The 58,644-nt window shown below is 36.2% G+C and overlaps 4 protein-coding genes across 11 annotated transcripts; 2 read left to right on the forward strand and 2 right to left on the reverse strand.

The window, feature by feature from the left end:
* Positions 1-1,668: 1,668 nt before the first annotated feature.
* LOC129276672 (leucine-rich repeat-containing protein 34-like) lies at positions 1,669-17,044 on the forward strand. 7 transcript variants are annotated; one of them, XM_064109889.1, is made up of 11 exons: positions 1,675-1,728; positions 2,118-2,257; positions 3,700-3,714; positions 5,004-5,021; positions 6,533-6,722; positions 7,176-7,259; positions 9,620-9,748; positions 10,360-10,610; positions 11,094-11,249; positions 12,602-12,728; positions 14,291-17,044. In XM_064109889.1, the coding sequence occupies exons 2-11, from the start codon at positions 2,145-2,147 to the stop codon at positions 14,456-14,458; spliced, it is 1,251 nt and encodes a 416-aa protein (XP_063965959.1). In that variant the 5' UTR covers positions 1,675-1,728; positions 2,118-2,144; the 3' UTR covers positions 14,459-17,044. The 7 variants fall into 7 exon arrangements, with proteins under 7 accessions (XP_063965960.1, XP_063965961.1, XP_063965959.1 ...); XM_064109890.1 differs by lacking the exons at positions 3,700-3,714; positions 5,004-5,021 and adding an exon at positions 4,152-4,178 and having other exon boundaries at positions 1,669-1,728; XM_064109891.1 differs by lacking the exon at positions 3,700-3,714 and having other exon boundaries at positions 1,669-1,728.
* Positions 17,045-33,303, reverse strand: LOC129275916 (peroxisomal membrane protein PEX14-like). Of its 2 annotated transcripts, XR_010295766.1 has the most exons (9): positions 33,209-33,303; positions 28,367-28,546; positions 27,501-27,585; positions 26,714-26,866; positions 26,074-26,183; positions 24,538-24,640; positions 20,659-20,839; positions 18,195-20,502; positions 17,045-17,749 (listed from the first exon to the last, which is right to left on the reverse strand). XR_010295766.1 is itself a non-coding variant. In XM_054912381.2 (8 exons), the coding sequence occupies exons 1-8, from the start codon at positions 33,230-33,232 to the stop codon at positions 20,151-20,153; spliced, it is 1,188 nt and encodes a 395-aa protein (XP_054768356.2). In that variant the 5' UTR covers positions 33,233-33,303; the 3' UTR covers positions 17,045-20,150. The 2 variants fall into 2 exon arrangements, 1 of the variants encoding a protein (XP_054768356.2); XM_054912381.2 differs by having other exon boundaries at positions 17,045-20,502.
* A 7,771-nt stretch (positions 33,304-41,074) lies between these two features.
* LOC129276268 (uncharacterized) lies at positions 41,075-49,291 on the forward strand. Its single transcript, XM_064109461.1, has 5 exons — positions 41,075-41,397; positions 44,086-44,194; positions 45,345-45,458; positions 46,262-46,340; positions 47,021-49,291. Exons 1-5 carry the CDS (start codon positions 41,186-41,188, stop codon positions 47,110-47,112), a joined length of 606 nt encoding a protein of 201 aa, XP_063965531.1. The 5' UTR covers positions 41,075-41,185; the 3' UTR covers positions 47,113-49,291.
* On the reverse strand, positions 49,292-57,399 carry LOC129275915 (60S ribosome subunit biogenesis protein NIP7 homolog). Its single transcript, XM_064109462.1, has 5 exons — positions 57,246-57,399; positions 54,357-54,443; positions 53,574-53,712; positions 52,947-53,087; positions 49,292-52,411 (listed from the first exon to the last, which is right to left on the reverse strand). The coding sequence occupies exons 1-5, from the start codon at positions 57,299-57,301 to the stop codon at positions 52,292-52,294; spliced, it is 543 nt and encodes a 180-aa protein (XP_063965532.1). The 5' UTR covers positions 57,302-57,399; the 3' UTR covers positions 49,292-52,291.
* Positions 57,400-58,644: the final 1,245 nt, after the last annotated feature.

The following is a 58,644-nucleotide window of genomic DNA, read 5'->3' on the forward strand; positions in this document are numbered from 1 at the left end:
CAACCATAATGTCCCTCAACGCCCCCACTCCCAATACAGAGCTCCCTGTCCCTACCAGAGCATTCTCCTATAGCGTATTTCTTTGTTCCGTACGAAGGGGGGGGGGGGGAGAAAAGAAATATGAGAACATCGAGTAAGGTCAACATTCAGTGGGAACAATAAAGGTGAAGATATTCTCGTGGGAGAATGATCTGGTAAGGACAGCTAGGTGTTTTTTTTTCTGGGGGGCGGTAATTAAGATCGAAAAATGAAAAATAAATAATGATCACTATTTTGACCTGGTCTTTACCCCCCCCCCCTTCCCCCGCGTACGCCACTGGAGCCTACAACAGGCCTCTACCTCGGTCACATTTGTTTATACGACGGCCGTTTTATTCATTTTTATTCAAACCACGGAGCTATTTAAAATGTTAAGACGGGCGTGTTTTTTTTACTCGTCGGACGGCCTTTGCATGAGCAAATGTTCCGAGGTAGTAGGCTGCCAAAATTAAGAGACAGAGCTCATGACATGATTATCAGTTCGATGAATTTAATAGATGTCAAATATCACCATACTCTAGATCAAATTTAAAGTAACTTAGTAAGGAATCAAATCATAACAATGCAACAATAATCTAACGATCAAAATATCTGCATTCTGCTCTTCTTCGAGCTTGATGACTTCACAAATAAATGGCACACAAGCAATATCTGAAAACAATTTAAATACTACTTTTCCCTCTCTGTTTTCTCTCATTTCCTTGACTCACTCACGCTTTCTTTCTGTTTTATCAATGTTCGATGGATGTACATTAAAAGTGACTTTAACTGGGTGGAAATATTTCGGGACCGAGATCATTTATTGAATAACGGCGCGGGACGGCGACGTCTTTTACAAGACTATATTTTGGGGTCATCGGACTTACGCGATGCGCCAACGATCACCTGATATTTTCGCGCAGCTGTCTCCGTCCCAAACTGTCTAAAACTGGCCGCAAAGCCTTATTGACATAAAGCAGCGCGGACGGAGTCAATGGGGAAATTGAACGTTTTGGGCCAAGTTTGAACCCTTTTTTTCTAATTTCATTTACATGTTGGAATAACAAGACTTGTTTGAATGGATTAGTACCACTTATTTTAAACAAGTAAGTGATTTTAATATTATAAAACGAAGGAGATTTGTTTTTGTTTTGCTTCATTGGGGTCCCTACTAAAAAGTAAAAATAAAATAAAACCAGCGCTCGCAATGCAGCGGCATTCGCACATACCTACAGGAGGAAAAGAAAAAGAAGAAAAGGAAGAAACAGATAGATAGGAAGAAAATGCAAAGGGAGGAGGAGAGATGGAGAATGAGTAGAATAGATTCTCTCATTTCTCACACAATGTCAATTGACAAAGGTCAAAGCAATGCACAATTTATACTGACATGGGGACACACATACACAGTTATGAATATATGGGACTGATTCGGAATGAAGAAAATTCTTTCACACCTCATATTTAGCTTTACATAAAGAGAAACAAATATTATCATTGTATTTTTATACTTACCGTCGTCTTCCCATGTCAGGAGGCAAGATATATCAAAGCTGATTTGTTTGTCTTTCTTCAAAAATAGTAAAAACACCGAAGAGTAAGCTGACCAAAAACAAAAGCACGTGCGGAATAAAGGTGAACGAACTTTTCGTCACAGCTGATTGATTAGCGCAGCGAAACTAGGCAACAGACGAAGCAGCTGTGCGAATTGTGGTAAAACCTTTTTCCATTTGTATATTTTGAGCGTTTTAATTGACTTTATTTAGATTAATAGCCTGCAAATTTGTAATGTGAATCCTTACACGATTTATACAATATGTGAGTGACGCAAATCATATCAATCTTTACTTTGAATGTGAATTTATTCAATGAAGACGATCATGGTCACTTCACCTCACACGCACACTCGACATCGAGCACAAGGTGACAAGCCAATGGGGTGGGTCTGGGGGAAATTACCGCCTGCCCGCCCTTGTACCGCTGGCACAGGGTACTGTAATAAACGTTGTGATGATATACTGGTGAATGTAGCTTAGATTTTTCTTTATACTGTTAATAATGTGTTATTTATTCTAAAATTTATTCCTATTTGTTTTCTGCAGATCAAGTACGAGGACACAAGCAGTAAGATGGATCCAGCAGCTGTACAAACACGTTATGAAGACGTCTGCCTGGAGTTAAACGTCAAACCAAATCCATTTATCATGAAGGTGCTGGACAAGGAGAGAGATGAACAAATCATGTAATTATTGATCGTCTTTCTTCTTCTTTTTCTTTCCTCTTTCTGTTTCTATTTTTATAGTTTTTGTCTTTTTGGTCTTCCTTTTTTTTTACTCTTTTTTTTTCGGTTTATTTTCTTCTTCTACAAAATTTAATCTTTTTTATTTTCTTCATCTTTTTCATCTTCCATCCTTTTTTCTTGTTCTTACGGACCTTCTTTCTTCTTTATTTTTGTCTTATTATCTTGTTCCCTATAATGTTCTTTATCTAAATGATCCTTTGCTTTTCTTTTTCTTTCTCTTTCTTTTCTTCCTCTTCACCCTCTTTATTTCTCTCCCAATTTCCTTATTTCCAGGGAATTCTTAAAAAAAAGTGTAATAGGCCTATCCCTTTTGCCATTACTTGAGATAAGGTACCGGTATGAAATTTTATCATTAAGAAATGGTAAAGACTGGGAATCTTTTATGATATCTTTTAAAAATCCTGATGATTGTGCATGGACTTTTCCCTTAGTTTGAAACATGAGTAGAAATTTAGAATGTGACTCTGTTTTACTCTTCTTCCTTATTTCACATCATTAATTTTTCTTTCTTTAGTATAATAAATTCAATATCTGTTTTTTTTTTCATTCTTTACAACTTACGTTTTTGTTTGTGGGGGGGGGGGCACTGGATGGATGCTAAAAATGTTTATTTTTTAAATGTTTTTCTCTAAAGATGCAATGTACATGTAGTCTAAAGAAAATAAATTATTGCTAATGTTGCCATTGTAGAAGTTTTAAAATATCATGCATTTCAAATATACATAGTATTTTTTCAAATTTCAAAGACTAGTCATGTTATTTCAGATAACTTCTATTAAACCTTTTTGTCTGAGAGGCAGCTTAAACTTGGCCCAGTCCATCCAAAATATGAGTTGAGCTGACTCATAAGAGATATTGATGAAGATAGAATTTCAAAGTTTTGTTTTGTGCATCAGCTACTTATCAATATCTTAGTCACTCACTACTTTCTTTTATGCATTTATCAAAAAATGAATCTGCAATATATTAAAAATTCCTTTGGGCAAAGTAAGTTTGATGTGAATTCTATTTAATTTTGAGATAAAATTTTGGAGAAAGAAATTGTAGAATTAGAAAATAATCTTTGTCCCTGTGTGTTTTTTGTCATGTCTCACAAAGTGAGGTCAAACTACTATTGCTAATTTGATTAGATTTCAATGAATTATCAATTTGTGAAGATCTGGTTTTGAGAAAATGACCCATTTTTTGTTTACTTGTTCAGCAGCTTTTCTCTGTCCTTTTCTTATATTATGCCATATTTTGGATGGACTTTGGTTTGAAAATATGTCAGTCTTGTAAAGTTCTTTATATTAAGCTTAAAAATAGCCCATATTCCCTTTTCTTCACATAAAGTTTTAATGGCAACCATTAAATGAAACTTCTGTTATTTCCTTTTTCTTTAGGCGTGTGGTTAGAAAGTAAGTTATTAGCTTCTTCAAGCAATATTATGGCAGCCAAAATAAGAACATACTGTATATTTCTGTGTATACATGCTTTACTTTTTCTTGTGCAAAAAACATTAATGGCTTAATGGCTTTTAACAAGATTTCACAGTATTGCATGGCACTTGGAAATATGGAAATATTTAAATATTCATGTTTATATTTTTAAAATCACGTTATATTTGGTAATCAGAAGCCCTGTTTAATTGTGTAATATTATTTATTACAGGTGCCATATTTATATATCCAGCTATGTGTATCTCTTCTCATAACTCAATTATTCTCATTATTTTGCTCATGTTGTCAAAGCGGAAAGATAAATTTAGATTGTTGAATTACCTAAAGTTCTGGCATTGTGAGTAGCAAGATCAGTCTAATGCTTGTTTGATCATTATCTTGCTTAAACATGGAAGTACTGATAAACATGGCAATAGGATAAGGTATAATTTCATGATATTTATTGCATTTTGGTAGAAGGCAGATTAACACACATCTTGTTCACTTTGATTACCATTATGTGGTGACTGAATAGGGTCTTATATTTTGGGATAAGGATATGTGATTTCAGGCTGGATTAAGATTATACACCGTAATGAGGCCTTACTAGTTTCAAGATAATATTCTAAAATCACTCTTTTCTATTTATATTGGTGAATAGCCCAATTGCTAGTATTATTTCCCTTTCAATCATTATTTGCCAAAAGTGTCTTCATGATATTTAGTATATTTTCTGGGGGAATACAGGAAATATATTGACCCACTATTCAATTCAATGTTTGATGAAGTAAAAATTTTACAAGTAGCGGTACTTTGCTTGGCTAATACGGGTACTCCTTGAAGTCAACAGTGCACACAGAATTTTACTGAAGTAAGCCAAGATCATACCAAAAATTTGATACCCAACTTGGCTCAATATTTTTATCAAAAAATAAGTCAGAATGTTTGTTTTTTCTGACTTTGAATACTTAATTCAGTATGTAATTTTTTGGGTGCATTTACTCTTGTATATAATTCCAAAGAGATAATTGCACACTACACGCATATGTCGTTGTCTTTTTTATTTCTTTAAAACTCTATTTGTGGCTTTTTTTATTCATACAATTTAAAAGTATAACCTTGGGTTTAACTTCTAAATTAATTCAGTTTAATGAATGTCATCCCCTGCATGCTATTTGTTTTGCTTGTCAGCTAATTAAAAGATCAAATTGGCTTGGTGTAATAATTTGCTTGCTTGTATTTCATATTGTGCATGATCTTTAACAAAGGTGGGAGCTTTCTGAGAAGTAAGTAATTTTCATTTGCTGTGATGTTTGCTGTGAAAAATATACACACATTTCCTTCTTTTCTTGCAAGTGGAACAAATTCCTTAGAGTGGAAGCATTTTTTTATTTGTATTTTTTTTCTTCAAATTTTGTGTGTTGTGATTTTTACACTTGATAATACCGTATATGCTTCACCAGTAGAAGCCTGCATTACAAGACCAAATTAAATTATAGACATATATACTGGATATTACCAGCAAATACTACATGAGTATTTCATTGTTAATTATATTTTGTAATTTCCATTATTACTGGTTTGCAGAATTATCACCAATACATTTCACATTGTTTTTCATATTAATTATATATGCATATATGCAAATTATAATAGAATATTAATCATAATGTAGTCTACCATCCACACTACCACAATGCAAATTATAATAGAATATTATTTATAATGTAGTCTAGGTACCATCCACACTACCATAAATATATCTCATGGTCCAAGTCAAACAGCTGCTGTGTAAAAGTCTATTATCCTTTTAACTCTTCATTTCAGACCTCATGAATACAAATAGATATTTTAAAATAAAAGCTATTTAGCTGCCATTGCTATTGATTTTACTGTGGCAGTGCTGACTGCATATCTAATAAGAAAGTAAATCCACATAAAAATTATAATCACTATTTCCAGAATACAATGTACATGTGTATGGTAAGTTACATGTACATGTACTCAAAGAAAATGTAAAATTACCATTCTAAATCTTTCATCTTTCTAATTATATGATTGATTTGAATTAGGAGCACAAAAAAAAAATTCTTAGAAGATAATGAGTGATTTTTGCACTTGCTTTCTTTATACACATTTTTATGTAGAGCTTCATTTTTTTCTGCCCTTTATAAACTTACCTACCATAGTAGCAACAATACATATATTGGTTATTAAAATCCCAATACATTTTTATCATGCTAGACTTAGAATGAAACTTCAATTTACACAAAGACTGTGATTATGTTTTTTTAAACCAATTATTTAAAATATACCCAGCATTTTATTAGCATTCTAGAAAACAATGATCAATGATATTTCCAGTCTTGCAAAGCAAGTTGAATGAATATTTTGAGATTCAAGAAAATATTGTGCTCACTGAAGGAAGGTCAATCATGAAAATTTACCATTTACCATTATTACTAATAACCAATTGTCAATCACCAAGTTTTAAAATGCACCCTAATAGTATGTTACTGTTAAGTGTGTCTACATAGAATCAAGCATTTGCTTGTGTAGCCCCCACATGAAAATAGTTTACCAGTACTGTACTTAAAAGATGTGAACTAGACAGCACCATTGGTGAATAATTTCAATTAAAAACTTAAACACATGTATTTAGTTAAGAACAAGGCACATCAGGAGCTCTTACATAGCACAGAAAGTATACTTTTGGTTAGTTTGTGCACTTTACAAAATTATTATTTTATGTTTTTGGAAATAATTATATTGACCTTTGACCTATGACCCATCCTAGTGACCCCAAAGACTTCATGGAGATGGAGATGCCAGGGAACAACCATCTCCTGACAAACAAGATGCTCCAGGACGAGGATGCCTATGTTCTCCTGAAGGTCCTTGCCAATAATACCTACGTCTCAGGGTTGGATCTGAGGTACAACCAGATCACTGACAAAGGTGCAGAACACATTGCAGAATTGCTGAAGGTGAGTTCTTCAGGTGTTATGTGATCCTATATGACCATCAGACAAATTGCAGTCGAGTGACTCCTCTCTCTCCTCGACACATACAATAGATAATTATGTCTCTTGGTTAGACATGATATAAAGATAACATTACAAATGATGTGGAACGCATTGCAGAATGAACTGCTTAAGGTAAGAGATATGGTATGAACCTCTCCCTAGCAATATCGTAGCATTCTAAGGAGAAATGTTTGAAGGGTCGAACCATTATTAACCTACATTAGCTTGCCCCTCCAAACCCATCTGACCAGAAGATTCTGGTACCATGTACTGCCTGTCCACATTTCCATCCATTGCCTCCTCTGATTACAAGACAAGATTGAAAATGTTTACACCAGAATACTTCTATTAAAGTGAACATTGAAACTGATCTTTTCCTTTAAATATTTGTTTTTATCAATGATATTTCTGTAGGAAACCTGTGCTTTGAAGAGACTGAGTCTGATGTGTAATGATCTTGGTCCGGAGGGAGGTGCCATAATCGCCAGTGGTCTTCAGGTAGGAAATGCAGGGCCTAGTACCATTAAGCTTAGTGATTGATTACAGGGCTTAATTTTACGAATGATCATACACAATATTCAATGCAGTCATTTGTAGAAATCAGCACTATGATCAATCGCTTACCTTTATTAAGCAGTTTCTACGTTAGGTACATTTTTTATGCATGATGGGTGACTTTAGATTATCTTTGTAGGTTTGCATGGTGGAGTTTATAACGTGGAGAAAGTTTACGGTTCACCATGTGTAATGTGAAGAAGGGAAGGAAATACAGGCAGAGAAATTTAAATGGAAAGACGAGAAAGGATGAAAAGAGGAAATTATAAGTATTCTTTTCTGAAAGTGAGTGAAGTCCTGAAAAGGACTGTAAACCAGATGAGATGAGCTGAATATGGCTTGAGTAGCGATGGTTTGAGTAGTAGCAGGATGAAGTGACTTTGTGGTGAATGATTCATCTACATGTAGTTAGTTTGTGTGTAAAGTTGTGCATATCTTTACAAACAGCTTTGTATAACATCACCTTGTCCTTAAGCTTATGGGATACAGCTACTTCCAGTCTTCCCTGGTGTTTTGAAAACGTGAGACAGAATTTCTTGTAAAGATGAAATAATGTAGTGTAACCCAGGACCAAAATCCAGTTAAAACCAATTAGGGCAAAACCAATTGAAACCAGTTGGCCAACTGGTTTCAATAGGGAAATTGGAACAACTGGTTCCAATTGAAAACCAGTTGCCAATTGGTTCCAGTTAAAACCAATTGGTTCCAATTGAAAACCAGTTGCCAATTGGTTCCAGTTAAAACCAATTGGGCAACTGGAACCAGTTGGCAATTTGTGTCAATTGGTTCCAGTTGTTCCAATTTCCCTATTAAAACCAGTTGAATCCAATTGGAGGCAACTGGTTTCAATTGGTTCCAGTTGAAACCAATTGGAGGCAACTGGTTTCAACTGGAACCAGTTGAAACCAATTGGTTTCCAACTGGATCCAATTGGAACTTCCAGTTGGAATGAACTTAATTAGTTACAAATTAATTAGCATTTGCACTAACTATTGCTCATGCCAACACAGAAGCAGTGTTATATGTCTATTGATACCAATGTAAAGGGCATTGATAAAATACAGACTTTCATATGTATATATTTATATGGAAGATCTTCAGATAGATGTATTTTTATTTGATGTAATTTGGTAATAGTTAGTGGTGTACTAATTATCCTTTAATCTGTTTTAATTATAATCTATAACATTTATGAACATGGTTTTGACTGCAAAGTATTCAAAATACTTATCTTTAAAAAGTGTGGTACTTGAAATTGAAAAGAGAAAAATAGATACATTGTTAATGATGATGAATCTCATAAAACATTAATCTGTGCACACTGGCAGATAATATGCAAATTAACTGGTTTCAATTGGATCCAGTTGGGTAACTGGAAAATTTCCAATTGGAAACCAATTGAAAATCATTTCCAGTTGCCCAACTGGTTCCAGTTTTATTTCCAGTTACCCAACTGGTTCCAATTAGAATTCATTTCCAGTTACCCATCTTTCCAGTTAGAAGTCATCTCCAGTTACCCAGTTGCTACCAGTTAGGATTTTCAGTTACACAACTACATGGTTCAAGTTAAGATTTCCAGTTACCCAACTGGTTCCAGTTAGAAATTATTTCCAGTTGGAAGTCATTTCCAGTTACCCAACTGGTTCCAGTTAGGATTTCCAGTTGCCCAACTGGTTCCAGTTGGGATTTCCAGTTACTCAACTGGTTCCAGTTAGAAATCATTTCCAATTGGAAGTCATTTCCAGTTACCCAACTGGTTCCAGTTAGGATTTCCAGTTGCCCAACTGGTTCCAGTTGGGATTTCCAGTTACTCAACTGGTTCCAGTTAGAAATCATTTCCAATTGGAAGTCATTTCCAGTTACCCAACTGGTTCCAGTTAGGATTTCCAGTTGCCCAACTGGTTCCAGTTGGGATTTCCAGTTACTCAACTGGTTCCAGTTAGAAATCATTTCCAATTGGAAGTCATTTCCAGTTACCCAACTGGTTCCAGTTAGGATTTCCAGTTGCCCAACTGGTTCCAGTTGGGATTTCCAGTTACTCAACTGGTTCCAGTTAGAAATCATTTCCAATTGGAAGTCATTTCCAGTTACCCAACTGGTTCCAGTTAGGATTTCCAGTTGCCCAACTGGTTTCAATTGGTTTCAACTGGAAATTGTTAAATTCCAGTTAAAACCAATTGAAACCAGTTAAAACCAATTGAAACCAATTGAAACCAGTTGGAAATCCAACTGGTTTCAATTGGATTTTGGTCCTGGGAATGTATATTTACATTTCTTTCCCTTTTTTTTACATGTGTATTCAGGTAAATGAGACGCTTCAAGAGCTGAAGCTAAATGGTAATAAGATAGGGAATAAAGGAGGCATGGCTCTAGCTGGTGTGTTACAGGTCAACACAGCTTTACAATCATTAGACATCGGAGACACCGACCAGGTAAATGACAATGAAAATGTATATTATAGTACAGGGGCCCATTTCATAAAGAATTCTTATAACAAATACACAGTTTCTATGACAAGTTTATGATCAGCCATTAAAATTGAATGATTTCAGGGGCTTCAGTCTCTTGCTGGATACTCTAGCAGGATTGCAGTATGCCATCTTGCTGAACTACACCTGCACTCTGAAAGCTCTGTGCATGAGGCTCCCTCTGTTTTTTGATCAGCAAAAGGAGCTACTGGAAGGCTCTGTACATTGACGTTTTTAAATCCCATTCATTTTAAGCCTAGGACACTAGCGGGCATGAGTGCCTCCATCACTGTCCTGAACAATTGCAGCACTCTGAATGTTCTGTGCCTCTTACTATGATTACTGTCCAATAAAACAGACTTTGTTTGGACAAAACTTCTGACAAATCCTTTCATGAAACACTCCCAAGGGTACCTTTGCCAACTTGCTGAACAACTACACTCTGTAGCCTCTATGCTTGACTGTCCACTGTTATGTCGTTCAGTCAGCAGCAGGAGACAATCTGAAGGCTTGCATGTATTTGCATGAACCACCCATTTATATTTTCTATTGTATCTCTTTTATGTCAACTCCAGGACACTCAAAGCATGATTGCCTTCACCACAGTCCTGAACTACAACAGCACTTTGAAGGTTCTTTGCATGAACCGCCCTCTGTTGTTCAGTCAGCAGGAGGAGACGACTATCCACTTTGCCAAGATGCTGAAGGTCAACAGCACCCTGACCGAACTCCACCTGCAGAAGTGCGACATCAAGGACACGGGAGCGGAGAGGCTCTCCGAGATGCTGGTGGAGAATATCGGGCTCAAGTATCTGGATCTTGCTTGGTGAGTCAGAGCCTTCAAAACAAATCTTCTGTGTTTAGCCAGGTGCAGTGAGCAATGAAACATTCTGGCCAGACAAAGGTTTGGAGGGGCAAGCAATGGTGTTGACAGTGGTTCGATCCTGCAAACAACTGTCTGGTCTTAATGTTCCTGTTCCACTGGCCAAGTGGGTGTTTTATAAAGCTGTTCGTAAGTTAAGAGCGGCTTGAAGAACAACTGGTGAACCTTTCTTACTCACATAACCATCGCCAATGAATATACCATTTACCACAATAAAGGATCACCAGTCATTCTTAAAGTCGCTCTTAACTTATGAACAGCTTTATGAAACACACACCTGGTGCGTAGTATATCAGAATGGATAAGGTTTTCTATGCTTTGTAGGCAAGCCCCACTGGCAGAATCGATGAAACTGAAGCGGTTACACTTGCCTAGCAAGTAAAAGATTGTTACATTTTTTTCCCATTGATGATTAAAATCATGCAGTAACAAGATCAGGAGAGATGGGGCCAAGTACCTATCTAGAGTCCTCATGAAGAACACTCCACTTGAGATCCTAGACTTGGGCCATAACTGCATCGAGGATGACGGAGCAATGGACCTGAGCAGATCACTCATGGACATGAACAGTAACCTGCACACGTAAGTCACGGGGTTGCGAATATTTATGAAGTTCGGAAGGTCCTAACTTATTTATGATTGCTTTATTCAATAATCTGTGTCATACTAACTTATATATCTAAAACCATGAAGTGCAGATCTATTGATTCACCGAAGATGCAATGAGAAATTATTCATGATTTGGGGTTATGCTGTGCACGTCTTGGTCCCCCAGTCTGTCCATCCATCCTTCTCTATTCTTGCAAACTGCCAAGAACCATTGCACAATTCAACTTCAATATGAACCATTTATTTTTTTTTGCGGGGGGGGATTTCACATGGTCTGACCTTTTTTTTACTAAGCTCAGAGTTCAAAAACGGGGTCAAAGTCCAAGGCCAGTATTCTCAAAAGAGGTTTCAATTGTATCATGGTACAAAACCATGGACTGTACAGAATTGTTTACATAACTAGGCTTATTTCATTGCATACACTAATGAAAAAAAGTAGGCCTATAGGTACAACTGTGCGCTTTTGGCAAAGGGCGCTTAAATTGAAACACGACATTACGGGAAATCTGCATAGTCCATGGTGCAATTGAACCTCTTTTGAGAATATGGGCCCAAAAGTCTCAATATGTGTGAAAAGGACTTGTTCTTTTATTAATGTGTTCATTGTTTTCGCAATGTTAATGTTGACTGCAGGCAGTCTATCCATTACGTCAAACCCCCGTTTGGAGAAAGACCGCAGTTCAGATTGCAAACTGCGGTGTTATACCCCATTTTTCATTTGGATCTCCCAAATATCATTTCCAAGCCCTTATCAACTGCGCTTGGCCAGGTAATCCAGGGGTAATCCCCGCTGTCTCAATTTCACCTCCACAGGCCAGTATATGAGCGTTGAGCAAAGGACCAAAAGATAAACAACAGCTGTGCTATTACGTAAGACTTCTCTGCCTGTAGTAGGACCTTCGGAATGAAATTATTGTATTCGATATTTAATCACGTTTTCAAAGGCATATTGTATTCAGTAATCCAATGTAAGTCCATTTTCAATTTCGAACGAAGAAAATCGACCTCGAAATAAGGAAAGTAAGCGAATAAAAATGACGGCATATGTTTTGCAGAAACCGAGCTCAGCGCTGCGCATGCATCCCATCGTGTGTGCATGGCCCCCTGCTGTGACTGTATATGCCGGGCTGTTGTGTTATCTTCGGACCGACGTCAAGAAACGGGTGTTTTGATACTTAAATTGCTTGCTTGGGGCAGTTAGGGTTTGTCGTACTTGGAGAAGGAATTGATGAGAAGGGAAACTGGGGTATAGTGTTCTCAAATGGAAGTTTTTTGTCATGTCTACAGTTCATTTCTACTAACTAATCCATCATTCCCCAATTCAGGTTAGTTATCACAAGTAATAACATCAGAGCGCAAGGTTTATGTGCCATAGCCAGAGCCATGGAGAACAATCCTAATTTCAACAGCGTGTTTATCTGGGGCAATCACCATGAAGAAGATGCCTGTAATGTAAGTTTAAAAATCTTTATCACTGAATGATTAGATAAAGTAAAGTTGTGGAAAAGATCATTGTAACCTAGTTATTCTCAATATATCCTGTCAAAATTCTTTCATAATTTGGAAGAATGTCATGAAAAATGGTCCACAGCTAATAATTGTTTTTTAAATGCCCATTGCCATTTATAACATAACAAATAGAAAGGTTGGAAGGTCAAGGTGGCCATTTGTCTAATCCCATGCCTGCTTTTGTACGTACATTTTATGTGACTCTCACCAGAATTGAGTGAATAAATTATTATTCTGTTGATTCAGTGCCTTATAGCAAATACAAGATGTTTTGTTAACAAGTTTTCATAATCTCTTTTGTCCACATTTCAAATTCATCTAAACTTTAACTTTATTGATGTGGGCTACATATTTAGTGCTCCAATCGCCCAATTTTTAATTATAATAATAATTGCCCTATTAATGCATAAACTTACAGATATTATATTACTGCGCAATCATGCGCTTAAATGAATGTGGAAACATTATTTATACTTTTACCAATATCAAATTAAGTCAAATGTCGGGGGATCACAGAATTCTGTTCGACTTGGGCAAAATTTGACTTAAAGAACAAGTCCACCCCAACAAAAAGTTGATTTGAATAAAAAGAGAAAAATCCAACGAGCATAACACTGAAAATTTCATCAAAATCGGATGTAAAATAAGAAAGTTATGACATTTTTAAGTTTCGCTTAATGTCACCATGGACCTACTAGTTATGTGAAATCATGGACCTACTAGTAGGTCCATGATTTCACATAATAGTTATATGCACATCCTGGTTGGTATGCAAATGAGGGAACTGATGACATCACTCACTCACTTTTTCTTTTGTATTTTATTATTTGAAATAAGAAATATTCTAATTTTCTCCTCATTGTCCTGTGAAACAAAGTTTCATTTCTCACTGAACATGTGGAGATACCATACTTAACATTATATTGTTCAGTCAAGTTGGTCCTTATTGTCAAATCTGTAAATATTGAAATATTGTATAATTCAAACAATAAAAAACAAAAGAAATAGTGAGGGACATCATCAATTCTCTCATATGCATGTGACTAAATTGTGCATATAACTATTTTGTGAAAAATAAGCGAAATTTCAAAATGTCGTAACTTTCTTATTTTACATCAGATTTTGATGAAATTTTCAGCATTATGCTTGTCCGAATTTTCTCTGTTGATTCAAAACAACTTTTTTCTCAGGTGGACTTGACCTTTAAAAGATGTGAATAAGATATGTTTTGCATATTCTGGGGCCTGTAACACAAAGCTTATCAATCATTGTAGGAGAATATCGTCTTGATTGATTGCATTGACTATAATGTACTATCAATCATAAAAATCAAGCGTGCGATCAATCGCTAACTTTTTCATTACGGTACCCTGGACTAAAATAATGCTTTAAGTGATTATATGACCTCTGGAAGGTCAGCTATCTAGAGTCTACTGTAAAAATTATCAGAAAGTAGCTATTAACTGTTGCCAGTAATAAATACTTTGATTCTTCAAATTTTTTAGGCTTTCCACCAACTGATAGAGGGCGGTAAACTAGCTTTAGAAAGGACAGATGTGAAACCTTACGTTGTTGACGGTCAAGTCTACCTTTCTGAGCTCTCACATGGTCTCCAAAGGCATTACTATTGGACGCCATTCTACGGTCCCGATGTGAAAAATGATAAGATCTGAGTTGGCTTCATTCTAAATTCTTTATCGATGCCAGCATGTTAAAACCTTGAATCTCAAAATTGAAAAAAAAATTGAGGGCTGAGCTGTATTTTAGAAATATGGCAATGGTGGCACACTCATATTGTTTGAAAGTAGTCGCTTAATTCTTGTAGAGAATTCTTCGTAGGCAAAAGTAGGTTGCTACTCAATGTCATAACTCTAAAATCAAGGTTTTAACACCCCATCAATGTTATTTATTACTTGTATTTATGACAACCACTGTTTTAAAAGAAAAGCGAGAGGATTTTTGTGTTTATAGGAACCTTGTAGTTTACATGAAAATTTTATGCTGTATAACAAGAATTTAAAATGGACAAATCAAGGATTTTCTTGTCATTCACAACCATTTAATGAACATGCCTTTAAAGTCGGTGTGATGTAGTAAAACTGCAGACAACAGACTGGTAGTTACTCCAACCAGCTTGGTATAATTTGAGCTGTTACACAACTACTCTGTATTTGTTCACCTGTTGTGTTTTATGTCCCCCTTTACTTTATTCTCTTCCTTCATAGGAAAATTCATTGCTTCCGATCGTTTTTGTTGTCCGTTCGTTTGAATTATGCAAATGCGCAGTGGAAAGTAAATGTAAAGATATCCGATATTTGACAGAGTAAAATTGGTTGGGGTAGAGCTTTGAACTCTGTTCTTTTCATATTGAAAGGGATGGTCCAGGCTGGAAATATTCATATCTCAATAAATAGAGTAAAATTCACAGAGCAAAATGCTGAAAATTTGATCAAAATCGGATAACAAAGTTATTGAATTTTAAAGATTTCCATATTCCGGTGAAACAGTTCTAGGCATGTCTTTATGAATATTCATTAGGTGGGCTGATTATGTCATATCCCCACTTGTTCTTTTGTATTTTATTTATGAAAATTGAAATTAGGTTTATTCAATATTTTTCTACCAAGAACTAAACAATTGGATTGACAACTGATTAAGTGCATTAGTTATTTATTGCCGCAACTTATTTCATTACAATGGAGACACATCATTTACACATGTATGAAAAAATGAAACATCTATGATTTCATGTAATAACATAAGAAAAAGGAAAGTGGAGATGTGACATCAACAGCCCACCTAATGAATATTCATGACAATCTGCATATAACTATTTCACAAAATATTGATAAACTTTAAAATTCAATAACTTTGCTATCCAATTTTGATGAAATTTTCAGCATTTTGCTCTGTGAATTTTACTCTATTTATTTAGATATAAATATTTTCAGCTCGGACCATCCCTTTATAGCCTGATGTACCAGCTTAAAGCTAAGTTCACGTTCTGGGAAAGAAATCTAATTTTGATAGGAAATGGTTGGAAGCCATCTTAAAGTGTTGATCATACGCCGGAATGGTTCTTGAGAACAACAAAGTTCAATTGAAATAATTCAGGCTTGCTTGAAATTATATAATTTCATGAACATGTATTTTTTCTGGTGTAGCTAATACTAGCTATAAACACAGGAAACAACATGTGGGACCACACTGTTAATGGACGGGAATTTTTCTGTAATTATTCAAATCTTCATTTGCTCTTTACATTTTCCAGAAAAACTGGCAGATGTTTATTTTATAATTCTGTGTAAGATTTGTTCAATTCTGTTAACAGTTTACATTATGTTGTTACCAGAACCAGAGTTCATCGTTATATAAGTAGAATGGTCACGGTGATCGTGAATATATATTTTTTTCATGAAGTTTCTACTATTTATATAGTATACTCACAGATCTTGTTTTATATAAAATGTGTACATCAGTTGTTATTGCTCTGCTAAAGTCTTGGTGCACAAGTTCTGTTTTTATGTTAGTTAAAAACAAATATATTCAGTTTTTTTCTAACTGATTATTCATAGGATGATAATCTTATTCAATTGGTCGCTTTTGCTGGGTGCGGAAAAATATGATTTTAAAAACCAACTGCTACTGCTATAATGTTTGCTAATTACTTGTATGTTATTCATTCCACCAAATCTTGTTTTCCTTTTTTCCTTCCATTATTTGCATGGTTAAAGCCAGCTCGGTGTTTTTATAACTACACAACAGATGCAATTTGAAATTATAAAGGTGCAACTGCAAATGTGACACATTTTGTTGATTTTCAGACACAATGCTATTTCTTGTCCACAGTGGACATGTTAACTCTCGGTGTGACTTGATATGCATCTTACTTAATATCTTTAAGAAAAGCTTTGGTCCAAAAGGTACTACAAGTTGCTTAGCTCAGCCAAAAGACAAGCTGAAAACTTTCAGTGTCAAATATTACAGTTGAATCATTTGTGCTGCTCTTTTTACTTCAAATTTTTTTTACTGAAAATCAAGTGAATGTTATGCAATTCTATTTTCATTCCGTCCACTCTTATACCTTGGAAATGAGTTACATGTGACATGTTTTTATAATTTATCTTGTAAAAAGACTACTCATGATTGCTTTCTCTACATGTAAATACAGTGTATATAGAAGTATACAAAGCGTAAGATATATTATGATTGTTCCAACGTTGTGGTTATAAATAAAAGAGACCATTAAAACAAGCCAATTCATGTGTAAAGTCAATACTATTTAATATTGCAATTTGTACAAAATTAATTGGCACACATGCTCAATTTGAAAAAAAAATTCATAAAGCTGTTCATAAGTACTAGTAACTATAGACTTCATGTACAACTGGTGACCCTTTCTTGGGAACTAAATCAACACCATGATCATTTTTAGTATATCATTTATCACAAGAAAGGGTTACCAGTCACTAACATCTCCTGAGCTGTCACACCTCGACTAGTACGCCAAAGGATGCCAATGTATGTATGGCAAGCTGTTTTGGAATTCAAGAAAAATGGCTTGTCATACGTACATCAGCATATGCAGGCTGGCAAAATCACCCCAATGCTCTCACCTAATTTTCTTTGTCATGGGGGGGGGGGTGTAAGTACATTGTTGGGAAATGCCATGGATAAAGAAAACATAATAATTAATTTGTGATTTGGAAAAATAAACTCATTGTTTTGAAGTTACTTCAATAATAAATGTAATGAATAATGAGTCTCCTACTTTGGTGAAACTCTAAAATTCTGTTTCACAAAAATTGGGGTATTAAAAAATATATATGTTATTTTCACTGCTATGCTAAACAATAATAAAATTATAAAATGTAAATAACAACAAAATATCAAAGCATTTTTAGGTTGACATGGGCCTTCTATTTCATTCTTTAATTGAAAATTGAAGATGCACATGAACATAGCTCCGGTGAAGTTAGCTGATCCTACAAAGTTCCACCTGAGCGATGGATTTGAATAACCAATTCCATTGCTCAGGTTGAATGGTGTTGTGGGATTAGCAATCCTTGGCTGGAGCTGTGCATTGGACTTGACTACTCGCTCGTCCCCAGACACCCTCCTGTCTTTCGTTTCTGTTCCTGCTTAAAACTAAGTTTCTTATTGTTTGAATTAAGACGTTTATCAATAAGCATCCTTCCACCACCACATGTGTTTGTATTTTTTTATTACTTCATCTTTTCCTTTTAGTACACATAATATATTAAGTTGCATTATATTTTCGTCATCATTTCAAGTTTGATGTTTTTAAATCTGTACACTCTATGTATATATGCCTGTAAATTGTACGCAATTCAGCCTTTTGGCTGCAAAGTGCAATAATTTCAATAAAACCTTTTCAATTACAATTACAATTACAATTTTATTAGTCATGGGCAATTGACCTAATAAAAATTGCACAGAAATTAGCCATTTTCCATATTTAAAAAAAAAAGGACAGTTTGATTAATGCACTTCCTTTAATATGAATATTTGATTTTTACTATTTATTCATACATGTATATCTTTGGTTTTATTCAAATCATGAAATTTGAATCTATGTAAAACATGATATATAAAGAAAGACCGCCTAACTGAATTCCGCACAACGGAAAAATGTTTGCAAAGGTCTATAAAGTGCTTTGTATCTTCTTAAAAAAGGTGCTAAATTAATGCTGGTATTTCAAATACCCTCAAACCCATACAAAAATCATGTTAAATGAAGAGATCCATGCACACATAGGTAGCAGTAATCACACCATTGTATATCATATAGATGTCCAATCCAACTCTCTTTGATTAAAAATTGATTTCCACTTGATTTGAAATTAACTTTACAAAAAAGAAAATTGAAAGAATATGTGATAATGCTCACTTAGAATAGGGGTGGATGTCAACATTTGTTTAAAAAAAAAAGGTATTTGAAGTTGAAACCTTTTTTTTTTATTGGGCAAAGATGAAATATTTTCTGAAAGCCCAGGCTTTTTTTTAAATTTAGGAAAGAACTTTCGCCGGAGACTGGGAGCGTGAACCTCTGCCAAGTCGTACCTCAGATCTCAATGAATGGGACGGAAGGTCTCCCTTTTAGCCATTTTCTCAGCATATTAGAGTTGGAAAAGGGTATTTATTTTCTTTGTATTGAACACGACTGGATGAATGATAGGGATCTACATCAGTAACTTACTATGGTTATGCAAGTCCTATGATTGGAAGAGAAATGCTCTAAAAATTAACTGTCCTATCGAGGTTAAGATATCATCATCGTCAACATCGGGGGGGGGGGGGGGGGGGGCACTCAAATTATTTTTTGATGGGGGTGTGCCTCACGAAACTCTGAAATAGCGGTCTAAGGAACCGACTAAAAGGGTAAAGTATGGGGTCTTGGGAACTAAATATATACCGCGGTGTGTAAAAAACGGGGCCTTCGGAACAGGATCGCGGCACTGTAGATATAGCGCTGTGCATGTGCTAGCCATGCATGGAGCAGCTAGGGAGTTGCGAAGCTGTACGTGCATCCTCTTGCATGCGGTGCTCGTGCTTGACAATTTTGGCAAGGGCTGGGGAACTAAGATGTCTCGTAACGGGGGTCTTGCGAGCAGGGCTGGGCGGCTTCTGAACTGAACTTGTCATTCGGAGTATCTAGAGAACTGAAAATTAGGTCTGAAATAGGGGGTCATCAAAGCGGCACGTCCCCGTACCACCAATATATGTGAGTGCCCCCCCCCCCCCCCGGGTCAACATACTAACTTATCATCATCATCATTATTAATAACATTCCTCATCATGATCATCATCATAGTCACCACCATACTTCTCACGATCATCATAATCATCATCATAGTCATCAGTCATCGTAATCATCACCATCATCATAATTTCTCAGATAAATATTACGTTCCAGCAGAACTGGCAAACGTGTCCAGCAAGCGAGTGGCAAGGGGGTAATAGTACCTGATTTGAAAACCTCCTTTCTCCTCGACAATCAAACACACTTTGGACAGACTTTGTGAGAGTTCTCAGGGAAACTAACTCTTGACATATCCACATGTGCAAAAGGCACCATGAAATACACATAAATTCGATAGAGCTACAATTTCCCTGGCACACAACGGGTTAAGAGCATGTTACCAGACTACCAGAGACCGAGTATTGGCCATTTTCAAGTTCTCGATCGAGGTGAAACAAACTATGGAAGATAATTTTAACCAACGGTCTTACGACTTTGGACTCCCGACCTCAACTCCATCCCTTTGTTTCCCAGTGATTGTTGAATGAGTCTGAAGCTTGGAGTCTGGAAGTACTCAAGTCGTTCAAAGTCTATCGCCCACCTCAGGCAGTACCATCTAAAGTGGGCGTGGCTTGACTCCCAACAGGTTTCACACTTCCATTCACATGCTCATCGGGGGTGGGACTTGGGTCCTGCTGGATGATGTCATCTGTTCCGTTCTCTCTGATCGGCTCTTTGATGGGCGTCTGGGTGGGGTCGGTGGACAAGGAGTCACCATTGGTTACTGGCTCGCTGCTGATTGAAGGCGGTGGTGGTGGTGAGGATGACGAGATGTTGTTGGTGGCTTCGGAGGAGACGGGAGGGGGCGAGTTGCTCTTTGTGGATGATTGATCGCTGCTGCCTCGCTGCCAGCTGGGTATTGTCGTCCTCTGGGGAGTGGATGGGAACTGATGCCTGGGGATGAAAATTAGAATAGCAGTAGTAATTAATAAACACAAATACCCAAACGCAGGGGCAGATCCAACTGGATTTACCTCGTCATATTTTACTTAGAGCCCCTGATTCTCAATAAAACCCTTGAATAGAATGACATTCTACTCCAGTACCTACCTGCTTAAAAGCAATCCTTTCAAGGACATGATCTCTGACTTGATCTCTGTAGTATCGGTAGACCTTCTGCTGTTCGTCAATGCTTTCCCCGACACTATCTCGGCATTGAGGCTGGTAAGCTGCTGATCTTGTTTCTCCATCAGAGTCTGGATTGCACTGATAGATTTATCCATGGCCGTAACTAGATGTGAGAAACAAGACAAATTCTTATTTGAATAATGCAGTTTTAACCTTTGCAAAGGAACCAATATCATTTTCAGTTCCACCTACTGTGGTAACCATAATTGCAAATTTAACCGGGTTAGATACAATACCATTTTGGGGTCTGTATTGTTTGTGTACAATAGTTGGCCCCTCAGTGGCGTATCTAGCTTTTTGCTAAGAGGGGGGTTTGACAAATTGGTTTGACCCAATAACGATGAGCTGCGACAAAATAATATTCCGCATTCATATAGCACTTAACACATCGGAACGACGTCTCTTAGCGCTTTACAGATATATTATTACCCTGGTCATCGGATCCTTGCATGTCCGCATACAATGTATGCACCTTCTCCACTCCCTGGGGAGCATTCCAACAAGAGTTCCAAGACTCAATTGCTAGGCATACTACATAGGCTTTCGCATCCTACCGGGTACCCATTTAACACCTGGGTGGAGAGTGGCAAATTGTGGATTGACGCCATAGTGGGATTCAAACACACGACCCTCTGATTACAAGGCGAGTGTCAGAACCGCTACACCATGGCGCTTCCACGGCATAATACGTCCTACCACTGGAAAATAAACAAGTGGAACGCCTCTGGCAGTCTCGCCTGCATTACGCAATTTAATATAGCAGCAGTGCTAACTTTGAAAACTACTATAAAATAATCATTCACAAAAACATCATTCATATAATGACATAATACCACGTTCATTGACCATAAATGACATTTGAACGGAGACTTAAGACTGTCAACTACACCCATGTCCACATTTCATTCACTCTATCCATAAACTTTCAAAGTTATGATGGCACTTCAACAATTACCCCAACATGGCCTAAGTTTATTGACCTTAACTGACCTTTGACTTGGTTTTGTGACCTGAAACTCACACGGGATGTTAAGTGATGCTTGATTACTCTTATATCCCAAGTTTTATGAACTAGATCCATAAACTTTCAGTTAGGATGGTAATTCAACAAATACCCCCAACACGGCCAAAGTTCATTGACCTTTAATGACCTTTGACCATGGTCATGTGACCTGAAACTCGTACAGGATGTTCGGTGATACTTGATTACTCTTATGTCCAAGTTTTATGAACTAGATCCATAAACTTTCAGAGCTAGGATGGTAATTTAACATATACCCCCAACACGGCGAAAGTTCATTGACCTTAAATGACAATTGACCATGGTCAACCGTCATGTGACCTGAAACTCGCACAGGATATTCAGTGGTACTTGATTAACCTAATGTCCCAGTTTCATGAACTAAATCCATAAATTTTCAAAGTTATGATGGTAATTCAACAAATACCCCCAACTTGGCCAAAGTTCATTGACCCTAAATGACCTTTGACCTTGGTCATGTGACCTGAAACTCAGGCAGGATGTTCACTAATACTTGATTAACCTTATGTCTAAGTTTCATGGACTAGATCCATAAATTTTCAAAGTTATGATAGTAATTCAACAAATACCCCCAACTTGACCAAAGTTCATTGACCCTAAATGGCCTTGGACCTTGGTCACGTGACCTGAAACTCGAGCAGGATGTTCACTAATACTTGATTAACCTTATGCCCAAGTTTCATGAACTAGGTCTATATACTTTCTAAGTTATGATGTCATTTCAAAAACTTAACCTTAGGTTAAGATTTTGAAAATAATTTTCCCAACATGGTCTAAGTTCATTGACCCTAAATGACCTTTGACCTTGGTCATGTGACCTAAAACTCAGGCAGGATGTTCAGTAATACTTGATTAACCTTATGTCTAAGTTTCATGAACTAGGTCCATATACTTTCTAAGTTATGATGTCATTTCAAAAACTTAACCTTAGGTTAAGATTTGATGTTGACGCCGCCGCCGCCGCCGTCGGAAAAGCGGCGCCTATAGTCTCGCTCTGCTATGCAGGCGAGACAAAAACCATGAAAAATGCCCATTCACTGCAATGTTGACACTTATTCAATGTAGCAAATTTAGGCCATAGCTTGTGAAAAGTAGCCCCCAATATACATTTTTTTTAACCTCATACGGTATATGGTAATAGGCAATTTGGTTACTTGGTAAACTGCATATCGACAGTATATCAAAATCATTATCACTGCACAGATATGATCTGATAAATATAATCACACAGTTGGCATTTACAATACAAAATGACAGGACTATATAATTCCCTTCGCTGGGCCTAAGATGGAAGTGTTGGTGTTTGGACTAGAACTAAGACCTGCCTCCATTTGCATTACTGTGGACCTTTAAATAAACATGTTACATCAGCTGCATTGCAAGGTCTCATAGTTGTTTACTCTTTTTCTTGGACTTTGATACAAGATTGGAGCATGGACTATTGCTTGTATTCAAGTTTTCCTTTCAAAGTTATTAACGAATGATATACACACATCCAGAGTGCTTTGACTAACAGGACTTACTAAGCATATTTTTCAAAAAAATAAAAAATAAATCTTAAAGGTCAAGTCCACCTCAGAAAAATGTAGATTTAAATCAATACAGAAAAATCAGACAAGCATAATGCTGAAAAATTCATCAAAATCGGATGCAAAATAAGAAAATTATGACATTTTAAAGTTTTGCTTATTTTTCACAAAATAGTTATATGCACAATTTAGTCACATGCAAATGAGAAAATCGATGATGTCCCTCACTCACTATTTTTTTTTTTTAATTGTTTGAATTAAACAATATTAATTTTTACAGATTTGACAATAAGGACCAACTTGACTGAACCATAAACTGTTTAACCATGGTAATTCTACATGTTCTGGGAGGAAAAAAAACTTTGTTTCACATGACAATGAATGGGGAGAAAATTAGAATATTTCAAATTTCATAAAATGAAATTCTGTACAAAAGAATTAGTGAGTGATGTCATTATTATTATTATTATTTTTGTTTGGCGTCACCTGTGCCTGGGAGGCGAAAAGCGAACTGAATCACCATGACCCGCAGGTCTCTCCTCCCGATATAACTGATTGGGGGAATGCAGGTGGACCACTACACCGGGGTTTCCCCCTACTCTTATACGAATAGTGCAGTGGGTTCTTAACGTGCAAAGGTGGTGACTCTCGTCTACACGGGGCCTCCATTTAACGTCCTATCCGAGGGATAGTTCCCTCATTTGCATACCGACAGGAATGTGCATATAATTGTTTTGTGAAATTAAGCAAAACTTTCAAATGTTATAACTTTCTTATTTTACATCTGATTTTGATGAAATTTTCAGTGTTATGCTTGTCCTTAAAATTAAAATTGAGACTGCATTACACTCAAATATGTTAAATTTAGCAATTATTCATTGGGTCATAACAACTCTCTAAATGAGACTATGAAAGTGGCCCCTCATAACCCATGTATCTTCTTTTTTTTTGTCAGCCCAGAGACCTTGAATATATGAGTTTTTGCTAGAAACTGAATTCACATAGGACTTGTACACAGAATCACAATTTTTGAGCAACTTTGGGTCTCACATGAAGTGTAACCTCTGAACCACAGATACAGTTGTCGCAAATTTTATCTCAAAAGTCAAAGAAAGAAAGTAATTAAACATTGCGGCTTATCATGAAAAAAAGGAAAGGGAGGGGGCTGTAATGCCCCGTCTATTCCATTGGGGTTAATATTACATGCCAAGTAATAATCATAATAATTACCTGCTTGTGAAACATTCCTGTTTAATTCTTCAATGGAAGCTTCCAATCTCTTCATTCTCTCCTCTTCTTCTTTTCTTCTCTTGAGCCACGGTGCAACAAATCTCTACAAAATAAACAAACAAATAATCCAAAAAGGAGACATAAAATTAGTGCATCTAATAGAAATATTCAGAATAGGGTGAAGGAGAAACCATACAGTTTAAATCTGGATAGGATTCGCTTTCTTGAAAGTATTATTGGGAGGGACCTTGATTTGCCCTGTCAAAATCCTATGTGAATGCTTTGTGGTCTATATATCCTTGGCTTGTGGGTTTGTATTTACAACCCTGGAGTTAATTTCTTTTGCCAAGGAATCTATCGACATTGTGATGCACTCAACCCAGGTGAGGTGAATGGGTACAAGGCTAGCAGGCAGGATTAATTCCTTAGATGAACTGAGGGCTAGAAGCACCATCTTAAGCTTAAACCAGAGTACAGTCCGACCTCTCTTATCCAGCCTCCCCTTATCTTGATCTCTCTATTATCCGGACGCACACTTGCCGAGATTTTTTAAATTTTATGTTTTTAAATTCAGTCTAGTATGTGAGGAAATGAGATTTCAATCTAAACTCAATCCTATACACTAACTCACTTTGATTACATATATTTTCCAATATAGTCTACCTACTACAACATTATTTTTCATGAAAATATCTCACCCAAATCACTGAAAGAACTTTTAGACAGGTAAATCCAGTAAATCAGAGCGCAGTGCAAACATTTCATCACGTTCTCTTTTTGTTTCCCGGAGAAAAACAACACGTATCGCTAGCTAACGCTAGGCCTCAATACGGACAGCGCCATCTATCATGTTTGAGCCTACAGTCAGTATAACAATGGCTGACATTGCGAAGCTGCGATACCCGCCGCGATGATCTAATTGTAAAACTTGGTTTCATCGAGTCATTCTCTTTCTTTCGAGGTATGCTCGATATATACCTCAATCATTTTAGCAGGTAAATTATCCAAGAGTTTTGGCCATTGATCGATTTCATTTCCGTAAAAATACCGCCTATAATTTGCACTGACACTGCAGTGAATACTGTCTGTACGCCCACTACAATAGATAGCGTGTAGCTACCGCCGTTGGGGAGCTGAGGCAGCAGCTGCGTGTATTTGATATTGGGTCTCCCAGATCCGGATAAATCCCTTATCCGGATTGGTGCTGGTCCAAACGTGTCCGGATAAGAGAGGTCGGACTGTAAATATGAGGCCATTATCACCCTGCTGCTCACACACGATATTGCAAAACAATATCTTAAAAATCCCAGAACTGTGATATTCTTTCATGGATCTTTACCAAACCTCCATTAAACAAATCTCTCTCATACGCTGCTTTAAGGCAATTCCATTAAAAAGTGTACATCCAAAAGTAGGAGCTTACAGAAAAAAATTGTCTTCTAGTTCATATGAAAAGTATTGATGCTATAAATCTATCATGGCTTGAGCAGTTCATGAAAGCAATCAAGACTGGGGAGAAATAGGGATTGGGCATACCATGATAAGTTGGTAGATTCCAAATGTAACTCCACTGACGATGACGGCTATGGCAGCATAGTCCCTCCAAGTAGTTACCCTTGATGGTGGAGGTGGCTGCATGTATGGCACTGCAATGTGAAGGGAAAAAAATGGTTGACATGATTCAATTGAAGCTGATTATCTAGGAGACAACAAAATGAAATTAGGGATTTTTGTCTCATGAATGCATAGAACATAATCAGCCTTGAACTATTCCAAACTGGCTATGAGTTAAATAAAGAAGTCAGGGCAGAGTCAAAACGTTGAAATACTGTTCAAATGACTATCAAAAGCATAAGCACTTTCTTATTTTTCTGTATGATGCAAAGGAAAGAAAAAAAGAAAAGAAAGAAAAAAAAAACCCTTCCCAAAAGTTGCTGAAATTTCGTATTTAATGTCTTTACATCCATGATATGTCCACCTTTTTTGTATTGCCTTGATTACTTGGAAACTATCAAGAAAATGAAGAACATTCCGTTCTTTCTTGAATCTGAAAGATAAACAGTTTCCACTTGATGTTACATGTACTCTAGTACAGTAGGCCTACAATACCTTTTGATCCAGAAGAACTTCATCAGTCAAGAGTTTGAAAAAAGAAACCACAAAAAACAATATTTACCCATTTGTTGTTGAGGTACAGCACCAGGATGTGTTGCCATAGGAACCTGACCTTGAGGAGAAGGGGCTACAGGAGTTTGATTGGCAGGTGGTACCACGTCTTGCCTCGTTCCTGATCGATCAATAGCCAATTCAATCTCTGCATCTGACACACCTAGTTAAGCATTCCAGATAACAACATTTTCTAATTAATTCACCAGGGGAGCATTTCCTTTGTCTGTGATTTTCACTGACTTATTTGTTCTGAGCCAATCAGATGCAAGGATTTCAGTAGCTTATAACAGTTGCCTGACAATTTGTTTTCATGTAATGCTACCCTGATCTCCTACCAATTATGTGCATGTACCCTGTATGAGTAACTATAAAGGATATAATGTTGGCTGTCTAAATCATTCCATATAAATAGACCAAATGTTGGCCCAAATACCTTTGATGCAGAATCATACAAATGACACAAAATGCATTTAATTCTATGAATTCAAACATTGTCATTATAATTATTGCTGTTCCAGCCATGATGATCATCACCATCATTATCATCACCATCACCATCACCATCACCACCACCACCACCACCACCATCATCATCATCACCACCACCACCACCACCACCACCACCACCATCATCATCATCACCACCACCACCACCACCACCACCACCACCACCACCATCACCACCACCATCATCATCATCACCACCACCATCACCACCACCACCACCACCATCACCACCATCATCATCATCATCACCACCACCACCACCATCATCATCATCATCATAGGCTTACCCTTTTTCCGTAAGAAAGCTTTTTTCTGAACCATTGGGCTAGATCTGACTTGTGGATTGAGCAAGAACTTCACAGCAGTCTCAATCTGTGAGAAAAAAAGAACACACAGACATTCATAGTTTTGTGGGTTCATAGTTATCCATACCTTTTATCTCAACCAAGACAATGAATTATGGAATAAAAGAAAAAATAATACCAGTAATAATTATCATTTTGCAGTTGTATCTAAAATGTTGGAAACAACAAACTTTTTATCTCTGATTTATCTTTAATTTCATTGGTACTACACATTGCAGAGAAGTTTTCTGTCACTAATTTGCTGCAAAACATGCCCTCATATTGATGAAAAATATTTAGAAAGAACTCATTAAAATGCAAAATACAATGACCAATGGCAAACATACTCTTACAAAGTATGCTTTCATTTAAGTAATTCTACATGTAGTCGATTTACTGTAGTCAGATTGTCATCACTTGACTTTTAATAACACATGAACCAAAATAGGCCTTACACTGAAGAAACTTTAAAACTACAAGCATCAATAATGTAAAACCTATATTCTTTCAAACTTCAATTCAAAATAAAGAAAAAAAGATTTAATGGTAAACCTTGACATATTAAGACCTTTCCAGTATGTATTGTGACCTTAGCTCCTAAATCATATCAAAGTCACCATTCAACCAACCAATTTTTTGTGTCAAATGCGAACTTTGTAAATATTTCAGAGTCATCTTTTATTGCGACAAATAAAAAAAAATTGTACAAAAACACTAATTTGGTCGCAACCCTCAACCCAAATTACTATTGTTGAGGCCAACATAAATTGACATTCTCTCTCTGTTTTTCTATCTTTCATCTTTCTTACCATTTTTTCTCTAGGGGCTTCAGGAGCAATGTCTTGAGTTGAAGCTCCAGCAGGAGCTACAGCTGAAGCTGGAGCAGTACCAGGAGCTGTGGCTAGAGCTGTGCCTGGAGCAGTACTAGGGGCAACCCCAGGACCTGTGGCTGGGGCATTTTCATTTATAGCAGTATTCCCTGCAGAGCCCTGCATATAGACAAAGAATATTTACACAATGTCAAAACGTTTAAGGACGTTCCACAGTTAAAGTGAAATCCATGTCATTTTCACCAAACTTTGCACATTGATACTTTAGCACCTGAATATTCCAATTATGCAAAAATTAATATGGGTCCATGTGCTTGATTTTTTGCCATAGAGTTTTAAAGTTCACCCAAATGGATGTTCTTAAGCATTTTTTTCTTCTTTTTTTCCCCTTCCACAGGGTTCTTTATTTTCAAAAAGCATAATTACACTGTATAAACATTTACAATTTTTTCAAACAGTAAATAAACATGGTATATATATATAATTCCTAATACATAGACATATAGTCAAACTGACTTATTATACAATCAATGAGTTGTCACAGCCAAAGCAAATTTGGCAAGAAAAATAAGAGATCTGATACATATATCTAAGAAATTTAAACATAATTGGTAATAAGTATGTTTGTTAATGTGACAGATTGCCAGCTTGTTCGATAAAGTTTCTGAAACAAGACCATTTCTTTCTGAACTTATTTGCTCTGATATTTTTTTCATAAATATATTTTTCCATTTCATAATAAAGTTTTAAAGCTGACATAATTGTGGTAAATGAAGGTAACTCTTTTCTCAATTTGGCTAAATATATCTCTTTTCTTACCATCATGACACAGTTAGAGCATTATTATTTGTACCACAAAATCCAAACAATGTGTTTTCATTCGTTAATACGATCACCTCTCGAGTATTTTGAAATATCCATGATTCTATTCTCGACCATATTACATTAGAATGAGTACAAAGGCAAAATATATGCATAATTGTTTCATCATTATCAATACAAAAAGTACATTTCGTATTTGTTACTATACCACATTTCAACAGAGAATCTTTCATATACAATATTTTATCTAAAATTGTAAACCACCTATGTTTATATCCATTGTTGCCTGAAAAGGGATCAAACAAAAAGCAACCCAAAGGTCATCTCAAAAACCTAACAGACCTTTCCAGCTGACAAGAGCCTTACATTCTTTAACTTCAAAGTGAAAAAAAGAGCGATATATATTTGAGCAACCTACGCGTGTTTTCACAACAAGTTGCAAAGCTTCAGGAATGATTGGTTCAATAGATTTAGTAATTATATGTGAATCTGTGGGAAAACCAGAACTAATTGCGTCACAAAGACCGTAATACTGTAGAAAATTGGTTTGTATACCATACGCATGTTGAAATTCAAAGTATGGAAAGAAGGTACCATCTGTTCTAAGAATGTCATTAACAAAATGTATTCCTCGTAAATCCCAAGCCCTGAAATAGATTGGTTTGTTATTTATTTTCATTTGAGGGTTATTCCATAGAGGCTGACAGGCTATGTCATCAATTAACAATTCAAGCAAAAAAGCAGTACACACCTCAAAACCCTTTTAAAACATGTTCCGGCATAATCGTGATATAGTCCCCAAATCCCAAAATGGGGATTATTAGAATCACACCTACCAGAACGCATGAAAATCACTTCCTTTCTCCAGAACACAGTCCCCAACTCTCGCACAGCTCGAGAACTTGCGAAATGATAACACACACAAATGAAACACACTTACACGTACACTTGGATTCTCTCCCTATTATATACTCGTGATACAGTCCCCACTCTATGGGAAATCAAGTTCACTTTGCACGCAGTGGGGATAGCTCCAACAGTACATTATACTCGTGATACCGTCCCCTCACAACATAAAATCGTGCTCGTTCGACAAGGGGATGGGGACAGTTTCCCAGTGCAACGTGACAAGGAAGACTCATTCAAAACCTTCGGGAATTATTGTCATTATCATATTATATTATCATTATTATCATTTTATCATTATATTATTATGGTTATTTAATCAAAATTATCATCATTATTATTGTTATTATCAATATTATTGTTATTTAAACATAATTATCATTATTATTATTGTTATTATCATTATTATTGTTATTTAATCATAATTATCATTATTATTATTGCTATTATCATTATTATTATTATCATTATTAATATCATTATTATTATTACTATCATCATCATATATCATTATTATTTTTTATTATTGTTGTTGTTATTATTATTATTATAATAATGATGATAATATTATAAATTATTATATTATCATTATTATTCTTTATCATTGAAAATGTGCCCCTTCCATCCATTCTGTTCCTTGTATTTCATTTAATTCCTACAAATGAAATCACTGTAGACTCATAATAACGTTTGGGTATTAATTATTATCATAATTATTATCATCATTGGCATCATTTTCATTATTGTTGTTGTTATTATTGAAAGAGTCACCCCAAAACATTAAAGTAATCAATACAAATATGTGACGGAAATGAAAAGTAAAGTAATGATAACAACAATAGTATAATGATGGGGATGATGATAATAAAGATTAATAACAATAATGATGTTGATAATAATTATGATAAAGGTTAATATAATGGTAATAATAGAGAATAATAACAATAACAATAATTATCATAAAAATAATAAATAAAAGATAAATAATGTTAACAATGTAAATAATGTTTTTATTATTGTTGTTATTATTATTATTATAATAATGATGATAATATTATAAATTATTATATTATCATTATTATTATTATTCTTTATCATTGAAAATGTGCCCCTTCCATCCATTCTGTTCCTTCAATCCATGACCACCTAATTCCAATATTGTATCTCTCTATTGTCATTTGTATCTGTTTAATACTTGTTTTACATGTACCTTATATTTTCTTGCCTTATTATTGCCCATTGTATTTGTTATTACTGTATTCTATACTCTGTATTGATTTTTATTGGAATTGAATAAAACATTGAATTGAATTGAACAAAAAATAAGGATAACAATATTAAGTAAAAAAAAATAAATACCATAAAAAATAATGACAATAATGATAATAATTACGATAATACCCAAAAGTTATGAATGAGTCTACAGTGATTTCATTTGAAGGAATTAAATGAAATACAAGGAACGGACTGGATGGAAGGGGCACAATACCAATGATAAAGAATAATAATGATAATAATAATATAATAATTTATTATACTATTATCACTATTATGATGATAATAATAACAACAACAATAAAGAATAATATTTATTATGATGATATTAATAATAATATAATAAAAATAACAATAATAATAACAACAGCAATAATAATACAATAAGGTATAATAACAATATTAATAACAACAATAATAAAGAATAATGATTAATGATGATGATTATAATAATAATATAATAAAGAATAATAACCATAATAACAACAACAATAATAAAGAATAATAATGATATATGATGATATCTATAAAAATAATTATATTAATAATGATAACAAAATATTGATAATAAAAATAATAATAAAAAAAACAATAATATAATAAAGTATAACAATAATAATAACAATGATAAAGAATAATAATGATGTATGATGATGATAGTAATAATAAAATAAATAATAACAATAATTGCGATTAAATAACAATAATAATGATAACAATAATGATAACTATGATTAAATAACAATAAAAATAATTATGATAAAATAATAATGATAAAATAATAATGATAAAATGATAATAATGATAATATAATATGATGATGACAATAATAATAATAATTCCCGAAGATTTTGAATGAGTCTTCCTTGTCACGTTGCACTGGGAAACTGTCCCCATCCCCTTGTCGAACGAGCACGATTTTATGTTGTGAGGGGACGGTATCACGAGTATAATATACTGTTGGAGCTATCCCCACTGCGTGCCAAATGAACTGTGTATCCCATAGCGCGGGGACTGCATCACGAGTATACTATACTGTTGAAACTGTCCCCACCGCCGTGAAAATCAAACTTGATTTCCCGCAGAGTCTGAGAGTGGGGACTGTATCACGAGTATATAATAGGGAGAGAACCCAAGTGTAAGTGTGTTTCATTTGCGTGTGTTATCATTTCGCAAGTTCTTGAGCTGTGCGAATCTAATAATCCCTATTTTTGGATTTGGGGACTATATCACGATTATGCCCATGTTCCAAACAATCGCGCATGTTGGTGACTTCCATTCCAATGCATTCGTCTTTGTGACTTTGTCAGGAAGATGCGTGCGACCGCGAACAAAATTTTGAATTTAATGTATTCCTTTGTTTTTAAACATCGCTGATTCGATTTCGACTTTAGAAGCTTAACTCAATAACTGCCGATCCGATGTACAAACATTCACAAAAGGCAGAGTCTGGAGCACTAAAGTTTTATCTCAAGTCGAAGAGCTGAATTGCCTAAGGCTAAGCTCCTGTCCTTGATCGAGCACTCGCCCCTCCTCTGACTCTGAGTCTAGAGTCTGAATCTCTCCTCAATACGGTCCGGCCGCAAATATAAAAGCAGCAGCAGAAACGGATCTGCATTTCGTCCCCGGCCAGAGTTCCCCGGTGCAAAGGCTATGCATTACCGTTGGCGTAAACGAGGTCCGAGTTCGACTTGGGCCGCGCGAGCAAGCGCTCAAATACCCTCGGTTATAGAATACACCTAGAGTATAGCATCATTTACTGAAAATCTTAATACAGTATATCATAATAATACAAATACCACTACTTTCTTAAATTACCTCTGCGTCTGTCTTTGTCGACATTTTGTTGGAAAACAGGAGGCGTATTGGTCCTTCTTTTTGTTCACTGCACAGCTATCGCATAAGTTATACAAACTTTAATCGATGAGGGCAGCAGATGCATGCATGAGAAGCCAGATTGATCACACAAAAAAAGGTCTAAATAAAATAAATATAATTAGGTTATTGGAATAGCTATATTACAAAATATTACAAAGCAACCCCCCCCAAAAAAAAAAAGAATCCAGGGAAGGCCCGCTGATGGGCGTCGGTAGGCCCCAGAGTAGGCCTAATAACAATTAAAGGGGTACTCCACCAGACTGACAAGAAATGTTTTGAATAGATAAAGTAAAATAAGACGAACAATCACTGAAAGTTTCATCAAGGAATAACAAAGACAAAGTTATGATATTTCAAAGTTTTTGCATTATTTCGGTGAATCAGTTCTATGCATTTATTCATGTAAACCTACTACCTGCTACCTGCTACTACTCAAGCCATATTCAGCTCATCTCATTTGGTTTACATCAGGTGGGTGTTTCATGAAAGTTGTCAGCACTGACTAATTTGTCAGTGCTGACTAATGATTTCAGTGAATCCTTGGTTTTGATTGGCTGAAAGGCACTAGTCTCTGACTGTTACTATAGTAACTGTCAGAGAAAGACAACTTTTCAGTGCTGACAACTTTCATGAAACGGTCCCCAGACTCCTTTTCAGGACTTCACTCACTTTCAAGAAAAGAATATACTTCTAATTTTCTCTTTTCATCCTATATCTCGTCTTTCCATTTCAATCTTTCTGCCTGAGTTTCCTTCCCTTCTTCAAATTACACATGGTGGATCGTAAACCTTCTCCACGTTATCCACCATGCAAACCTATAAGAGATCATGTTTTTTCTGAATACCATGTCAAAATCAATCTCAAAGTTAGATTCTCATGAAAAGATGATTTTTTTTCTCGCTCGCTTCGCTTTCTCGGGACTTATATTAAGCAACTTTTTATCTGTGCGCGCCACGTTGCCCCCCCCCCCCCCCGGGCCCCCTCTCTCTTTGTACTTATCACACATTGAGCTTCGCCCTTATGGCAAGCCGTTTTAACATTTAAGCCTATTTCTTGATATCAAGAATTCATTTCTTTATATCAAGAATTCGATTTCTTGATATCAAGAATTACCATTGCTCGGGCCGGCAGAATCATAAAAAATCCTGTTCATACGCAACCACAATGCGTAGTCTTCGCCAGACCAGACGTATCGCTTACGTTCAGCATAACAGCAAAGACAATAAATGCAGCCTCCGCCTAGATTATAGGCTAGTTCATACCATAATTTGAAATTTTTGGCTCTTGCCCCCCAAAAGTTATTAGAATTTTAATCATTTGATTTGTGAAGGCGTCATTATGCGAGCAGCTTCCCTGCATATTGCATGGTAAAAAGTCAATGAAATGTCATTTTCTCAGAAAATTGAAAATGGCTTTTATTGCACCATCAGTATATCAATACACAAATTATTTCAAACGCGCTCCTAAAAAAAAAGAAAAATTAGTCGTCATGAACAATTAAACAGGACTTTTATGCATTTTATATTACAAAACATAATGGGGCAGCTGCTCGTTTATGACGTCATAAATTAAAAACCTTCACATTTTAATAACTCAACTTTCTTAATTTTTAATGGATTTTCCTCAAACCTTTACCAATATTTTTTTATTATTTTTATGCTATTTTTACAACAAACTTTTCGTCAGGGTAAATTTCCCCTTTAAATTACCTGCTTTATACCCCCGTATTTTTATGAACATCATTCTGCAGCAAATTCATTACATTTTTAAAGCCTATTGATAAGATTTTACTATTTTATCTACCCTACACTCTTAAACAGGTTGGACAAAAAGGCCCAATTTTCAACCATCACTGGGCAACATACTTTCCATACAACTATTGGTTAAAATCTGTCCAAATTGGGTAATAAATTTTCTCAATTGGATAATAATTGCCCAGAATATATATATATTATATTTTTTACCAACATACATTACCCAAAACAGTGGACAATATGTTGCCCAACATTTTTAGTGTGTATACGGCATGGGGTGTGGGTACATTACATTTATATTGACAAAGATTGAATTCATGTATGATAATTCATTGTATTAGATTTGTTTGCACATATCAAATTCAGATTATCATACTTAATAAAACAATACGAGTTCATGTTTTGTTGTATAGGGGTTATCATTATCTTGCCAAATTGTTTAAATCTCGCTATCTATCTTAGTTCTAAAGTCTATACATCTTTGGACCAAACAAAAAATAAACACCGGGAAATGCATCTTAATTTATTGATATAAGCAATTTCACAGTGACGTGGTTGTAAGTAAGTGTATACAGTCGATGATACATTCATCAGTTCAACCACACTGACTGAAAGGTATATCAAAATGGAGTTCAAGAAGATCACAAGACTAACAGTTTTTCTATGTCTCTTCTGTACTGTACTCTCTGTTAATGTACAACATGGAAAGAACTCTAGGTTTAAGAAATCAGCGGAAATGGAGGAAGCGTTGATGCATCCCAAAAGGATGTACAAACGAGCATCTACAACACAAAAGGATGCCAATAGCAAACGACCTCGTGTTGAAGATGGTGACGCCGGCATCGGTGAGATATCCCAATTCCTTGACGAAGGTTTTATGCGGCGAATGGAACTGGACGATTCAGAGATGCACGATCCGCCAAACATCAAGAAATCTTTACGACCACAAAATGGATATGACCTAGATGGGATGCATCGAAGGCCCGCGTCTTCATCACGAAAGGAACCCTCCATTTCCTCGCCCAAAGGCGGTGATGATGAAAATGGGGACGATGACATCGGTGAGATCTCCCAATATCTTGACGAAGGTTTGATGCGACGTATAGAACTGGATGATTCAGAGATGCACGATCAGCCAAACATCAAGAAATCTTTACGACCACAAAATGCTGACGACCTAGATGGGATGCATCCAAGGGCGCCTATACCACAAAAGGATTCCTTACCCAAAGGCGGTAATGCTGAGAGCGGTGATGCTGATATCGGCGACATCTCCCAATTTCTTGACGAAGGATTCATGCGGCGTATGGAGTTGGATGATTCAGAGATGCACGATCCCTCAAACATCAATAAATCTTCAAGACCACAACGGGGAATCGACGTCGTTGACATGCATCCGATTAAGCCTGGTGTACAAGGAGTTCAAGCCGAAGATGAAACTTTTGAAGATCCAGCCATCATTGATTCCGATTTATTTTCGCTGATGGGAAAGGACGTATTTCAGCAATTTGCATTTGATGACAGCGCCATGCACCAAGGCAAGACTGCAGATCAACAGTTCCACCCATCTTCAAAGTCAGAACGACCTCCAGAGGAAATGGGCCAGCGTATCATGCATCCTCACGGCGCCACTCGGAAGGACAATCCCGCCAAGGTGCCATCCAAGGAAGACGTCGCAACCGAACTTGATGAAGATTTCCTGCGGCAAATGGAACTTGATGACAGCCGTGTTCACTCTGTCGATGAACGTACAGGGTGGGAAAAATCTTCGTATTACAACGGCAAGGATAAAAAGGCAAGCCTTCGAATACATCCTGAGATGGCTCTTCAAAACCATGACGTGGGTGACCAAGATGCGGGTGACGAAATCGACGTCGATGATCTACTCGGACGAGATTTTATGAAACGCATGGAAATCGACGACTCATATCTTCATGATTCTAATCCACAGCTGCGGGAAGATGTCGCTGAAAGGTTCATCGAGAAGAGGAGTAGGCCTGGCATTTCTCGTCGCCTACTGTCCCTTCAAGAGGATGAGATTATGCCACAGATGGCGATGAAGAACGTAGGAAAGTTGGGCCAAATAAAAGCTCGGCGAGGTTTTCCAATTCATGCATCCTGTCGACTAAACTGGTGAGAAGTTGCATCCACAAAATCTTAACATAATTGAATTTGAGGAATTGTATATAGAGCTTTAGAAGAATGTTTATCATTTTGTTAAGTCATTTTATTGCATTATTCTATAGCTTCAACTTCATAATTTGCAGATTTACGTTGAATTCATGCAGCCCGGCTAACAGGCTTATAAGACCAAGTGGCTATCCCCTTTCCCACTTGGAACTCGATATTTTTTAGGGGGCGGCGGCGGCGGCGGGGAAACAGATTTACGATTGTTTATTTTGAAATGTTAATTTATTAATTGTTTTATCGTGGCTCTTTCATTTTTACAGGCTATATGCGTGGTATATCCATTCTGTATAAATTTCTTATTCAAAGTTTTAAGCTCAATGATGACGACTCAGTGATTCTCATAATTGACCTGATTATACTCACCCAGTGGAGCTCGGGGGTACTTGCCCTCCTACCCTCCCCCCATTTACTAAAAAACGGGGAGGGAGAAATACAAAGAAACATGATGGGAAACTAAATAAGGAAATATAAGACATATATATTTATGTAATTTCATGAAAATAATTTGCTCAGGACCTATACCGTTCATCACTGTCTTATGGCGCTCGATATTGGCTGTTTAATGAAATAGGGCCTAATCCCGTTCAGAATTAAACGGTGCTAATAAAAAATCAAATGCCATGCATTTTCAACTTTCAGGTCAATACATAGGCCTATACATCAAAATAATGTTTGTCCTTGCGCTTCGAGCTTTTATCAGTTTATCCGTGACATGTTAATTTCAAAGTATAATGGAATTAATGAACCTGCTTTATTGATCTCTGAGAATTCGGAGGGCCGGGGGTGTACATCCAGTGGCGTAGCTAGGATTTTTTTCCTGGGGGGCACTGGGGGGTCCTTGCTTTTTCAGGGGGGGGGGCACCATTTTTTCCGTTGTGTATGTATGAGTCACAAGGGCGGATCCGACTTTCGCCAATAGGGGACGGGGCCCGAAATTATCTTCAGCTATATTTCCCCCGATCAGTCACTTCTTAGTTTTATTCTTATAGAACAACATAAACATGAAATAATCTCATAAGCCTTATAAAAAGTGCGAGCGCGAAGCGCGAGCGATTTTTTTTACTTTCATGTATTTTGTCCTGAAAATGTAATATTCTGTGCAACGTTATGTGTGAGTCCTGAACAAGATTCGTATGTAACTAGATGGTTACTGCGAAGGCCAAGCGCGAGCAGAAATTTTTATTAAATGTTCTAGCATTATCGAAAAGGGACCTGTTAAGGACTGCTTACAGTTACCCACGAAGACGGTATATATTTCAATAATGCGAGCGCGAAGCGCGAGCAAATTTTTTTTGACATTCCGACCTAAAAAATTGTCATTCTAAGCACTTTTTGTATTAATAAATGGGATACAGTAGGTTTGTAAGTAAACAATTGATGCGAGCGCGAAGCGCGAGAGGAAGAAAATTGAGATTTTAGACCTAAAAGCGGGACACTCTATTCATATTTTGTAAATCATAAATAGGATATAGTTAATTGGGTATCATTAATAATGCGATCGTGAAGCGTGAGCAGACAATTATTGATATTCTGATGTGAAACTGGATAATATAAGTACATTTAATATAAAGAATATGCAGGCTATCGCGCATGTTTTAGATTTAGACCTAGAATCTGGGCAGTCTGAATACATTTGTTTAATGGAACATTATGAAATACACGTAGACAATAGGAACTTGGCAAATCAAACAATTTGACCACGCAGCGTGAGCTTAAAAATGCTGATATGTAGACTATAAAAGGGACATTTTACAGCTAGAACACTTAAATTTGTTAATGAAAAAAATTGATGAGAGCTCGATGTCCGAGCTAAAATATATTTTGTATATTGACTTCAAAACTTGCTCCATATCAGCCTATTGAGCAAGATATGAATTTCATCGAACAGGCAATTCTGGCGCGGAGCGCAAGCAAAAGTTTTATATAGTAACATTCAAGATTTTTTTTTTTTTTGCAAGTCTTCCCTTCACATTATTTCATTCACTCGTCTTCCTCCTCTTATTTTCCTCTTCTTTTTTTATTCTTTTCCTTTTTTTCTTCTTTCTCCTTTTTTTTGCTCTGCCATTTTTTTTCAGGGGGGCACCTGGGGGGGGGGGGCACATCAAATCTCAGGGGGGGGGGGCACGTGCCCCCCAGGCCCCCCCCCCGTAGCTACGCCACTGTGTACATCATGGACTGGTTTTAAAAATTTATTTTCTCTCTTTTGGCAATTTTTGATGGGGTGCATGATGCAGGGATTTCGGCATTCCCTTTCTTCGATCCCCACTACGTTTTCTTTCTTTTTTCTTTCTTCATTACGCTCTTTCAGTTCAGTTTCAGTTCAGTTTATTTCACTTCCATTTTCTGATGATAAACATAACAAACATAATATGTATGAATGTACATAACAGAATAAGTGTCATAAGAATACTTCAATAATTAATTAACAAATTCGTAGGAAATAGTCGGAGTATTATATAATTCTTTTTGTTCCAAACACAGTTTGATAATTAGACAAATTATAGATTACAGTTAGCATGTGAAAATGAAAATGAGGGACTTATTAAATAGCAAAGCTTGTAATGGTAAGTCCCTTGGGATAAATTTATAGTAATCTTAATCGTATGTAATTAAAAGTAAAGTAGGACAATCTTGACCATATATGAAGAACGGCAAAATAGGTTTGAATAACAAGGAAAAAGGGGGAGGGGGCAGTGACTACATAAATTAGGGGGGAGAAGGGAATATTAAAAGCTGGGGAAAAAAACAAAAAAAAACGGTTATGTGTCCAGCAGAGAAAAGGGAAAGGGGAGGGGAAAGAGAAATAGGGTCGAGAGTCAAGTATCGTGGAAAAGAGAAACCAGTTCATATGTGTTATACGCGTTGTAAAGTTTTAGGTGTTTTTTGAAGGTGTTTATATTTCTATTTTGTTTAAGGCTTTGGTGAATACCATTCCAGTATTTCCCTTGAATGTGTTCCGTTATACCCTACATGATCAATATATGGTTTCATATACATACCAGAGACGAGATGTCGGATCTTTTAATTAGGCAATGAAAAGTTATGTTCTGACCTCTTAGCATTTTATATAGGCCTATCAACCTCTGACAGGGGCGGATCCATGATTTTTGGATAGGGGCGGGCCGGGCACATTTTTCCGAGGAAGAATTTGACAAGCAAACAAAAAATGGATTCAACAAAAATTATTGGGATTAATTCGTCCACGAAAATAAATGACAAGCAAAAAAAAAAGGTCTTCACTTTCAAAGGGGGGGGGGGGGGGCACACTTGTTTTAAAGGCATTTTTACATTACAAATGTTGATTGTGCCTCAAAGAGGGAGGGGGCCCGAGGGGGCACGGGCCGGCTGTGCCACCCCCTGGATCCGCCACGCAGTGACCTATCTGATTTCGATCTTGTCCCTCGATCCTTTCTTTGGGCCTTTCTTCCTTCCTCCCCCCCCCCCCCGGCCCCCCCGGCTTTCCCTACTCTAGGGATTTACATTTTCTTATTTCCTATCGTATATCTTATATAGACCCCCTCTTCCTTTTCCCTTAATTCAATATCCCCCTTGTATTACGCGGGGGGGGGGGGGGGGGGGGGCTACGGGTCTTTAGCTGGATCCTGAACCTCCCCATCAATTAACACTGAACTCTCACCGACATCAACCAGCTGGCGAACCCGCACTCCTAGTCTGTTTCAAGATCGTACTAATTTCAATTCCATGTTCAGTTTCCTGCACCAATGAATATATATTCATATGATAAATTTCAGACATTTTTATTAGTCAATGATAATTGGTATATGAAAAAAATCTTAGCTAATGCAATATGACATTTTTTTAAAGCAGTTATGCACGAAGTTTTATGAAGTAAGACTTGAATGAGTCTATGAAATGTTGGTGCATAACGTGTTTGCATTACACTTTGGACCGTACCGGTGGCTTTTGTTTTGTAAACAACTTCATGTAACAAGACGAATCTCGTGATCTCGTGATGGTGAGCACGAAATACTCGAAACTCCAAGAATTAGAAGACGACAGTGGTTTGACATTATCGGATAGGTATTACAGAAGAAACGGAATCGTTGCGAAAATGTTGAGAGGTGGAGCTGTATTTTTACTCGTCGGCATTTTGCTGGCCCTGTGCAGCAGTATATTCGTGGACGGTCTGGGCTACCCACTTCATGCATCATGCAAAATCGATTGGTGAGCTCGAGTAGATCATAAATAACAAGCGAGTTTGTGCATGCCTTGCCTGTATGTAGATTAGTACTGTACATGGCCATGGTCAGAATCTCTGTGTAGATCAAATAATTAGCATGGCCATGGGGGTCTAGGGTAGTTCTTTTGGAAAGGCTCCTGATCTTTTGGCCTTGTGATAATGTGAAGGCTGAAGCTAAGGTTGTCGGAGGAGATAGAGAGAGAAAGAGAGTCATGAGAGTTGGGCATGATGATGGGGGCATGAATTTTAATGTATTTTTAAAATCAGGATTGATGAAAAGAAACAATATATTGTCTATTTTTTTTAATTATTGAGTACCGTGAATCAGACCACGTTTAATCAAGACATTAAATGTCGTTAAACAATTTTCTTGATTTTAATTGCCCCCAAATGCTCGATTTCAAATGAGCCTGGCCTGGAATTCCCCATTTTTCAATTTCAATTTATTTTCAATGTTTTCAATGAAAATCAGAATACATTTAAATATGACGTGATATGAACATAAAACATGTTTAAAGATATAAAAATGGAGGTACCCTTATTAAGCTTAAAGTTTATCCAGTGTTGAAGATATATGTAGTCAATCGGTTGTTAAATATGGCCCCATATAAAACAATATACATATATATATATATATATATTTGCCTACCATATCTAATCTAAAACCAAATGGAACACATTCCGTAAATCATGAGCCCATTCAACAAAGACTGTTTACATTATAGAACTAATTTGTAAGCAGGAGAATATTAATATTGCACATCAGGGGGGCGTTTCATCAACATTTTGGTCCGACAAGTTGTCAGATCTGACATCTTTCCTTGATTTTGATTGGCTGAGACGTACTGTTACTATGGTAACTGTTCGGATAAAATGGGACTTGTCGGATAAAACGTCCGACGAGTCCTTTCATGAAACGCTCCCCAGATATCAGATCTTAAATATTATTCTTATTCAGCTCAATTGAGTTGATGGTGTTCAGATGACTTAATGGGGAAGTTCACCCTGACAAAAAGTTTATTGTAAGAATAGCAGAAAAAAATATTGGTGAAGGTTTGAGGAAGATCAGGGGGGGGGGGGGGGGGAACAGTCAAATGTATTGCTGTATACATGCGTGCCCTGCATGCCTGACCAAATTTTTTCCAAACACCCCCTAAACGTGTTTTTCTCTGTGTGCAAAATAACGCCCTTAACAAGTTTTCATGGGCTTTAATTACATATTTTGACCCCTAAACAAGTCACCAGAATATCACCCCTAAACAAGTTTTGTCTACTTGCTAGCAATAAAACTATATTTAAGGGTATTCCATGCCCCCAGTGCAGTTAGGGTTAAAATACCACAAAGGATAATACTGTAAATAAGTGTCTTCCATAATTCATCAGGTAATAATTTAAAAGCCCCTGGGGAATAAGCTGGGGAAAAAAAACCATATACCCTAAACATATTTGGCTAGTCTTAAGAAACAAGCTTTGGAAAATAAATACCCTAAATATTTTGCCCCACAATTGACCATTGACCAGTCTTTCAAAACCACCCTTTTTCTTGAAAATCTGTGTTTTTGATACCCTTAACGAGTGCACGCGTGGCCCACGTCCAAAACTGAAAAAACACCTGTTTAAATGCATTTTTTGGTCACGCATGTGTACAGAAATATATTTGACTTGCCCCCGCCCCCCAGGGCACGTCTATAGCCCATTTGAGGTGTTCAAGTGCAGTATCTACTACATGTATCTACAAGACAAGACAGAAAGTTGTGAACATTTGAATGTCGAAATCACTAATGCTATACATGTACCTATGGAGATTCTCCCAATGGCAAAGTGACCACTCTGAAAATGTTCCTCAAATACATCTATTTTTGCTCATTCTAATGATAGTACAAACACTTTGTCCATGATATATTTTATGAAACCTCTATTTGTCTTCCTATGAAACTCTTGATCATATGAATAGACTTGTTCAAAGTGACATTTTGTAGAAAAGTGATTGAGTAGTTCCATAAGGGTGATATCACATATCACTTTTTTTTAATCAGGGAATAATTTTCCTGTTTTTTTCATTATTTGCATAGCAGTTTGCTCCACATATTTTAAAAGACAATAAGTCTCTTATGTAGCAAATAATTACATAGGACTTAAGAGACCTAATACTTGATTAAGAGCTGTTTTCTTACGAGTAAAAATGATAATCAACTTTGGTAAGCAAAATTATCCCCAGGCACCCCTACACATGTCAGTTCCATTGCCAATGGGAGGATGACTACATAGTGATCTCAACATTCAAACGTTCATAACTTCCTTATTATTTGTTCATTTTTTCCGCAAACTTTCATTGTAAGAAGATTTAAATTTCATGGGGGCGTCATGGTCTAGTGGTTGTGAATCTCGTCTTTCAATGAGAGGGACATGGATTCGAATCTCAGCCACGGCGTGTTTTCCTTCAGCAATAAATGAGCACCTAACAAGGTGGATATGTGCGCAATAAAAATACCCTATATTATTATTATTATTAAATATGTCCACATTGTGCTGCACTCAACCCAGCTGCAGCTACAGCCGGGGTAATATATTGTGTGCCATTGAAAAGGAAACTGGATATCGGCGCCTCATAATATATATCATTATTATAAATTCATGAATGCAATCGCTCTCAATTTCTCTCTTATAAATAGGATGTTTGGAGTAAACTGTTCGACAGTTTCCATGGATCTTGTAAATCAGATCAAGAAGTGGTCAGGACCAAATAACTGTGATCAAGGGGGAGAGAAGTGCCTCTACTCGGTGAGTTTTCCTCTTGAAATTTTGTTTCCTTCCTGTTGTTCTTCTTAAAGAGTTTACACCTCCTTGCCTTTATGGTTACATATGTTACCATTGTATTTTGTTCATTTATTTTAAATTTTTCTTAGCATCTTCTTTATGATTTTGTTCAATTTGGTCATTCATTTATTTATAAATTTGTTCCTTTATTATGATCATAATCAGTTTAGTAATTATAATAACTTTTATTAGCCACCGCGCTGTAAAAGGCTGCGGGCTAAAGCCAGGGTAATAATATCCAAGTCCTTTGGAAGCGCATAGGGACTTTATGACATAATGTGATATGCGCTATACAAGAACTGTGTTATTGTTATTATTCATATTATTATTATCATGACTAAATTACTAACATAATAGAGGCTACTAGTATAAAAATTTACAAAGTGGTTCTGAAAAGGAGTGTTTGAATGGTGACAGAGATGAAAATTGAAAGGCGAGGAAGAGAAAATAACAGAATTCCAGAGAAGTGATGACTTGTAGGTTGTAGCAGAATGGTGATTGAAGAAGGCCTTATATAGTGAATACTAGTAATAGATGAATTGGTGGGTGTTTCATTAAGTTGGTTGTAAAGTATATATGCATGACTTACACACAATTGGAACATATTCTTAGGTGCTAAAGTACCTGGATATTACACTTATAAATCACAAGAAAAGGTCACCAGTCTCGTGTTAAGTCATTCATAACTTCATGGATCAACAGCTAAAAATGAATCACCCACCAGAGTCCTGTTGCATTAAAGCTACTAAATTGTAATTTGCCATCCAATAGTAACTACCATGGTTACAATGCTGAACAGCCAATAAATATTGAAAATCAAGGATTTCTGCAAAGTTACATGTACTACAATAGTAACTTATATGCAACGGGGCACTGAACTGCACTAATCCTTGCATTAATCCCTCAAAGGGATGCATCGCCCCCTACTTTTCTAAATTAAATTATCATACAAAGGTATATTCATCAATTTTATGAATTTTCACTACACATGTGTATAATTTTACATCTAGTAGTGAAAATTTATAATATTGATGAATATACCCTTGTATAATAATTTGATCCTTCATAATCCTTGACTTTAAATGTTATCAACACTTTGTTTTAATCTATTCAGCTGGTCTCCGTAAACAGTACAATTCTGCTAGCCAAACATGAGACTCCAAAACAACAATACGTAGATGACCTAAGCTTCCAGTTCACACAAAAGGGAACAAATTGCGCAGTGCATGTGAGTATCTAGTGAAGATATTAAATATTTGTATGTAAAGGCAGACATTTACGAACGAGGTATATCAAGGGTCAATGACCATAATATCCTAATATTCCAATGAGGGTTTTTTTTTTACTGAAATGGTTCTCAGGATTTCATTTAGTGGTATTAGGTGGGCTTAGTCTTGAGTTTTAAATATTACAATAGAAAAAGAATATGAGAGCATCTTCATCCTACAGTAGGAGCATATCTTAGAGTACGGTAACAATGACCGTAAAGTGTCATGTAACAAATCGTGGAATGACCCTTTCTGTTTTATGTTTCACTGTTGTTTAATTTTATTTCACGAGGTAAAATGAAATGTTCTTTGCTTTTAAGAAAACTTGTTATTTCTTCTTTTTTTGAAATGTAATATTATATTGTATTTTTCATGTATTCATTTTGTAATTTGTGTTTCGATTGTAATTTACTTCTGATCTTACATACTTTGTACACAATTTTGTGTAAGTGCAATTGTTGCAGTTTTAAAATGAAGACGGGACAAATACTGTCTAACATACTTTATCAACAGCATTTTCAGAAAGACCACATCTCTATATGAACCACTTGTTTTTCCTTTAGTCTTTCCCATTTAAATTATAATAAAATGCCTCTTTTATGTAGAGCTTAACAATATTTCTAAAAAGGTTTTATAAAGACAGCTTATTGGCTGATCTCTATATGCATCAGTTTCACTGTAAATAATCAAATTGAATTGAATTGATTTTGTTACGAAGAACATACCAGCTTTATTTCTTGTATCATCTCTTATGCCGTTACAGGGATATTCAACCTCAGAAACATGGTATGCTGTCCTGGACAAAGGAACAAACTATTGCAATCTTCACAACTTAATCACAGGTATGCTATGAACAGGTTTCTTAGAGGTCGAATATAACCCTTTGATTATTGACAATATGACACTCTAGTTTACATTATAATTATTATTTTTAGTTTCAACAGTTCTGAAAATTAAAGTATTTCTCAAAATTTGGGAAGGACTATAATTTAATGAATAATATTTCTAGTTTTCAGCTGTCCCAAAAATTAAAAATTCCACAGCATTTGGCAAGGACTTCTAATTTAAAGAATTCTTTAAGATTTTAAAAAAGCTAAATGGACAAGGCCCCATGAATTGAAATAAAAAAAAAATACAGTAAAACCCACTGGAATGAAAGCAAAATACAATTAGGAAGCTTCTGTTTTCTCTTATATGACCTCTGCATGTAAAAGCCAATCAAGATTATTATTATGACACAATTTAAAAAACTGCATTTATTTTGTGAACATGTATTTGAATGCAATTTGTTTTTGGATGGGAAGGTTTGTGAGGTTTTGATTTCCCAGTTTGGTGATATCATCATTAATACCAATTAGACATAAGTGGACTGATTTGCATGTTGCAATAATGATGACTTTTAATATGATATTAGAGGAACAACAACAGAATATCATGGTGCAAAGTTACATCATCACAATGACCAAGCTTTGAAATTTGCACTGTAAATGTTGACTTCTTTACGTATTTTTCCCAAATTTAGGAAGTGGACTGGATGAAACAAAGGGCTATACAGAAAATACTAATGACGGCCAGTGTACCCAATTTTCTTCTGCAGATTGTGAGGTTTATTGATAGAATGGCTATCGTTATGATGTGTTAAGCTTCCAGGAGAACAATCTTAGAGAATTAAAATGCTCTCAAATTTGATAACAAATAGAATTAAATGCTAGATGCAATCTTATGTTGCAAAGTACTACTCATTACACAGCGTGCATTTATAAACAAAGCCATATTGATTCATTGATGAATGTTTAATCACACATTTACTATGCACATGTATATTCAAGGTGTTTTGAGTACTGAGTACTAGTGTAAAAACATATTACTTTCATCAAGCAAATATATGTTACAGTTAAACTTGCATATTTAGCAAAGTTTTTCATCGTATAGTGAGGTATAAAGTGAAATACTGCGATGTCCTTTCATCTATGATTGGAGAACTGGACATAGCAGGTTCTTTATCTAGAATTTTCTATTCCATCCTACAGTAGATTCCAAGCGGACAAATTCACCGTACGCCCTGAATAATGGATGAAACTGCTGTCCAGTTCTTCATAAAAAGGACATCTTCGTCGTCCTTTAGTTTTTGATGAACATTTCACATACCGAGTCAAAACAGCCTAAAATAAGCATCCTTTTGCAGTGCATGATGGTACACACTGCTCACTTTCAGTAGGGAAAATTATCTTTTCCATGCAATAATTTCAGCCCTGAAGATTTCATTATTATCATTCCTCTAATTATGTAAGAGATATATAAATTTATTAGTATTATTAGATTTTATGTCTGATATGTACAGAAGTATATGTATGCATTGATTGTAAATCAAAACTCTTGCTTAATTTCTGTAGTAGCGTATAATGATTTTCATTTTACTACTTTGTTTGCATTAAGAAAGAATACTTCAAGGCAATTTCTTGCAAGCTTATGGACACTCTAAAAGGAAAAACAAAGATCTGTAGTCATATCAAAAAATATTCTGAAAATTGATCTGAAAACTTGATATAAATTGCCTGGCTCTATTTTTTCTGTAATGTGTTTCTGTTGATTTCCTTGTAGAATTTGAAACAAGTATTTTTCATGAAATTCAACAATCTTTCACATTAAAAATGATTAAAATGAAAATAAGTTGACTTTCTGTTCTGTCTTTCTGGAGACCCGACATCGGACATGCAAAGCATGCATTATTTACATCTTCCAAGACAAACATATATTTCTGTGATCCCAAGATAAATTTTAATGAAATCCAGAAACAAATTTTTGCCCAATTTTTTTTTTCAACTGATCATTTCCTAACCCTCCCCTCCAAAAAAAAAACCCTATTAAACATTTACATGGATTTTAGATTGTTTATGAGAGATTGTACTTAATTTCTGATTCAATTACATTTACTTTCAGAATTGTTGTAGTACAGGGTATATTAGATGTATTCTACCAAAGATGAAATTGCAGTATATGCATGTACTTAATGTAATCCACTCATGACAGTGATTATTAAAAAAATATTGGATCAGACTTTTTTCATCAAATTGGCAACATCAACAATTTTTTCATCATTTTTTCTGTTTGAATGTTATACAGGTTGTATCTGAAATATTGAAAAAAATGAAATAATTAATTTAGAAATAAGAAGTTTTAAATATTGTCATTGAAAAATAGCCATCTATATTACTTTGGTGAGTTCCATGACATTGCCGTATTGAGGATTGTAGTGATTACTTTTCTTTTGAGCATTCTTTCACAAAATTTCTGTAGCCTTTCATGAATGGGATGATATTAATAGGAAATGTAGGATACATCTGTATGAGAACTACAAGTATGTGTTTCATTTTGTTGTGAAAGTAGTGTAGTTGATTTTATAATAGATTTCAACACAAAATCTTTTTGTATGGTTTGATATAAAAGGGAAAATTCTGCTTGTACGAAGCTCTGCTGATGGAGACCATTCCAAGGCCAATACATTTATTAACATTTTGTATTTTTCTTGTAATGTGTCCAGACAGAAATTAATTCATTTCAATCAAGTTGGTACATGATACCAACATTATAATTCTATTATGATTACCAGAGGTATAATGAATTTATGGACTGAAAACTACTATAATTATCAATTTTTTATGTGATAAAAGACTCCCAAATGTAATATGCAATATTACAATATATAATATATAGTGGAATATTACTGTGACTGGACTTTCTGATTGATGTTTCTTATACACTTGGTATAAATAAAATTGATTCATAATCGGAATTCATATCGTCATTTTATTTATTAAATTAATCTTGTACTTCCAATAATGAAAACTTCATTTCAAAATAGAAATTTAAATGTGATCCATATATGCATTGGTTTATGCTCAAATATAATCTATATGATCATCTGTTTCAAACCATAGTTTTTGTGGATTTTTATCCTCAATTAGGCTTAATTCAGTGCATATATTGAGAAAGTGTCCAAACATGAATGTTCCACACAGCTGCCTTTTTACTTAGATTGCTGAATAAATAAGTCCACAGTTTATGTAAATTAATCAGAACAAACAGTGGACTCATCAATGCTGTAACCTTACAAGCAGCAACAAGCACAAATTTAGTGCGCTGTGATAAAAGTGTGCATTCGTTACTGGATGCTTTCTCTATGTGCTTAATTAAGCGTAATCAATGCAAAATGCACAAGCTCTACATACAAGTATTTTAAACTGGTATGAAACTACAAAGTCACTATCTGAATGTGTGTCTTTCTGTATAGCGTAGCCTTATGGAACACATTCTTGGAGAGAAGACGATGAGACCTGTCTGTAATTTACATAAATTTATTGTGACATATGTACTGTTCTTTTTAGATTATTTCTTACATCTAATATTAAGGGAATTTCAATTTCCTAATGAAATTACAAATCTTCCAACATAAAGCTGAATAACCAGGGAAGCAGACTGGAGAAAGTGTGAATGAAATTGCTAGAAATGAAACAATTTTGCAGCCCTACAAGATGGCTGATATAAATGACAAAATCATGTGAACAGTTTACAGAGAAAGGGCTGTTGCAAGAAAATATTTGCAATAAATTACAAATCTGTTGCAATTTACAATTTAAAGATCAATTTTACAGGTAGCAAATGAGTTTACACTCCATACTGCAGGAAGCATATCAGCAATCAATTTCAAATTAGCAATTAATTAGCAAAACATATGATCAATTTGGGGACCTAAAATAGATTTGCGATTGATCATCGAGCCCCATTAGAGTGCAATTCATAAACATCATCCTCACTTTCTTCAACCTACTGTAAAAGCCTTGTCGCATTGTTCCCTGCAAGCCTTGCAGGTGAGTTGCGAGCCATTATCCACAACCCATCCGCAACAAATTTTGAGCATATTCAAAACCTTTCTGCGGGCAAATCAGACTTGTGCACGCTCCTGCAGGCAACTACTGTACGAGATGTCAATCCGAGTGACCTGACCTGCAGGAAGCAAAAATAGTCACAGGCAAGGCATGCACAGAACGATGTGACAGGGCCTTATACTACTTGGCAGAAATCGTCAACATTACAAACATGTAACAAATTTTAAGCAACAACATAATCAAGAAGTTTTCTAAAGATGGACTGGGAACATTGGCATGATGTAATTCTCCATTTTTTTATCCTGATCAATTGTTGTCTTTGACATCTACCATGAACAGGAATCAGCATCTACCGGTATTGACTTCAACTAATAGGGGTGGAACATATTCTTAGGTGCTAAGTCAGCTACATAATGACATATCAAGCACAAGAATGGGTTACCAGTCATAAGTAAAGTCAATTGTACAGTGTAATGCACGAGCAGCTTACCAGTATGTAACAAATCTACCATGGAAAATGTGCTTTAAATTCGGTGGATTCACAATATGGTGCACAATCTATTGGTTGCAGCGAACAGGCCAAATTTCTAACTTTGGGGTCGACATTGCGTGCAGGCGCAGGCAGTGCACAGTGCTAGTGCTTCAAAAATGAAAACCATATGGCAGGAATTCACCAAAACGGTCAAAATTTCGCAGTGAAATATGCGGTAAAATTTCTCTCCCACCTCCTGGACCCTAGTAAACGGCATATCTGGTCGAGCCGCGTCGGCCAGCGCTGAATAATTAGTACTAGCACGCGCAACTTTTCCCCATGGTGCATTGCGATTTTCGGCCTCTCCGCTGCAACCGATAGATGGCGCACTGTATTGTGAATCCACCGAATTGACTGCTGAGTTTATTACCATGGTATATGTCTTGACCTTAGATAAATACGGACAGCTACCATAATATTAACTTTATCTAAGGCAATGCATATTTCCACGTGTTTAAGTGATGCATGATGGGTACAAATTAAAATGAATTAAAATATTATTTAACTTCAAAGTGTCCTAGTACAGACAGTTCTACTACATGAGACCAAATATTAGAATTGGGCATTTCTGGTTCTGCTGGGCAAGTCTACAAGATGATATCCGACAATATTACCAATGACTTTGATAGGCATTCATAGCGCCCTCTATGGAAAAATATTCTAGTCCAAAACTACTAACCCAGCCTCAGGTTTCCGGCACTGAGTACTCAAGGAATGATCCTGCAGGGTAACCATTCATCTCACCTGGGTTGAGTGCGGCACAACATATCTGAATTCATGAACAAGTACTTGATCATTCTCCATAAATGTGGATGACGTGTTGTTCACTTTATTGCGCAACATTATACAGGTAAACTTGCATTATTCATCCTTCCATAAGCAGAATATTCGCCCAATTCAAATAAATTTTTTAGACCTGGGGGGTGTTTCATAAAAATTTAAGTATGACTTAAGTCGCACTTAAATGCTGACGCGTACATGATATGCAACGCGCGATCTTATTGATAGATATGCAGTAGTGCGCCTCCTCATGACACAATCTGACCAATGCGGTCAAACCTTTCACCCGTGCGCAAGTCGGTATTTAAGTGCGTCTCTAAGTCAAACTTAAATCTTCGTGAAACACCCCCCAGATAATGCAAAACACATGTAATATACCACTTCTATATGGAATTTCTACTGAGTCAAGCAGATTTCTATGATCCCGGGAAGATTTCTGCAGTTCAAGAAGATCCACTACAGCAGAGTTTCCTGTAGATTCATTTTCTGTCCATATGGTATTACACCACCTTTCACTTTCCCCTCATCATTGTCTCTTCATAAAGAGTCACTTTAGTTCAGAACATTCTCAGGACAGGGAGTCGGGGTGTTTCCCCTATAACAGTGTGTCCTCGTTCCTGAGGTATTCTCCTATATCGGCTTGATGGAAGACTATGATGGACATGGGATCGGTGTGTCTGCATTCCTGAGTTGATTTCGCTGCGACTCCAAAACCCTTCAAGAAAAAAAAAAAAAGTAGAGAGAAAAATCAGTCATGAGACACAAGTTGGCTGTCTTTGAAGGTTTGCATGGTAGTGAGACTAGATGATGTTTTTTGTTTCACCATGTAAGAAAGTCCGGAAAAGGACTGTTGGGTAATAGTTCAATTGCTCGAAACAAAGACCACCAGTTCGTCTAAGAACTATTGTCCGAAAGAATACCCAACAATCTTTTTCAGGACTATGTTACATGGTGAAACCAAAAACTTTATCATCTAAGAATATATTACACACAACTTCTAAAATTTCTAAATGAAGACCTCTTTGACCAGGTTGGAAGAATGAAAGTGTGATGGATGGACCATCTGAAAACATAATGCCTGCAGCAACCACCAGACAGTGGGCAGAGGCCTAATCAAGATCCACACTTCTCTTAAAAGTTAATCGGGAGGGGGGAGGGTATTACTAATTTACTACTCTTCATTTACAGCTTGTTTGAATATTGTCAGATTTTAGGCATTCAAAATATTCTGATCATGCTCAAGACCTTACCAGAGGTACGTCACTCATGGAGTAAATAACCACCCCTTGGTACTTCTCGGTGTTCTCCGTAATCCTTCCTAGACCCGACTTCAGAACATGGTTCCCATAGAGAAATGACTGCTCTGCTCCAGGTTTCACCCAAACCTTGCACTGAAAAAAATATAAACATACAAAGCATATTCAAATCTTACAATGTGCGGTGGCCACTTCATTTTGTTTTCAACCATTATTCTTTTGAAAACTCAGATACTAATTTATTAGGTTTCTACCACCCACAGTTCATTAAAGTTTTTTATTTAAAAGTGGCCCTGAAGCATTTCACCGACAATATGAAACTACGGACAAAGATTATATCATGAAATTCTCAGCTCATTACATCAATGAGAAGTGGTTGGGAATCATAAGGAAAAAATGCTTAAAATATCTTATTTTGAATGGGCACCCAATTAAGATAAATCAAAATGTAAAATCCCCAAAGTTAGTCAATAAAACATATTTCAATTTTATATCCTCCACAAAACTTTTAGGACATTTTGTATATATTAATCCAAACATTCCTCTTTTTTTTTTTTTTTGGGGGGGGGGGGGGTAACCAAAATTCAAAGTAAAATTATCATTGAATGAGCAGAGACTCACCTTAGCATACGGTGCTAAATAATCCAGTGCCGTTATGTGAAGCCTAAACTTCTTGGTCTTGGAGAATTTACCGAAGCAAGTTCCGAGGCTGATGAGGTTATCTCTGACAACACTTGCAGCACGTTTCATGATATCCTCACTGTCAAACAATAAGAATGATCCATGAATAAGAAACATACATGGTCCCCCGCAGAATATTTCCCCCTCTCCCTCCAAAAAATCTTTGATAAGGCATATTTACTAGGGTAGACGATTGCCTTGGGTGCTAACCTTAACTGCCTGTTGCCCTCAAAATCCCTCTTTTACCAACAGGTGATTTTTGCAAAGAAGAAGCACCTGCCCTCATAAGGGCTTGCTACAAGGGTTGCAATCTGTCGAAACAGACAAATTTCAACGAGACCATGACACCTTAATAGGGAAGCAATGCCACATATTATTCTTAGAGGAATCAAACTGTTTTACATTATAATAAGGATGCATATAAAATACAATCGATGTACATCTTTCATAATTCATATCATAAAATAGAAAAGAAATATTTAGTGGGTGTTCCCTCATCTTTATAGTTCCCTCATTTGCAATGCATAGAACTGTTAATTTTGATAAATCATATGAAGCATAATTGAGGTTGTCATGAATCTCATATTTAAAAAAAAAATTGACTTTCAAATTTTTGTGAAATTGTCAGCGCTATGACTGTCTGACTTTTCTTTATTTGTTCAGAACAACTTGGTGGACTTGGCAATCAAAGAATTAAATGAAGTGCATCGTCACCACGCCTACCTGACATAAAACACCCTGTCTCGGTGATATCTGAAGCAGTACATCCCATCTGACCTGTCAATTAAAAGCTTGATGTTCTCACCAATACTGTGCAAACAAACAAACAAACAAACATTAATAAAATTAAAACAGAAACACCAAAACATCATTTGAACAAACAGTCAAACACAAAACTTCCATCTTAAATAGTCACCTTGGCATGGCATTTTCAAATTTTGATTGGCTGGAAAAGCTTAGTCATTTTCACACAAAGAGAAGCAGCAGCAGGAGAGGGACTCGGGGGGGGGGGGAAGTAGAAGGCAATGAAGAGGAGAGTAGACAAGATTTGAAGATGAAAATAGGTGGGGAAGAGCAAGAGAGTAGGGAAGCAGATATGAAGAGGGAAGAGAAGAAGAGTAGAACTAGAAGAGCAGGGAGGAGTAGAGGACATGAGTGGAGAAGGGGAGGGTAGGAGCGAAGAAGGAAAAACAATATATGTACGAGGAAAAAACATGAAAGAATAAATATTTATCAAAAGAAAAAAAGAACAATAGAATATTATAAGAACAAAAGAAAAAAAAAAGAATGAAAGAAAGAATAATAATCTTGTTATGTTTACATTGACTAGCACACGTAATTGGTGTCGGCACTTGACAGGTGAATGAACTTTTCTAGACTTCTCGTGGGGAGGAATCTTTGAAAATTGAGGCAGTCCCTGTAAACTGGGACGATCCCATGCAGACCAGCACCTCTACTGACTAAAATGTGAATTGTATGCAAAGAATTATTATTTGTTAAATAATAATTTGTGTATATAATTGTGTTACAAACAGCTCCTCATAGCTTAATTCATCTGAAGTATGTCATCTCGAATCAAAGGTCATGTGTTTTACAGCGCGGCGTGTGGCCGTGGGAACATTCAGCATTTCTGGAAGCAAGTGATCTTGACGTCTGGTAAGAAACCTTCCAATTTATTTTCTTGTCATGAATATTTTTGAAGGTGAAGCCTTCATATGCATTAAGAGTATAAAAAAGGTTTCAAAAAATAATAAATTCTGTATTAAAAAAAAGGGTTTGGATTTTCATCATGATCATCAACCATTTTCGACACGCAGGTCTACGTCTAACCACAACGTAAACGTTATTGGGCCCAGCCATGCCTAACTTAGGCTACATGATAAAGATACAAATTATTAAAAATATCATCACGGTGTCCTCTCAAGGCTACATCGGGGCTAGCCAAGAGGCTCCTAGAGAGTAAACATTCACTACATGTGCTTACTCTCCACGGAGAATATGATAAGACGCATATCCTTGATATGCGTCTTGTATTGTTGCTTTTGTGTAGCTTGGCAAAAAACAAAGAGAACAAGATGACGACGTAAACATCACGGCAAGTGTTTCTGTCTTTTCATAATATTTTTCTCTTTTTTTAATGAATTCTTGTTAAAAATGAAATCAATATTATAGAAATGTCGGGAATGAAGTTGTATCCCATTTACATGATTTAGGGCTAGATCTAGTAGAAGATCGTAATAGTAGAAGATTGTTATAGTAGAAATCTCGGGGGCGAAACTTTAAGTTTTTTCGCGGTAGACCCAGAGCGCTCAAAAACTTGAATTTTGGGCATATTTTTGTGTACGCCCTCTATTGGTGGAAAGTATGTATGGCAAGACAATTTTCATTTTTCAATCTCTATTTTATATTAAGAAAAAAATAATTTAAAGAATCAAATTTACTTAAGAGCCAAGTTGTATGATGAATAGGTGTAATGGAAACTCTCAGTGTAAAAAAATCGGCGCTAATGCAGTTTCGCACCGGCCGATTACCAGCATACCTCATTACCAATCCTTGTTCCCAAATGTCATAACAAGTCTCTCAGTCACATTTCGAGGTCAATATACCCACCTCTTTTCCAAATATCGCGATTGGGAACGGCTGTATTTCAGCTTTGATCTCGATGTCGTTGTTCGAATCCTCAGACATCACTTCGCGGATCGCTTGGATTCGCCGTAATGTTGATATGGACTGAAGTTAGCAACTAAATCATGCGAACATGTGGCGAACAAACTGCCAGCATGCTGCAGGCGAATCTTTTGGTCGCATAACTTCAGTCCATATCAACATTATGGCGCATGGCGAATCCAAGCGATCCCCCGGAGCGATCCGCGAAGTGATGTGTGAGGATATTCGAACAAAGACATCGAGATCAAAGCTGAAATACAGACATTCCCGATCGCGATATTTGGAAAAGAGGTGGGTATAATGACCTTGAAATGTGGCTGAGAGACTTGTCATGACATTTGGGAACAAGTATTGGTGATGAGGTATGCTGGTAATCGGCCGGTGCGAAACTGCATTAGCGCCAAAAAATCAAGCATTTGTCATGTTTGTCCCAAAGTCAAAGAAAGAGAAAATAAGCCAAACATTGCCACCCTTATTTTGCCACACATGTATACTAATACTAACCTCGCAATACGTGTGAGTGCACATGGAGATACAACAGAGAAAAAGGTTATATCATAACCTTGTTCATTGAATGAGTGCGTACATGGAAAAATTTATTTTAATTAAAAAAAATGTTAAAGAATAAAGTTAACACTCCTCAAAACAGACATGACAGACGGCTGCCAGCTGTCTAATGAATTGGGACGCAATCCCTGGCTCCGTGGGGAGTAAGCACAATTATTTTTAGTTACTCTCTAGGAGCCTCCTGGCTAATCGGGGCGGGGATGGTAATAAATATGATTTTTACTGGTTCGATCCACAATTACAAATTTAACAAACAGGAAAGTGAACGAGTGGGACTGGATCAGTCTACACTACAGACAGTACAGAGACCAGAGTCAGGAAAATTCTCTCTAAAATAGAAGGAAAAAAGAAATGATATGAAAAAAATCATTAGCTTACTATTTTGAAAGTTTTTCGAACAACGTCCTGGTTTCCTCTTCCGTCAAAGGGCGCATGATGGGGCAAAATAAAGTGAAATCCGCTCTCCAATTCTAAAATAGCAGCACACGATTGCACATGTGTGACCTTTGCCCTCTTGATGCGATTTCTGAATTCCGCTTCCGATCCGGGGACTGTCCGTGAACGGCTATGGCGAGCGATTCACGCCAAATCAACAATTCCCACTCACTCGATTTACTCGTCTCAGACAAGAAGGGCATGGCCATGGGAAGCGGCCGGGTGCTGGGGGTGAATAAGCACCCACTGGAAATTAGGTTGGTATGCTAAAATGTAGAGATTTGACCCCAATCCCTCAATTCAAGAGCGAAAACCCTTGGAGATTAGGTTCGTATAATAGAGATAAGCTAAAACAGCAACAACAGCACCCGGCAACAGCAACCTTAATTACTAAATAGCTAATTCATTTGGGACCCCCTTTTTTGCTTGTCATTTTTTTCCGACCAATATCAACTTCAGGTTAGACTAGTGACTTTTTTTTATAAAAGGTTTTCTTGTTAATAAAACCAACATTTTTCTTTAAAAAATATTTTCCAGTTATATATGGGCCCCTAGGGAATTACAAGGAAAGTTTAAGAGCAACAATTACTAGAGGCAGCTAGCTATCCCTCTATAGATAAAGTTCATGACCTATATACTCATTTGTGGTCGGGCGACAGGGTATTTGGTGGTGCGGGGGAGGAGTGACATGAATCACCTACACATCTCTCATTGATGCTCCTAGCTCTTTCTTATCTCTTCCCTTTTCTTTCACTTTATTCTCTCTCTCCTCCCCCTCTCTCTCAGTCCCCCCCCCCCCAATATATCACACCTCGATCGACTGGCGGCACGTAATATATAGCTATATATATTTCATTAATTCGTGATAGATGCCTTCATTGTAATTTACTCTGTTCCTTAATAACATAGGAAAATTAGATTGAACTATATGTTTCATGCTTTTATCAACACATTTTTATGACAAAAAAACTTGCTCCAAAATAGAAAAATGATCCAAATTCTACACTCCACTCAGCTCAAACCCATGTTCAGGATAAATTTTTAAAAAATGCGATTCACAATATGGCGAAACTTATAAGCCCAGGGGAAGGTGACGTCAATTGGATTTATTCCGATGTTTTACTGATTTAAAGCACTGAGTAAAATTGTGAGCATGTAGTGGCGAAAATATTGGTAAAAATTCTTCAAATTCTCGCGTGATAAAAAGGGCAAAGTTCGTTCAAGTTCCGGCTATATTGAGAAAGTGCTGTTTACCTCTACATGTATGTGCACGAGCCCCCTTTCCGTTTCCTTTGCCATTTTTTTTTTAGAAATTGAGTGGATTTGAATATATGGATAGAAA

The sequence above is a fragment of the Lytechinus pictus genome, chromosome 14, assembly GCF_037042905.1.
Source record: "Lytechinus pictus isolate F3 Inbred chromosome 14, Lp3.0, whole genome shotgun sequence".
Taxonomy (NCBI): Eukaryota; Metazoa; Echinodermata; class Echinoidea; order Temnopleuroida; family Toxopneustidae; genus Lytechinus; species Lytechinus pictus.

Excerpts from the sequence above, each read along its gene's own strand:
- LOC129276672 (XM_064109889.1), top strand. The coding sequence starts at position 2,145 with ATGGATCCAGCAGCTGTACAAACACGTTATGAAGACGTCTGCCTGGAG. Across the intron at positions 7,260-9,619 it reads TAATCGCCAGTGGTCTTCAG|GTAAATGAGACGCTTCAAGA; the intron begins GTAGGAAATGCA and ends ATGTGTATTCAG. Across the intron at positions 10,611-11,093 it reads AAGTATCTGGATCTTGCTTG|TAACAAGATCAGGAGAGATG; the intron begins GTGAGTCAGAGC and ends AAAATCATGCAG.
- LOC129275916 (XM_054912381.2), bottom strand. The coding sequence starts at position 33,232 with ATGTCGACAAAGACAGACGCAGAG. Across the intron at positions 24,641-26,073 it reads GAATCTACCAACTTATCATG|AGATTTGTTGCACCGTGGCT; the intron begins GTATGCCCAATC and ends TTTATTTTGTAG. Across the intron at positions 20,503-20,658 it reads AAAGGATTGCTTTTAAGCAG|GCATCAGTTCCCATCCACTC; the intron begins GTAGGTACTGGA and ends TTTCATCCCCAG.
- LOC129276268 (XM_064109461.1), top strand. The coding sequence starts at position 41,186 with ATGGTGAGCACGAAATACTCGAAACTCCAAGAATTAGAAGACGACAGT. Across the intron at positions 41,398-44,085 it reads GCATCATGCAAAATCGATTG|GATGTTTGGAGTAAACTGTT; the intron begins GTGAGCTCGAGT and ends TCTTATAAATAG. Across the intron at positions 44,195-45,344 it reads GAGAGAAGTGCCTCTACTCG|CTGGTCTCCGTAAACAGTAC; the intron begins GTGAGTTTTCCT and ends TAATCTATTCAG.
- LOC129275915 (XM_064109462.1), bottom strand. The coding sequence starts at position 57,301 with ATGCGCCCTTTGACGGAAGAGGAAACCAGGACGTTGTTCGAAAAACTT. Across the intron at positions 54,444-57,245 it reads TTCGAAAAACTTTCAAAATA|TATTGGTGAGAACATCAAGC; the intron begins GTAAGCTAATGA and ends TTGTTTGCACAG. Across the intron at positions 53,713-54,356 it reads GACAGGGTGTTTTATGTCAG|TGAGGATATCATGAAACGTG; the intron begins GTAGGCGTGGTG and ends ATTGTTTGACAG.